The sequence below is a fragment of the Agelaius tricolor genome, unplaced genomic scaffold (genome assembly GCF_023055355.1).
Source record: "Agelaius tricolor isolate 1412-34295 unplaced genomic scaffold, bAgeTri1.0.p SCAF_15, whole genome shotgun sequence".
Lineage (NCBI taxonomy): Eukaryota > Metazoa > Chordata > Aves > Passeriformes > Icteridae > Agelaius > Agelaius tricolor.
The window spans coordinates 13316707-13388795 of NW_027269275.1; the positions used below are offsets into that span (position 1 = coordinate 13316707).

A 72089-nucleotide genomic window follows, 5' to 3' on the forward strand; every position below is an offset into this window, starting at 1 on the left:
TCACTTGTTCAATGAATAAGCATAACTAAAATACATTTGGCCAAACCTCTCAAACCCTTCCATTTCCTTATGAAAAGAAATAGAAGTGCCTGTATAATATCTGTGCCCTGCAAAAACTCCTAAGAGTACTTTGTGCACTACTGTAAGTGGGGGGAAAAAAAACCCCAACAAAACTCAAAACAATACAACTCCCAACCCCATTTAAAAAAAAGAAAAACAAACAAAACCCCACCTTGAAAATTAACATTCCCAGTTTAGCATCAGAGATTTCATCATCTAGGGACAGCCTCTGTTTCATTCTTGGTGCACAAAAATACCAAGGCTCCCATCAGACCCAGGCATGTGCTTGACAAAGAGATGGCTTTCCACTTCAAAAATCAAACTGTCACAGTCTTTTTCAGGCATCAAAAGGAAGGCTTCAGATTCTCATGTTGTGAATTTAGGTTTCCTTAGTTACTGTGAATCATAACAACTAAAGGCTTAATTTGCAGTCTGCTGGAGTCAATAGGAGACATTCCTCTGGCTTTGCTGGTGTCTGTATAGGCTCTACACCCCCCCAGTCTGCTGGGGAAGCTGCTCCCTGCTCCACCAGGACAATGCACACAGACACAGTCACTTGGCCCCAGTTCAGCTTTTTGATCATGTACCATCTAAAGCACATTTGCTTCAAAATGCTCTATCCCCCACAGCTGTCTCAGAGGAGAAAAAAGGTTGAATGGCAGGCAGGCAGCAAGATTCATGCCCTAGAACTGCACCAGGCAGTTTGCTAGCTAAAAAACAGAATGGGGATGGACAACTGGGGTAAATAAAGGCTTCTAAAGTGGACAGCCACACCATAGAGCCCTTTCATGAATTAAGCATAAGCTATCTTACTTTGCTCTACTCAGAGCAGCTCTGGGGTTTGACTGTCAAAAGCTCAATTCTCATCCTCAATTTCCTCACACCAGCACTGTCTTCTAGCCTTGACACTTTCTGAGCATTTCCATGTGCATGTCCCAGCCCTTCCCAAACCATACAGCCAAGTAATCAGGTCCTAGACCTCACATCACACTAAGTTAAAATAAACCATGGGGCTTTCCATCCCCTGTGATGCACATTTCCTGTTCCCCTGGATCACTGCAGCAGCTTTTCCTGAAGCTGGTCCAGTTTGAGCCCATCTTTCCTGAACACCAGTGAGCTGCTGGGTCAACTCTGCCCTAAATGAAACTTTCACAACATTTCACACAATGCCATCAACTGATGGCACCTCACTCTTGCTGACAAACTTGTATGGCTCTGTGTAGAACTGAAGCAGCACTGCAACAGAACTATAAGCTTGAGATAAAAAGGCCTAATGTTGATCATGACAGTCATTTTCTAATCCCTTATAAATCTAATTTAGAAAGGCTACAGACAGAGCAAAAAAACCTTGTAATCTGGCATTCAAATACACCAGCTGAGTTGTTCTGCTATGGGATATGCTCTGCATTTCATTGGTTTCTAAATAGTTTCCATAAGGTTATTCCAAAATTAATGAGAGCATTACAAGTACTTTTGAGTGGATGGAAAAAAAACCCCAAACATCTGAGGAAAAGCTTGATAATTAGTACAGCAAATAGCTTCTGTTCTATGCTGGCATATTTTCTAATACATGGAAAGATTCAAGGGCACAAATTTAGTTCATGTGACTTTCAATACACAAAACAGAACCTCAAGTATGAAAGATGATGCCAAGAAGCAACAGGAGAGACCTTCCTGAAGGAAGCACCACAGATCTGCAGTTATATTGCTGATCTACACAAAGATGCAGGAAAAACTGTTATCACTGAACAATCCCATCAACCACAATCCAGAGGAAGAAGCTCAGGAAAACAAAGGCAATTATTTTAGGCAATTAGGCAACCCCACTTAAACTGACCAAAAATGAGTTAAAATTCTCTTATTCACAGAAAAGGATTCATCAAGCTTTTTTGGCACAGTTTGGGCATCCCATTTATGTCAAGTTAAAGAGAACACCGCGGGCAGATCTAATTGCATTTAATTGCCATATAAATTTTTGAAAGGAAATACTCACTGCTGGAGTTCCAGAATCAGAAATTCAAATTTAGAGATGCAACAGCTTTAAATAACATTTGATCACAGTGCTCAAAGGCATTCTTTTACAAGGCAAAGAGGAAAAACATGAAGGCTGTTCAGGTACAGTTTTTTGAGACAGAAGTTGTGCATGGCAAAGTTAATTTAAGGCTTTGAATCTTCTAAGAACTGAGCTCTTTGTGCTCAGCTGCTAATGAAATGCATGACACTCTGCACAAGGGTGAGGACAGAGCCAGACAGTCAAATGCAGGCCCTGAGTGGTGTGTGAAAAAAAAAATAGCAGGCAGTGAATTGCAATAATATACAGGAAAAAAAAATAATCATCAGAACTATTCCAGAGAGATGGGAAGAAATATTTTGTTAGACTATGCAGGTGCTAAAACATCTTTACACTTATTACATTTTGGGAAAAAAACCCCAAACCACTAAACCTGCCCTCTGCAACGAGAATAGAAGAAGTTTAGTGTACACAGTCAAGAACAATGTAACCTTCCAAGAGGTGTAAAAAACCAAGGAGTGGTACACCTCTGTTTGCTAGCACTGAACCACTAATCCTTCTGTGATTCTACAATCTGAGTGGAACTGCAATCTCATAGGAATCTCATCATTTATCCAAACAACTCTAGAAATAATTCAAATGCACTGTGGCAAGAAAAACTAAAACCCTACAAAGAATACAAAAAACAAGCAATGTGCTCACTGCCAGATGGATGCTCCCATGCATTAAGCACAAGGAGCCAGATTTGCAATTCAGTCATCAGAAAACCCATAAATCCACATGAAGTGATAAAAAAAAAAAAAAGATAATTCATTTAGTAACATGAAATATGTATCCAGCACTGAACAGCAGAGTCAAGGTTGTTCTTAGCCATTCAGTACTCACTGCAAATGCACAAGGCCTGAATCCTTGTTTTGATACAAACTAACATTGTACACACTCTGCCTTTTTCCTGATGCAAAGAGCTGTAATTTGCAACATATGAATATCATCACCTTATTAACATGCATTGCACATAAAACATCTGGAGAGTCCCTTGAGACATCTGAGAGTCCTTTGTCCTATCTCCCCTTACACTTCCATCAGAATAACACATTTTACTTGATCTAGCAGAAAGGTTTTACTTCTTGATGGAAGTCAAACATATCAGGAACTTACTGCTGAGTTATGAAAAATGATTAAAACATTTATAGCTGGCTTAAATCACTGCACCCACTTTCTGCAGACAAATTTGCAGATGCAGAGAAAAGGTGCAGAAGGTTTTTCATGGGGCTCATCACCACTGGACCAAACACAAAAGCAGAAAGTAACGAGTGATTCAGTTCTTTAAATTGCAGCACCACTTCACAATGATAAAGCAAATAGACTAGAATTAAATTGTCCAGCTAATTACATAACATTTCACTTTTTAAAGGGAAAACAATGCCACTCCTCCACTGCATGTACAAAACTGACAGTCATTAAATCACTGTACTGCTGTGCTGAGGATTATTACATCTGACAAGAAACTTATAAGAGCTGCATCTCTCACGTGGTGGTGATCATTTGGTGTAGCTCGATTTCAAGCAGCCCCACAACTCTCCCCAAAACGTACAAGAGCACAAAGGATGTCTTCATTCAGCATGAGGAGCCTTTCCTGGGCAGCCCATGCCTGCTCACCTGCTCGCTGTAGAGAACCTGGACGTTTTTGATAATGCGACAGTGTTTCTGAAGAATTGCTACAGCCTGAGCCAACGGCATTCCTGGAAATAAAAACAGGTTTTCTTCAGTGACAAACCAGTTCACAAAGGTTTTTGACAGCAAGGTTACACATGAGGTAACCAAGCCACCATCAGCAAATACTGAGTTACAACAGAAAGGTATGTGGTCAACAAAGCTGATCTGACTCATCGTATCAGCACAGACCTGGTGTTTGGAAACAGAAAAGTCTTTGTTTGTCCAGCAGTTGTTAGGCATATATGAAAAAAAGTCTCTCTAGACACAAAATGAAACAGCAAAGTTCAAGCAGAGAGTGCAAGGAGCTTGCCACAGCCTGTGCACAAAGTTTTCTGCTTTTGGGGGTCATCAGTCCAATAAGTGATAACATAGCCCATCAAACTGATAAAAGAGCCCATCAAACGCCACTGGAGCTGGCTAGGGCACTCCTACACACATTCAATAGCTCCTGAAACACCTCCTATTGCACACTTTATCAACCCTGGTGGAGCACTGGGCACTCACACCAGACACAGACAAACACTAACACAGAGCAATGATTCCCCTCCAACCCAAGAGGCCACATTAGCTGCTGATATGGCTCTACTTGTGTCAAGGAAGAAACTTTATCTTCTCACTTTACAGACAGGATATACATACTAAAAATTTGGTTCAATTGAGGCAGTACACTTATAGTCACTCAGCCCCTCACACAATTTCAAGGGCTTTTTTTTTCTTTCCTTAGTGTACATCTTATCTTTACAATTATATATTTTTGAAAGCAGAATGGAACAGCTGATTCTGCAGAAAAAAATAACACCACATCATCTCATCATTTATCACACTAAAAACCTTTGTTGCCTTTCCAAATGAAATGTGATCACATTCCTGGGTTCAAAGCAGGGATTTATAAAGTGAGGTTATGAGCTCATAATTGTGAAGTTTAATTTTCTTACTAACTGCTGCAAGTCAATTTAGATTTGTTATCTGACATTTTATTTCCATTCCTTGCCCTGTCCTTTTCTATTTCTAGTTCTTAAATGTTAAGAAAGTTGGCCTGATTAGGCATAATTTACCTCTGAACCTACATTTATTACATTCAAAACTTTTAATTACTTGCTACACTAACCAAACTCAGACAATATGTCATGTCCTTTTAAACATTATCTACTGTATTAAAGTGAGAAAACTCTCTTTTCATGTATATCTATTTATAACATACACACCTAGCTCACCATGGGTACTGCTTTAAAGTAATAATGGCATAACACTGAAAAAAACCCCAAAAATATAATTTTCATTGTCACACCCATATATTGCAGCTTTGCTGAAATGATGAAATCAAGTTTTGGTAAAACAGATGTACAGATTAGAACTACAGTGATTCAATTTGCAAATACCACATACAAACCTGTCTGCAAAGCTGGTTTTCACCTTAGCCCATAATCTTGGGGTCAATTTGGTTTACAGCTAGAAATTATACATCAGTAGATGATATTAAATTAAAAAGAGTTATTATTTTAATAACAATAATGAAATTAAAATGCAGAGCCACACAATAAAGCAGCACTGTTTCCTATTATCTAGGAAATAGCAGTTGCCTTGCAGTCTAGGCAGCAGAGTTTGAAGATGACAGTTATTATGTATTGGATAATATTTTAAAATGGAATAGAAACATGAATAGCAGCAAGAAGCTAAGATCAAAGATGCTGCTGTAGAAGTTCCACGTTTCTCAACCTAGCAAAAAGTATGAATACAGAAAAAAAAAGTAAGGTTGACTGAAGAGTACAAAACCCATGCTCTAAGTCAGTATCCATAAGAGCTGCAGACCATGGGCTCAGTTAAAACATAAACCAGTGGCACAGGCTGACAGGACCCAGGGGCCAATGGTGCCAGCAGCCTGTGGGGATTCAGTCAGAAAGCAGCCAGCTCAAGAAGTGCAGAAACACCAAGTTCACCTAAACTGATGCAATCCTGGGCTGCTAAGTGTGCAAACAGATGGCTCATGTGACTCTCTTACTCACAGCTTTCTCAGGCTGCAAGCAAATGGACATGGACTGCCTTGGTCCAGTTTTCAGCCACTGAGAATCAGATTTGGCCATGCAGCTGCTTAGCAGAGCTACAGCGAGCAACCCAAATTCTCCAGGAACAGTTTACAGGACCCAAAATGTGTTGAACAGCCAATATCCTCCCTTTGCCTCCATTTGCTTCTAGAAAGTCAAAGGAGGAATAAAAAAATGGGTTATTTTTCTCCAGTCTTCTCACACACAACATCCCCTTTTTCCTCAACATTCGTCAGCCTTTGCAGTCAAAGAGGAAAACAAAGAATTCTTTTTCCCTTGCTCACCAGTCAGGGGGAATGGGGAAGCAAACATGGTTTCCAGCACATCAGACAGTGAACCAAACTGAGCCATGGCAGTAATGCCCACAAAGACCAGTGCTAGGGCTCCTCTGTCACAGACCTTCCTCTTCTAAATGCTGGAGTGATACAAGCAGTTCTCTCACATACACTGGTCAGGAACATAACATGGCTTGAAGCATCAGCCCATGCTAAGACTGTGTGGCTTGAAGGGATGGGGATAGAGAAGTGAATAAAGATTAGGAGAAAAATAAAAGAAAATCTAAGATAATCATAAGGCATTAAATAAATATATGTGATACTTGGTAGGAAAAGAAAGTATAAAGCCCAGGAGAAATATAAGTATGCCTTAGAAATTATACATCTCAAACACTAATAATATAGCTATAGGCACTACAGAGTAAGTATTTAATTGTTCTCCTTTAAAACAGCAGGAATGCAGCCCAAGAGGTACGGTGGCACAGGTATCTAAACTCAGTCTCAGTTAATTTTTTCATGCTCTAGTCACATAGTGAGTCAACACTGGAGCCAGAAACAGCATCCAAAAAGTCATGTACAAAATTTTCCTGGCATTTCCCCTCAGTCATCTCCATTGTGGGCACAGTACTGGAAGCCAGAGTCAGCAGCAGTTCAGGAATACTGCCATTAGTTCTGCTAAGAGCAGAGCTAAACAAATAACGAGTGGAACAGGGCTGGCAGTGAGAGCCCCACTGACAGCAGCACTGCCTCAGCTGGAGCAGCTCTGTCAGCAGGGACAATCCTCACACACCACTGCTGCTGCAGGACACTGTCAAGTATCCTCAGACCCAGGCAGCCTCCTGCTCTGCACCAGCAGGTCATGCTAATTATATATTAGACACATCACGTGGTGGCTATGTTTACTCCAAGAAATACAGCTGAGTTTCCTCCTCTCACATCTATGCATGTGTGTGTTTGTGCACACACACAGAGACACTGGAAATGTTAACCATGAGACTGCACTGACAGGCTTTCCTTGGGAAAAGGAAGAACATTTTCTCTTTCCCTTTCTTGTTTTGATATGGAGAATGAAGGGGAGCTGGTACTCTGTATTTATGCAGTCAGGGTAGGCAGCTGGAGGTTGCTTTTCCCCAGGTAACACAGGCACTAAAGGATGGCAGAAGGTGACACAAGCTGGGAGCACAGGACATTTAGGGTACAAGGAGTTCACCCAGATTTCCAAGGGTGGGACCTGGGGTGCTATAATTAGTCTCCAGAAGCCACTGAGCCCTGTCTGTACCATCAAGTTGTACTTGACTGAAGGCACAGCAGCACAAACAGCCCTTTGTGCTTGATGAGTTTCACATAAACAACCCCAAGGCACAGCACCACTCCTTAGGACCAGCCTAGTTCAGGGCAACTGTGTAACAGTGTCCTTAGGAACAGTGTCTGTGCCCTGGCTGCCACAGGTCACAAGAGCAGCAGCCCGAGTGAAACTCGGGTTCAGGCAGGCACAGAGGGTGACACACAGGGCTCGTTTACACCCACCAAACCCCCACCGCCAACAGCTTCACACAGAGCTGCAGCAATGATGCAAAACGGAAATGAAAGAGGCCAACACTGGTATGTCACACAACCACTCGGCAAAGGTGACATCTACAGCACTTTCTGAGAGTTTTAAGGACTACCAATATCTGCTTGAAAACACAGGTCACCCAAGGAATCCACATCATCCCATTTCAACTGCTCATGTAAGTGTCCTGCCTGAGCACCAGCCAAATTTGCATCAGCTGAGGGAAAGTTCTTTCTCATCACAGTAACTACAGCAATAACTGGTAGGGAAGGGCTACTCAGCAAGATGAAAAAATACAAGTGATTGGGGGGAAAAATACTTGTTATCCAACCCCGAGAAAATATCTCCAAAGTTTACTTTCTTCACTATTTCGCAACCCAACAGCGACACAAAGAAATTGTGAAACTCGACTCATGTTTATGAAGGGTTTGTACAGAAAAGCACAGCAGTTAGAGCAAGTATCACCTGACACATATTCAGGTGACAATCAGCACATTCATGCTTCCTCTTTTCGGAGTTATTTAAAAGAATGACTAGTCTTACACGGCAAGACAAAAGAAAGCAAACGAGCAGATGAAAGCACACAATCAGATAAACAAAGCACGAGCTGGCACGCAAAAGCTAAAGGTGAAACTATGAACTACAAGGAAATCCTTAAAGCTCGTACTCTGGAATTTTTAACGATAGCGAAAGGCGAGCTTTGCCTCTCGCTCCCTTTTTTCTCCCCAGCTCTCCGAGAGCGCTGGGAGAGCCCCTACGGACCCCCAGAGCGCAGGCCGGGGGTAGAGCACACTTACCTAAGGTGAACTCCCATTGCTCGTTCCCCAGAGAGCGCTCGGGCACCACCTCCAGATCGAGCATTGGCTCCGGTAGCGCGGAGGCCGCGGGCTGGCACGGCGGTCACCGGGGCGCGACGCCGGACCCCTGCGGAGGGACGCGGGAGGGAAGCGCCGGGGAAGCGGGCAGCCCGAGCCCGGCCCCGCCACCGCCCCCTGAGGGGACCGACCGGCCGCCCCCAGCCCCGGGGCAGCGCCGGGCACCGCGCCGGGCTCCGGGGGAGGCGCGGGCGCCGCCGCTGCCGCCGCCGGCCGCCCCTCCCCGCCCCGCGGCCCCGCCACCCGCGCCCCCCGCCCCGCCCGGTGCCGGAGCGCGGGCGTTGCGGGCGTTGCGGCCCCGGCGGGGAGGGGGAGCGGGCACGGCGCCGCCGCTGGGCCCGGCCCGACCTGAGGGGCCGGGGGGGCTCCGACCCCCCCCGCGCCGCGGGGCCGCGACTCACCTCACTTGCGGCTGCTGAAAAAGTGCTTTGCAGCTGTCGTCAGGCGCGCCCGCGCGGGGGCGGGCTGAGGGCGGGGCCGGGGTGAGCCCCGCCCCCCGGCTGTGGGCGAGAGGGGAAGGCGTCGGCTTGGAGAGCCGGAGATTCGGGTTCGAGTCCCGGCCCGGCCCTGTCGCCCCCGGCCCTACAGCAGCCTCAGTCTCACACCCAGGTAACTTCGGGATCCAAACCAGAATAACCCACCCAAAACACTGCCCACGGCCATCCCGCTCCTCCAGTTGAAAGGGCAGAGTGCAGGAAAGAAGAGTTAGGGAGTAATTAGTCATTGGCACGAGCAAAGTTCAGAATGAGCTCGGGAGTGACTCAGTAAGGAAGAGAGGAGTAACGAGGTCAGTGGCTTTGCTGTGTTGTCTGAGCAAACAAATAGTGCCACCCAAGAGTGCTGACCCCAGGAAAGGCCACATTTCCCTTGGGATGGGGCTCAGCACAGGAACCTGCTTTGGTTACACCCAAAGCCCCCAGGTGCCAGAAATATCCCCAGAACGAGGAGGAAACTGAACCCTCCCAGTCTGCCAGGATGTGCCACCACCTGGGACAACCCACAGCAGACCAGCCCTCCTTTCTATGGTGGAAACTTGATCCAAGATAAAAGGCACCAGGTCAAGCATTGCCCAAATAAGCAGAGAACTAAAAGAGAAAAACCAAGGCTATGAGTCCGTGCCATGCTCACACAAAGTGACAGCTCTTCTGGAGTAGGGCAGCACCAGTGATGGAAATTCAAGAGGGTGCAGAGGGTGTGGAAGCAGCTGTAACTCCTGCTGCTGGCAGGCTGAGGCTCCAGGGGGGAGCAGAGTGGGGGGAGATGCATTTTTTCCATATTTATTTGAAGGTAGTAGCAATCCTAGCCTGATCCCACACCCCATCCCTGTGCCCACCATGTCCCAGCAAGGTCTGCAGCAGGGCAGCCCCATCACATGGACTGTCCCACAGCAAGACAGAAAACATCAGGAAAGCAGGATACCCTTCAGGCACCCCAACACAGAAATTTGAGGGCTGAATATTGAAAAAAAAAATAGTCAAACATAATTTCAGCCAGGTTTGTACTGTGGCTCCTTCCACAGGCAGAACAAGCCATGGCTGGCAGGGGGGATCAAAGCATTGAAAAGAAATCCCAGACATGTTTGGGAGCAGGACCCCAGCCAGGCTCTGCTCTGAACACCACATTTCTCAGCATCCCTCTTCAGGTCACAGAGCTGTCAAAGCAGGTGAGATTTTAATGTATATGGAGTGGAGCAAGCCCCAGGGAAATTAGTTTTCCCTTGAAGTCAGCTGCATGTTGCTCTATTTATTATTCATGCCTTGCTTGCTTTTTTTTTTTTTTTTTTTTTTTTTTTTAATCCAAGCATGGTGACATCTTAATATGCTGAAAAGCAGAGAGGTGCTGCCAATGTTTCCCCTTCACTCCAGCCCTCTGACACATCTTTATTGGCTCAAAACCAGAAATTAGCCTTTCCTCTCCTGGGACCAGAGCTAATCATTATGAGCCGCTTGCCTCTCTCCAGCTCACTGTAGAGGTATGAAATATATATATATTTGTATATAGACAGTATTTGTGTGTTTTTATATGTAAGTTCATATTGTGACAGCCATAAGGAATGTACTTGAGAAAATAAATATGCAGCTAGAAGCTTTGCATGCCCCATTCATTTAACAGAATACAAAGCACAGCAGCTACTTTTGAGCAGGCCCATGGCAAGTGCAGCCCTCAGGCTGAGGTGCTGGTGGAAACAGGTGGCTGCAGAGCAGTTGGGCTTTGCAGAAACCCTTCTCCACCTCATTCCTGTGTTTGGTGATGCCCTTTGAATGCCCAGTGCTGCAAACTGGGGGATGCAACACTCTGAGCTTTGACTCACGAAGATTCAGCCTCCTTTGTAGGAGAGTATCACGAGTATCACAAGCCCAATTCACCAAGGAGAATAAAGGCCAAACACAATGCGGAAAAAAATTATTTCTGAGTGTGCCTCTCCCCTGCCACCTCTTTTCACACATCAACCCAAACCCCAGGCTAGGTGGAGAAGGGCTGGGCACTGCCAGGTCTGCCACTTTTGAGGCAGATTGGGCAAAGTACCATCGTTTTGGCAACTGACTGAATGAATGGCAGTGGGTGCACCCATCAGAGATGCTTCTACCAAGCCTTGGGGTGAGATCAGCAGCTTTGGGGAATGAATCCCTAAATCGGTAAAAATCGGATTTTTACTGATTTTTTCTAAAATCTTTCAGAATTTTGTACTTGAGTTTTTTCTAAATTCTACACTTGTGGGGGAGATGTTTGCTGAGGAGAGCTGGGCTTTTCAACCCAGCCGATTAAAAAAAAAAAAAAAAAGCAGAGAAAATTGCAGAAGCCACCAGGAGGGACAAGCACTGCTCGCAGGCGGAGGCGAGCTGCCCTCTCCCGATGGATCCCAGAGCAGCACACAATTCCTGCAGGGAAACCTGCCCCGTGGCTGCTCGGAAAAACGGGCTGGAAGCAGATCCCAGCCTTGGCAGCGCTGATTCAGCTGGAGGAAAGATATTTGCTGTAAAGGTCTGAAGTTGCTCTGATTTTTTGGAGGTGCGTTTCCTGCTGCCACGCTCTGGGCTGGCACTCGGGAATGGATCCAGACAGGGTTGGCAGCTCCACGAGGGAGCCTTGCCCTCTCCGAGGGGGGATTTTCCCACCTCCTCAGGGGCATTTATCCCACAGCCAGGGGTTTCGGGCCCCGCCGAGCTGGGCAGTGCCAGGCTGGGGTTCCCGGGCGGGCAGGGGCTGCTGCAGCACCGAACCCGAACCTTCCCAAGGAGCCCCCTGGCTCCGTTCTTCCCTGGCTCAGCGCTTTTCCCGTTCTCGCCTGGGCTGAGCACGCCTGCCCTGCCCTGCCCTGCCCTGCCCTGCCCTGCCCTGCCCGGTTGGTTTCCAGTCCCCTTGGCACCCTCCGGAGGCTGCCACGGGCGGATGCGCAGGATCAGCGCTCAAAACCAGAAATGTTGGTGCTGCGAGGAGCTGCCGTGCAGGGCTGAGGGGCACAAGGTGCCTTTTCCACCGGGCCCACCCAGCCTCCAGCCTGGCCTGAGCCCTGTCCGGAGCCTCCCCGGGCTGCTCCAGGCCAGCATCCTCCTCCCTGCTGCGTGCTGGACTGTGCAGCACATCCACAATAAAGATTTTGGAGGTGATTCTGTGCTTGGCCAGGGGTAGGGAGGTGATGTGTGCCTGGCACGGGCTGTGGGGATCATGGCAAGGCTGCAGCTTGTCCTCAGCCAGCACCACGGTGATCTCCAGCATCACTTCTCACATCCCAGATTTGGGCTTCTGGCAACTGCAGAAGCTCTCCTGAATTTCTGCACCGTGCTTGCTGTCTGGAGATGGGCAGGAACGGGAGGTGCCAGCGCTCACCCGAGGGTGCTGAGGAGATAAAACACCTTAAACACCGACCAGGCAGAGGCACAGGCCCTGCCCCACCACACAGGGCATTTCACAGGGCTGGGGCGAGGGCAGGGGCTGACATGGATGGGCTTGGAGCATTCTCGAGAGGGAAAGGGAGCAGCAGCACAGGCTGGGGAGGGGCTGTTCACCCCCAGGCAGCGGCTCCCCTGCATCCCCCCCGGGCAGCACTTTGTGTGCATTTCACAGAACTCCAGATCTATTTCAAAAGCTCCGATTCGTGCAGGGCTAGATCTAAACTGGCTTCGGCTTCATTAGAAACAGATGCGCTGGTTTCTCTCTCCGCCAGGCGTGGGCAGGGTGCGGAGCCGGGGGGCGGCGGGACCGGGGCACCGGGGATGGGCACCGGGGGTGGGCACCGGGGATGGGCACCGGGGATGGGCACCGGGGATGAGCACCGGGGATGGGCAATGGGAATGGGCACCGGGGATGGGCACTGGGGATGGGCACCGGGGATGGGCACCGGGGACGGGCACCGGGGATGGGCACCGGGGATGGGCAATGGGAATGGGCACCGGGGATGGGCACTGGGGATGGGCACCGGGGACGGGCACCGGGGATGGGCACCGCTCCTGGCCGGGTGGCTCAGCACGGAGCCAGCGGCCTCAGCAGCTGCTGCCAGGGACCGTCAGTCCTTCCAGGAGCCTCTGGCCACTGCATCCTGCCTTCAGCTGCTGCCCAGCCAGGCACTTGGGGTTTTAATCATGCCTGGTGGGGAAATTTACCCTGGGGAAAAGCACAGGGATTCTGTAAAAAAAAAAAGTAATTTAAAGCACATTTTTATGGGGAAAAAAAAAAAAAAGGGTAAAAAATGGATTTGGGGATTCTACAGAATTGCTAAACCCCTTATTGCAAGGGTTTATGGATCTAGGAGTGCTGCACATGTGGCAGGGCTTTCACCTGAGCTCAGTTTCACCTCCAGGTATATTTCCAAAAGGGATGTTTGATTGTCACAGCTGATGATGAGGAAGGGCCATGGGGTATGGTGTGAGAAGGAGGGAGAGGGGTAGCCCCTGCACCAGCCTGCTCCAGCCCTGGTCCTTGGGGTTTCATCATTTAAAAGGAGATGAGTCAGAGCTGCAGGGGCCCTCTCAGAGCCCCTGAAGATCTGTGTCCATTTTGTCCCTGACTTCTGGTGAACGAGCAGCGAGGGTGTGACTGGGGTCTTACTCACAGGCTGTGGTGGACAGAACCAGCAGCAGAGATGCTCTCTGAGCCTCCTCCCAGGGCAGTGCCCCGTGGTCCTGCTGGCACATCCTGCCCCTGAGGCAGAGGTCTGGACGTGGAGAGGCTTTGCAGGAGCTGGTGCTGAGGCACCTTGCTGGGGTTGGTGGTTTCAGAAAGTCACGCAGCCGCCGGGACCACCGGCCCCAGGTCCCGGCAGTCACACGCCAGATGTGCTCTGCAGAGCAGAACTGAAAGCAGAACCAAAAAGAGGAACTGTCCTCTCATCTGTGTGGGAGCACCCGCCAAGGGGCTCTGGGCCGGGGCTGTCGCTGCCAAGGAAGTGTTTGGGGGCTCCTCAGCAGCAGCTCTGACCTGAGCAGGGACAGGCTGTGCTTGCAGCTCTGACCTGAGCAGGAGGCAGTCACTGGGCAGCTCAGGGACAGGCTGTGCTTGCAGCTCTGACCTGAGCAGGAGGCAGTCACTGGGCAGCTCAGGGACAGGCTGTGCTTGCAGCTCTGCCTGGCCCTGCCTTCCTTCCTTGCCCTGGCCCCCAGACCTCAAACACAGCCAGAGCAAATGACCTGGAATCCTCCCTTGTCCATCACGGGGGGTGAACTAAATGCTCTCTAAGATTTCTTGCACTGTGTGATTCTGTGACCTGGATCACATGCAGGTCTGAGCATCCCCAGCTATCCTCATCCTCCTGGGCCACAGCAGCTGTGGGCACAGGCTCCTGGCTCCATGGACAGGCTACCCAAGTGTCTTCAGGCTGGTGGCCACCCTCTGGTTTGCTGGGGCAATGGGGAAGGTCAGTGAGGAGCTGGAAGGTGCTGGAAGGGGGCTGCAGTATCTCACCTCCAGAGCAGGGGTCTCACTGTGGTGCTGCCCCCGTGCAGGGGCCACTGGGGAGCAGGGGCTGGAGTGAAGGACAGGCTGTTCTTGGTGGGGTGGGAGGGAACCTGGTGCTTCCTCTGGGTAGGTGACACATAATTCTGGGAAGTGAGATACTCAGCAGCCTTCCTGGCCCTGAGGTGATGGCAAGTCTAGTGTTTCTGGGTAGTTTCCCCCCCAGCTTTTATTTGCAATCCAGCAGCAAACCCACATTCCCTCCACCAACCTCTCTGCTCTCCTCCAAGCTCAGAGCTCCTGGGGTTTCATCAGGATGTCACTCCCCCTGTGCACCACTGCTGTGAGGGGCCAAAGCCCTGAAATTCTTCCAAAATCCTGCAAGGGCAGTAGAACCACCCCAGTCATCTGCTTCAGTAACAGTCACATGGGAAGTGATCAGGAACAAGTGCATCCCACAGACAAAGAGCTTTGGTTCCTTACACTGCTGCTTCTCTATGCCTAGACTTTGCTGGGTTTTTGTGAGGTATAAATAACAAAAGGTGAAAGGGTTGGACATGCAGGTGGGAAAGGCTCAGAGGGACAGGCTCTACCAGCAAGCCCATGGGTAACAGCTGGAAAAACCAGGAGCTTTCAGGTGTAAATTTTGCTCCATCCCTAGAAGGTCTTTCTCTTTTCAAGTTAAACCTATGACCTGTTCCAGGGAAGAAAGAAGATTGCAAAGGGGGAAAGGTGGCAAAGCCACAAGTTCCCATGAAAAGCAGAGAATCACAGCCTGTGGAACACAAGAAAGTGGAGCCCCAGGAAAACCCATTCTGGAGTCCTGCAAGACCCCATCATCGAGTCGGGGTAGAAAGCAGTTACATCTCAGAAGAGCTGTGGGAAGCGACAAAGACTTGGCAGAAGTCTCCCCAGCTGTGGTAAACTGTGGGCCAGGCCCAGTGAGAGGCACAAAACTGAGCAAGAAGTGTTCTGGTTTCCCATTCCTTTCCCCAGCCATCCACTGTGCCAGGTGACAGCACCAGAGAGGCAGCACTCAGCTCTTGTGTGCTACTTTCCCCCCCTCTCACTCCTGAGCTTTAAGAAATGAGCCCAAGGCAATTCTGAAAATTCACTTATCTCAACCTGTAATTGAGAAACCTATTTAATAGTTACTTAAACCCTGAGCAGCTCTGAGCTGCAGCAGTTGATGAATATGCATGGCCTGGGATTTACATTTGGTGGCAGTGTGAAGACAGGATGTCAGGCAAATGAGCTATGAGAAATGTTGCCCATGCAAATGTTCACTCCGCTCTAAGTTCTCACTGCAATTCCCATCCTTGAAGCCATTTCTGTCATTCTCTTATTTGCATTGGAAATGTAGTAACAAAATAATGCAACTTCACAGAAACTGGTCCTAGTTCTGTGCAGACAGGATGCATTCTTTAATACATCTATGACAGAGTGGAGTCCTGAAATAACAGCAAACAAAAAACATATATAGAAGTCCTGCCAAGGTCATCCCAGGCCGTGCAGTTGTGGAGCTCTCTCAAACCACAACTTCATCCAACTTCCCAGCCCTTACCTGAACAAGGCTGGTTATTAGACAAACCAGCACAGATCTGCAGGAACAGAAAAACTGCTGTTTTCACTCACAGTTCATTTTCTCAGTTTTCTGCTTTCAGAAAGGGGAGCATGAGCCCAGGACAGCTGCTGTTTCCCACCAGAGAAACTAGGAAACCTGCTTATCCACATTTTGAGGACTTCAGTAAAGGGACAAAACATTGGGAACCCCACCTGCAATGCTGCCTCCAGCCCTGGGGTCCTTAACAAAAGGACATGGAGCTGCTGGAGCAAGCCCAGAGGAGACCACAAAGAAGCTCTGAGGGCTGGAGCACCTCTCCTGTGTAGACAGGAGTTCAGCCTGGAGGAGGCTCCAGGGAGACCTCAGAGCGCTCCCAGTAAGCAAAGAGGCTGGAGAGAGACTTTTGACAAGGGTCTGTGTTGGACTGCCAGGACAAGGGGAAATGCCTTCAAACTGATAGAGGAGAGGTTTAAATTAAGTATCAGGAAGAAATTCTTCCCTGTGAGGGTGGGGAGGCCCTGGCACAGGTTGCCCAGAGCAGCTGTGGATGCCCCATCCCTGGAACTGTTCAAGGCCAAATTGGATGGAGCTCTGAGCAACGTGGTCTAGTGGGAGGTTGGAACTAGATGAGCTTCCTTTTAACCCAAACTATTTCAGAATTCTGAGAAATAGTTAATACTCTGTTCTCTTGGGTTCAGAAGAGGTCATATAGGAGCAGGAGGTTAAAAAACCCAGCTGGAAGTGACCATACCTCACCTGCTGTGGTTGGGCTCCAGCTCCTGACATCCTTCTCAGTTCCAGTAAGTTCCAGCATTTCCAGCGGTCTCTCACTCCCACATCAAGGACAGCCATCCCTAAGCCATGCTAGTTAAGGCACTGGATTGTAATGCTTTTAAAATTCTTTTCTGCTGTATGTGCCTTATGCAGGGAGATTTTCAGATTCCCTTTGCTAATCACACACTTGAGAGGCAAATTCCATCTAGGAAGAGCCAGAGGACAAAGTGCCTCTGTCCTTTGCATTCAGCCAAGAAAAGGCTGTACAAGTACTGGACTCAGCCACTTGTGATGTGCCTTGGGCAGAAAAGTGAACCCTTCCACGAGCTTGCAGGTAAATGGACAAATTACCCAATGGCTTTGTGAACAGCTGTTTGCAGAAGCCTTTAAAACACTGAGTGGACAGCAGAGCTGGCAGACACCATCTGCCCTCTGCAAGAGAAGCAGAGCTTGTTGCTTGTCTCTTTCAAAAACTACCTCCCTTGCACACTGAAGAACATCTCCAGGAAAGCCACAGGTCACAGCAGTGCTACTTTTCTTTGGTGCTCTCTGGTCTGTTCACAGCCAGGTGGGAAAAGTCTAAAATAAGGTTACTTGTTATCCTTTTGCACATAAATATTCCTAAAGCATTGTCAGGAAACAAGCAATCCTCTGCCTGATTTCAGGACTAAGGCACTGTCAGTCAGTCAGTGTTAGCTATTTGAAGTTACACCACCTAAAATTTTAGCAGCTTCAGAAGGTTTTCAGGTGTAGCATACAACATTCATATTTTCCCCACAGAACTTTACCACATTTCCTGCACTTACACATGTAATCCCCCTGGTTCCCCCCTGGCCCAAAGCAGCAAAATTAACAAGGTTTGGTGGCTGCTCTCACACTGTGCCCACAAACAGCACTCTGTAAGCTCACACAGCCCCTTGCTTGGGGCCCCTGGAGCAGATTCATGTTTTCAGAATAAGAAGGGCATATCAGTTTTAAGAAATAAGAGTTTTAGGGCAGCAAAATCCACATTTCCCCCAGTGCAGACCCTTCTATTAAAGGCTGCTCCCAGACAGCAGCTGAATCCAGCAGAGGGGTCAGTTAGATAAGTGACCACTGGATGTCACCACTGCTTTAGCCACAGACACCAAGGCAGCCTTGCACCTAAACAAAATATGTCAGCAGGGACTACCAGGGAGTCAAATAAACTTACAGCACCTTGTTTTCACTACACAGAAGTTTATTATGAAAGTTAAACATACAACACAAAAAGTAGCAAAAGCAATCCTGTAGCTTAAGGCAACTCTTACAGGAGATGAGGTCAAGAAAGATGATGCAACTTCAGTTTAAATAGAAATTATGAAAAATATCAAATTGCATCAATAACTTAAAATGCACTTTAAAAAGTCTGCACTAACCAGCAGAGGGTAAGGGCTGTGATCTTAATGCCAGCATTAAGATATGGAAAGCAGCAGAATGCTAAATGATGATAGGGAAAGTTCAGTATTTACACAGAGATAGCAACGTTAATATCTGATAGCGTCATTTCCTGTGTACTTATGGTTTAAAACCACTGTCTGAAACGTTAGGAAAACCTTTTAAAATAAATCTTCAGACTATTCCATCAAAAATACACAGATGGCAGAGAAGATCCAAGGCCAGGGATGCGTGCGGATGCATGCGTGTGTCCCTTAAATAACTCTTTGCAGAAACACTTTAGAAAAATTATTTCTTTGGGGGAAGAAGAGCAAGAAGAATATGTGGCCACAGAGTGAAAAAGATTATCTTTCAGGTGAATCACATTTAAATTGAAGTATCAAAATATTTCTATTTGATGACATTCTCACAGTTTACAGTTAATGACATTTTTAAGTGAATGTTAAATATTCATATTATTAACATACAAAGATTCTCCTTCACATTGACATCTGCTTACATTTTTGCAAGACCTCTTTTGCATCAATTGTTTTGCCATTAATGAGGAATGTATAATTGTCTTAATTATAGAATTTAATTAATATTTAACTCTTCTAACCATATAGAGTTTGTACCTTTAAAATAATACTTAAAATACTGGATTCAGATCCCTTATTTAAAAAGGTATTTAAGTGACATTTTAATCAATCAGGCTGTACAGGAAGCACCACATTTTTAACAAAGCCAAATGACATCACATTTCTAATCAACTTTCTTCAAATATTGGATGCAATGAAATCTTTGGAGCAAGTCCATTCACCATCACCCCAAATGAAACAAGATTAATTCATACATTAATTCATCCCAAATCTTACCCTGTTAGAAAATGCAATATATACTGCAACAGTCTTAATTTGCATAAGATTTAATAGAAGGGGCCTATGTGCAGTATGAGACTCCTGCACACAAGCTCATCTCAGCTTTTCACCATTCAGCACAACTTTACAAAAAGCCTAAGATATAAAATATACTTAAAGCAGTTATCTTAAACATGATTTAATATATATCACCTTGGCAGCAGATCACTTTTGTTCCCAGTTTAAATGCTGTTGAATCTGATTGTGGAGTTGCAGTATCCCTTTGAAGAACTAGTTAAAAAAATCCCTGAATAAAACAGAAGCCAGCCTGCGACTTCCTCTGAGTTTCAGTAAAGCACTATATACAGGGTATAACAGCCACCCAAACTCACTTGGAACAGAATAAAATCTGACACAGATAATGGGGCAGAATGCATTAATGCATGAGAATATACATTTTAAGATTTTTATAATTTTAAAAATGGAACCAATGATTTGTTAGCAGTTAAATGAATACTGCAACTGTAATGTTTACAAACCCACAAAGTTTGAAAACTGATTCCAACAGCTCTGATTCACTGGGTTTAGCTTGGAAATAATGCAAAATAATGTCAGCAGTTTTAATAAGGTCTTGCAAATTTAGAAAAAAGAAAACTGAAAGAAAGATAAGAATGCATTATCTAAAATAAAGCAGGAACACAATAAGGACAATCAAAGTTCCAAAAGCCCATATTAAAAAATTAAGCTTGGAATGCATTGGCTTCCAGCAGTTTACAAAAAAAAAAAACCAAACAAAAAAACCAAAAACAAAACCAAAAGTTGTTCTTAATCTGTAATATCTTGACCTATTTTTAAGTGACAATTTTTATTACAGTTGAGAAAAATGGTTTTATAGCTGCATAAGTTTCCATTTCACTAAAATAGTGCCAACAAAAATAAGTTTGCATAGAAAAACAAAATTTCGAATTGCCACTGGCTACATGCTTAAAATGGGAAATGCAGGTATTGTAACATAAACATAGTGCAAACCATGGCAGTTCTGGTGACTCTGACTGCCGCAGGTCAGGAAACAGACCATAATATACCCAGTTCTCACAGTTTCTGGTCTTTTATTCAATCCTTTCCCAAGTAGAAGCAATGCACGTGTGCAGAGCCGGGGGACGCTGCTGCCACTGGTTAACGCAGTTTGAGATCATCACCACTGCCCAGGTTGGAGCCAGGACTAGGGTCTTGCTGTCTTCTTGCCTGCATGAACCAACACACACTGAGCATCAGCAACCAGGAAATGATCAGCTCTCTTATTCAGTATATTAACACAAATAAGACATAACCAATACAAATTAAACGTACAACACAAAAAGTAGCAAAAGCAATCCTGTAGCTTAAGGCAACTCTTACAGGAGATGAGGTCAAGAAAGATGATGCAACTTTAAATAGAAATTATGAAAAATATCAAATTGCATCAATAACTTGAAATGCACTTTAAAAAGTCTGCACTAACCAGCAGAGGGTAAGGGCTGTGATCTTAATGCCAGCATTAAGATATGGAAAGCAGCGGAATGCTAAATGACGATAGGGAAAGTTCACTATTTACATAGAGATAGCAATGTTAATTGTAAAGAAATTTTACAATTCCAGCAGTGAGCAAAACAATACTTTTTAACACCAAAATCATTCTTCCTCCCCAGTTCAGTTTGCCCCCCAGGCTCAGGAGGGCAGCAGGTCTGGCAGCCCCTGTCCCTGGGGCGCTCAGAGCCTGCTGTGCCTCCCCAGCAGGGACTGTGTGCTCGTGCTCACACACGTGCACACTCACACTGCCAGGCCTCAAACACTGCTGCAGCAATCAGCAAGAGACTCCCACAATAGTTAGGTAACAATTTTGTGTCTTTTCTTCCAAAAATAATTTTCTTTCCTGTGACATTCCCTTCTGTTAACCTTTTCTGTCAGTTTTAGGGAGAAAGGCTACAACATGAGATAGAATACATCACATCATTTCCAGATAATTTTATAATTTTATACTTTAGCTTCCGCTAGAATCAAGAGACTTATAGTAACAGATGAGCACAATTTAATCCATAGATGGACACACATTTTAACACCTCATAAAAGCTGGGGTTTTACTGCTGTCTTCTTCGGTGCATCTGCAAAGTTAACAAACTGAGAAAACTGACATATGATTGCACCCCTGTATTAAAACAAAAGTAATGTAAGTTTTCCTTTAAATAAATTATTCTGTTAAACAGTTTGAGTTAATGACATTGTAAAGAGGTAATTAAGTCACAGTAAAAGACATGGCTATCTACTTTCTCTACCTGTAGAGCACACACAGATCCTGCACGTAAATAGTTAAAAACATTGATTTCCTTAAAATTTTAAAGCCATACTTCAACTCTGAGAACATCTAATTCATGCTAGCTGGCTTTTAAGACATTTTAGTAGCAGCACTTTTATTTAAGGTTTACAGAGTGAATAGCTGGCACCATGGCCTGTAACTGCCACATGTCCCAAACAGTCCCAGGCCAGGTTCTCAGCTGGTGGAAGGTGTCACTACTCAGGCTTTATTCCATCAGCTGCAATAACCTGCCATATTCAGGGCTTTAAAAAATGCAAACCAGTGACAACTTCCCTGTTCTGAAAGACTTTTCCTATGTTCCTGAAAGGCTGGGGAACAGCCTTAACACAGGCACAATGTAATTAACACATTGCCACTGCAATACCCTTCAAGCAGTTACCGTGTTGGCACCATCACACAGAGCTGTGACTAACAGGGCACAGGTGCTGCTTTGGGTGCTCCCTGGGCTCTCCTGAGCCTCAGTTACTGAGAGAGGAAGCCTCCCCACAGCACAGCAGGTGCCCCAGCTCACCAGGTGCTGCTGCTGCACTCCCATTCCAAAGAGTGAGCAAGCACAGCCTGCTCACCCGACCCTCTGGCATGCACTGCTGACACCACTTTTCCCAACTTAGACCTTTCTTTGTTCACTTCTTCCTCCCTTATCTACCATTCTTCTTGTCTGCCTAATTGTATGCTCCCAGTGCACTAGGTTAGCTGCACCCAAACAGAGAACTGCTGCTTCCTTCTCCTATTTAAAAGCCAGTTTAAAGTTACATTTTCCTTTCATGTGCAATGGTCCCTTTCTGATGCACATGGAGCTCATTCAATAAATCCCTTTAGTAATCAGCAAGTTTCCAGAGCAGACAATCCCCTCCTGCACTGTCCTTAGTGGTCACACTGCCACTATTGCTTTGGAAACACCTCCACTAACTTAAATATCACAATTGCTACCTACTACATTTATGTGTTCAGTGTTGGCTGTACTTAAGTTAATTAAGAGCGAGCCAATCTTTTTGCTCTGTTCTATCTGCACTAGTTGTACTCTGAAGGAACAATCTGCTTCTCCTGCTTGCAGAAGAAATCTGAAGGTGAGAACCAACACCAGTGCTGGTGCACAAACCCACAGATTTCTCAGTAATCTTTCTGAGGAATCACATTAAAGCAAACTGCTCTAATCACCACACAGCTCTGATGACTGTAAGTGTTTAAGGGCGTATTCCTTGAGGCCCTTGAAACAACTCCTGCACACTGTCCGCTTTGTAGAGATACAAAGTATTACAAGATGGCATTTAATTAAGCTTTTTACATTATTTCCAAAAGCCAAATCATTCAGCTTTAACTATCAAAATCACTGAAGGAAACCCCACACTTCCTTTTTCCTTCAACAGAAAAGTCAACTGTGCTGTAAATATTTTCTTCATATGAAATGGTTGTTCATCAAGTCTGAATAGATACTTCCAGGCTAATTTAAGAGTTGTACCAAGATTAACAAAACAGCAACAGTTCTACTTTGCATATTCTTCTATTGAACAGACTGTAACAAGATTTTTTCTGGTTTTACTGCTGCCTCTTTCTTCTAAAATGAAACAAAGACATGCTCTGTCTTTAACAATTACCAAAATCTTACTTCTACCAATTTTGCACTCGATAAACATTTTTATACTTAACTAGAAAAGACCAGCAAGTTAATTGCTGCTATAATACTGCTCTAAAAACAACACTGTTTCTTCTTCAGAAAATAAATCATATGCACAGCAATTTTATTGTCAAATTTCAGTGAAGGCTCCAAGATATGAGCATATGGTTGCATTTATGCTTTGCTTCAAGTGGTCCTTTCTTTCAAAGCATATGAAGGAATTTGCATGATTCGTGACCTCATTGCTACTTGTAGAGTTTGCAGAAGCCACTAGTGAACAACTGCCAGATTTGCCCTTTCAAGTGATATGCAAAAGGCATGACAAATGACCCTCAAATATACCAAAACCAGTCATTACAATATCTTACAACAGTGTATGTGGATAAAGGTGCAATTTTGCAATTCAGTAAGTGGGGATTTACACAAGCAACTGCAACATGTTGGAATGACAGCTCTGACTCAGGCATCCTGCTTTCCTTGTGCTACTACTGAGCAAAAAGACAAATGTGTGAAGCAGGTTTGTTCTAGCAGTCACAGCCATTATGCCAGGGCACAACGTGCTCAGTACACAGCAACTACAACTGGGCTTCACATGCTGAAAGAAAAATATAAAAATTAAAAGATGCTTGGTAAAGACTAGAGAAATCACTTTGTACAAAGACAGGAAGCACACTGTGGAGCAAGAAGCACTGGGTGCTATTTTTGCTCACTGACAATTGGTAAAATAAAACTTCCATAAGAAATGCCACGAGGTCCTTAACACTCCCTTGTAGGAGGAGTGTGACTATCACACGAGTACCCTACACAAGTGGGGTAGTATCTGCTACTTCTCAGTCTGTTACAGGAAACTAAAACTTCCCTTTTATAGATGTAAACCAGCAATTTCCACACTTCCCACCACTGGGGGGGTCCTATACTCCCCCAGCATAGCTAATCAATCCTCTAAATTGAAATTTTTGCTGTAATTTTTGAAATGCATACCTTCTGCTGCCACACAAAAGCAGCAGTATTACTCTCAGTGAATAATGGGCTCAGCTTCTAAGGATTAAGGAGACTTGCTTCAATTAAGAAAGATGCATCTATCTTTGCCATTGGGAAATGGAATACACTGCTATGAGTCATGCTTAATGAGCCATGAGAAAACAGCAGTTATTCGTCTTTTCTCTGTGTATTTCATTTTTTCCGTCAAACGTTGATTTTAAGTTTGAAGGAGCACTACTTCACATGTTCTTCATCTGTTATTTAGTGAAAGGATAACAAATATTTGCTTGTGAGAAACTGGTAATTAATACACAGATCCCACCAGAGTTGCAATTATCCTAAAAATGAATGCCAGTTTTCCTCCTAATATCCAGGAACAGAAGAGTTAACCTGATGGACACATCAGGAGTTTCAACACTGAAAAATACTTAGCACTCAGCTTTCAGAACATGAAGCCATGCAAATCTTCTGCTGCACAGAAGGAATTGTAGCTGGCCACAAGCCATTGAAAACCTCTAACCCTGGAGAGGGTGTGATGACCAACTGAAAGAATTGCAGGAACGTATTTGGCAAAAAACCATTTCAAAGCCTCCTCTCAAATGCTACTCTAGACTGATTCATGCTGAACTCATAATGCTGGTACCATGGGGGTAATGACTGACAAAAAGAGAAGAGTTAGTACAAAAGCATTTTGAGAGTAAACAAACATAAAAAGTGTGTCCTATAGTACTTCTTACACCTCTGCTCTCTTTAACCTCTCGTGTCTGAGCTTTTCCCAAGCCTAAATACAGGCTAAGGGGAATGGACTGAAAGTCCTCCTAGCAAGAGTAAGATGCAGTAATATCTGCATCATATTATTTTTCTTCTCAATAAACTAGATAGCTTGGAATCATTAAATCAATAAGTTTTATCATTTACTTTTCTGAACAAGAACCACATTGGAGGCTTTACATCTGTTACTGGGGCACAAAGGAAAAACAGATGGGCAATAAGGAAGGTGGCTCATAAGCAGTTCCTCCAGCAGCCAAGACAGTCAGAACACATCCTCCTCCTCCAGCCAATCCTGCCCCATGGTGCAGCCTATCTCACTTCTAAATGTACCTACAAAACTCCTTAAACTGACTTTAAGAAAGCACCTCTAACCAGCCCCTTCCTGTGCATGTTCTGAGGCCTCAAACATACCTAGGGAAACCAACTCCTCTTACCACATGAGCTCATCAGGAAAAGATAATGCAGTCCCACTGTGTGGGTTACATGATAGCTCTGAGAAAGCAGAACTGAGAAAGTTGGAAGCAAATTTAGTAAGGATGGACAGGGAAGATGCCCCCCCCTTTCTATGAATCACTTACAAAAAGTAGCAGGGAAAATTGGGACCTCTGAATGCCACACAGTGAAATGACAAATACAACCATACCCACTGCATATACAACTTGGGACACTGGTGAAGAGGAGGGAAGGAAGAGGGAGCTAATTTGAAGAAGAGCTGTCACAAAAAGAATAGCCAAAATAAAGTCTCTCTATGGACAACTCCACTGCAATTCTTCAATTGGATTCTGGCAGCTCTGTCCTGTTGAAACAGACAGCAAATGCATTATGTGCCTTGGCATCTGCCATCTATAATTTACTAAATAAGTGAAAAATCAGGCTATGCTATGAAAAACTAAACAGTGAACATTTGGATTCTCTTAGGACTGCCAAACTCCTGAAAAGGGATAAAAAAAACCAAAACCAACCAACCAAACCTGAGAATACTTTGCAGATACTTTTCTAAAAAGTATACAACCACAGGATAAAAACCACCCAAATAAAAAAGAAGCCCTGAAATAAAGAGAGCAATGCTCAGAAAAATGACCAGTTACACCCAAGCAAACCTTCACATTAGTCCTGGTATCTGAGCAGACCCACACAATGAACTGAAAACTTTGAGCTGCTGGTTAATAAGAGCCTCTCCCATGGAAATGTGAACATGGCTCACAATGCTGGCCCTGCCTCCAGTAACCTTTACTGGACAAGGGCAGGAGAAACTCAGCCTTCAGAACCGGAGTCAGCAAAGCTGGGGCCCTACAGCACAGTGAGAATGTCAACTTCTATATCACAGAACTCTTTTGGTCACAGCTTGATGAAGCAGCCCATGTGCTTCCTACTCTCTGGGGGCCTTGCACAGCCTCTCAATCTGCATTTCTCAGAACTTTAGCCACAGCAGCACCACTACACACTGCATCCATGAGCCACTGGCAGCCAGAGGGGATATGATTTACCACATTCCTAGCAGGCACAGCTATCAGCTTTAGACTTCATGGCTGGGATCCAGTCTCTGCAGTTGCTTTGCTGGCTGCCCATAACATTCATTTTGCTATCAGCTCTCCTTTTCATTGAACCTGGGAAGAAGTAGCCTTGATCTTTCTTAATTATAATGTCAAGCACCACTTAAATTATGCAAATAATGGAAAACAGGCTCTCAAACTTGGCAAGAGATCTGGATGGTAGACTGAAGTAACTGTAGAACTATTAATGCCATGAATTCTATACCCAATGCTCTTTTTTATTCCTACTTCCATTCTGATTGTCTTTCAAGCTCACTGAAAGTCAAAATAAAACATTTTCCTGACAAAGGCCATTGATAAGAGTTATTTAGCACTTACCTCCATCAAGATTTCATTTCAAACTACTATCTACTTCCTAGGAACAGACTGAAAACACGCATGAACTGTGTTACCTGCAGAGCCTGCTCTCCCTACAGAGCATGACCAGGCCAAGCAGCACAGCTGCTTCCTGACCCCCATGCACCCCCTCACCTGAAATCTTTGCAATGGTTGCATCTTTGTTTAAAAGCTGTTATGAAGGTAATGATTCCGCTGCCTCAAACTGGACCAAGGTCACTGCAAGCCAAGGAAGGAAAAAGCACAGCAGGAATAGGAGCTCTGAAGAGTTTTGAGTAGGGACTGGAATTTTTACTTTCATATTAAAACTTCTTTTCCAAGGGAAAAAAGCTTAAAGTGCTCTCTTTTAGAAAGAAAGCTGGTCTAAAGGTTATAAATTTATAATTAATATTGATTGCCTCCAGACAGTATTCCTCTGTTGCTCAGCCCCTTTCTAACCTTCATTGACTGAAAGAAGACGCTTATATTACAGAATTCCCTGATTTGCAAGATTGATCTCCTCTGTCCCACAGTCAGCATTGATTCTGTACAGCACAAATTGTTTTTCTGATCCATGCATTCTATAGCACTTCTGCACAAGCACCAGATATTGAAGTTCTTGTGAAGCAAACCAGTCATAACATAACTGGCCTTCTTGTACTGGACTGGCACTGCAGAACCTCTTCAGGCAACACACTCCCACCCAAACACCTCTTTCCAAGTTATGCTGTACCCATCCTCTATCTAAACAAATTATTTATGCTTGTGTACAAGCACATACCAGGTCTACACTACCCATTGCATATGAAAAAACAATGGTTTGGGTTCTTTCATATCCAAAAATCTGGTTTAAAGGTTATACTATTTTTCTATCATTATCAGTTTGGAGAGTACATACAATAGACACTAATTAAATTAATTCCAGATTAATAAGGAAAAAACCCCTTTAAAATCTGATGAGAAAATTTTCTGTAAAAAACCCCGAGCCAAAATTAAAAACAAAAAAGTCCCCACATACTAATTGTAATACTATACACTTTCTTCTGAAGCCAGTTGTATTTGAGAAAAATATAATTAGTTAGAGCATTTATTTACACCAGGAGTTTCATCTTAGAAAAAATTAAGAAAAGGAGAATAATTTCAGTGTCTAGAACCTTGGGAAGAACATGAAAGTCAGTCTTACTACTTTATTTTCTTTCAACTGTAAACTGTTTACATGTCTGTAACAAAATCCTGTTTGTTTTTTAAGAGTTCCCAACTTCAGCAAAATTAAATGAAATGCATCTTGCCCATTTCAACTGGTAATTCCCAACAAACAAGAAAAAATATGTGAAAACCTAGGGCAGGACACAGTATTTAAAAATTTAGGTAAATTTTTACTTCAGCACTTTTTAAAGGGTGGGGTTGGTAGGGGTTTTTGGTGCTTTGTGTTGAGAGGGATTGCTTCTGGAAGAAAAACAAGTTCCAAAAGAGAGTTTTTTTCAGCAAAATGAAGGTTTTTCAAATGGGAATTTCATGCAGTTTCCCAAAATGGCTCTGCTTAGCCATTAATGTAATTTATATTTAGCACAAGACCGCAAACAGACAGATTGCTAGACTAGACTGTTTCAGGGAGAGCAAACCACTCCGTCTCTTTACTCACACTGTTGCTAAAATAAAGAGCATGGCAGCAACATAGGAAAGGAACACAAAGTACAAAAATATGACATTTCAAAAATACTGGTTGAAGAAATTACATTGGAAGACTGAGAACAGATCCAACCCATCCCCAAGAAAAGCCATGGGGGACATCCTCAGCCAAGCTCTGGAGAGCACAGCTGGACAAACTGTGTACTCACACAGATCACCGCAAGTCTGAAATTACAGTTTGTGCAAAACAAACCTTCACAGAATACCCCCACCTGCACACAGCCACACACCAGAGGGCCTCTTCTCTTCACCCACCCCTTGAAAATCCATCGTTTTGTGCCATCTGCTCCAGCAAAGAGCTCTCAGGGGGCACCTGCTTGCAGCTTTTCCTCACTGAACATGGGCCATTGCTTCCCATAAATTCTATTTTCACCAACTAGAGGCTGTTTAAATCTCCCCAAGACATTCTGGACAGTGTAAGGCATTTTTGCATCATGCCACTATGCTAGAAGACTGAAAAACAAGCAAAAGCTCTTCCTGGAAATTCACGTCTAGACAGCAACTTCACAGTAATTTCTGCAGAACACTTCTTGTCCTGACACTAACTCTGGTCATTCATACTGAAACCACAGCAGAGACACTCAGACTGACTCTCAACCACGACACAAGGAGATAAAGACATGAAAATTAAACATCTGCCTCACCAACATCCCTTCAGTCGCCTCGCTCTTCTAGTTTGGCAAAGGGGAGCGTACAATACTTCAAGTTCATACACTTCATTTTTTAAACAAGCTTTAAATGGGGATAAGGCCTTTCTTAATGTGTATTATAAAACATTCTCTGTCTCAGCATTCCAACATTTTTGTAGAAGTAAAAGTCATTGGGACACATTATTAATTTTGAAGGCACTAAGAACACTCACTGACTTCAAAAGCATCTTTGAAACAAAAGAATCCTGGAGAGTGGGGCTGGATTTGCAGTATTTGATGTAACTGAGCTATACAAGTTGATATAAAAACTCAAAAGCATCTTGTATTCAAAACAAACTGTGTTAAAAATGTAACAGAAGGCAGTTCAACTTAGAGGTGCTTAAAAACTTCAATGAAAATTCCTAAATCCACTCCCACCCTATTTACATTAGAGTGCAGTAATTGCACGAAAACATGATCACCTTTGAAAATTCAAGCACAACCAACCTCAGATGCCCTCAGATGCAAAGAATATGGTCATTAAAATAAAGATCTGGTGTGCTAAACTAGAATGGAAGGGATTCTATATGATGAAAAGATGGCAAACAAACCTCACAACACCCTGAAGGGCTTTTTGCCCTTTTTTTTTATTTTAGGGGGAAGATTTTTTTAAATTGGTTAGGAGTTTTTTTAGGATACTTAAAAATGAAAATTAGCAAAGTGATAATTTCTAGATTGCTATTCCACTTGCAATTTTTTCCCCTTGCAAAGGGTCACTCTTCTAAAATCCAACTGCCACACACAAGACACTTGAACATTGTTTTCAATGAGTTATCACTGACCACTCCTCTGTGGGGAGTTTTAAGTCTACAGACTTTATGTTAAGTCTACAGAAAGACTCAGAATAGGGAATCTTTTCTACCCAGAAAGCTGTATAAATAAATAATTTAATCTGATCATTTTCATATGCTGCCAGGCTTTGGATGGATAAATATTTCCAAAGAGCTGGCGCCTCTGTTTTGGGTAGGAGTGGGTGGAATATTGCAGGATTCCCCCTTCCCTCCCCCACTGAAGCAGAATCTGGTCTCTATTAAAGACATTTCAACTGTAATTCTACTGTCAGAAATATCCTGATTTTCTACAGTGTTGCAATTCTTAAAACCATCATTAACACTGATGAGATCCTGTTCCACATCTGCTGATTCTGAGTTTTACTGTCCATGTCAAGCATGGCAGAAGAGAAAAATCTAAAACTTTCTTAAGGATGAAAGCTGTATAGAAATCATATTAAAATGATCACAAGGAAAGTATCGTCATTTGTGTGTAGCATAATATAAAAATTCACTCAGCACACTCAGAACTGGCCTTTCCCATATAAAAGCCTTCAAGTACCATCTCTGTAGTGAAACCAAAGATACTGCTGGCCCCACTGAAATTACAGGAACAGAACATAAGGCAGTCTGGATTAAGGTTTCTGCAGCTGTCAGCAATGCAATCATCAGAAGGGTGCCACTGACAAACTGCATTTCCAAGCTGCCTGAGCACGTCAGCATCAGAAAATTCAATACAGGCCACAAATACAACAAACACAGGAATGCACTTTTATGCATCACTTTCTATTGAGAATTGGGTACAAGGATCATGAACACCAAGTGCTTACTGATTAAAGTTCATTTGATTCTGCCCAAATGCTGCCTTAGATTGAAAAGAAGAGTAACAATGAATGATTTGGAAATCTGATTCCTCTTTAGGAATGCATTGTAAGTTTATTTCTGCTCTCTCCCATCTCAGTCCAAAAGATTCTGATTTTTATGCAGTCCTAAGATCAAGAGTAAAAAAGCTTGTCTGTAAACATTCCAGATATAAGTTCAGGACATCTTACTCCAAACACAGGAATGAAAACTGAAATGTAAAAACCAATTATAGACCTACGAGTATTGGAGGAAAAAAACCTGTTGGTTAGGCATATCAAAGAGACACAGTAAAATAAACAGGAAAGTATGCAAAACAATGTATTACAATTATTAAAGATTTGCATTTGATATCACAAATTTGAAACAACCTTTGATAATACTTTTCATTCTACTTAAACATCTTTCAAGTCAGTAATTTTTTCTTTTCTTCCTTTCTGTAGGTGATCTATACCAGTGCTTTAGAGCTGGGACAACAACTGTTGTTTCAAGAGAAAGTGGGTACCAACAGCTAATAAGGACATCACTTAATAGCAACAGCCTTCTGCCTTGTTAAAAGCAAGAATGTTTTCAGAAGTTATTGCATCCAGCTCCTGCAGACAGGCAAGAATGCTGCTTTTTGTGTCTCAGTGTCATGAGTTTTGATGGCTGTCATGAAGCCCCAGATGCTCAATATTACCTCAATCTCACTGTTAGCTGAAATAGTGTTTTTGCACAGCCTAGCTGCAAGTAAGTGTTTTCTACACTTGGAGAAAAATTAAGTGTCTCAGAACTCCAGAAGTTATTTCAGGAAGCCTCATTCTTTTTTAACCTTCAGCATGCACATGGCTTCTGTGCAATAAGAGGAGTGGGGATGAAGGGCACAGTGCAAGGAGAATATATCAAGAAAAGTTTTAAGTACATCAAGGTCAAAGGCATAAGATTGGAACCTAAAATTCCTACTGTGTTGTTAGCAGTAAAGCAGGGTGGCACAGGTCTTCGTTAACAGCTTAAAGCTAATTCTACCTTTCTTCTGAACTTACAAGCAGGTTGTAGCTATGCTTCACAGAATTATTCAGGCAATCCAGCAGCTGCTCCAAGAATCCAGCAGTAGCAGGGCCTCCAAGGCAAGGATTTTACCTTTGTTACAGCTGACATCTGACCTGGCTGCAGCAGTGTTTGCAAGGAGACACACTCCAGCCACTTCAAAGAGAGATATTATCCTCTGTGCCTATCTGTTCCCTCTCATTCTCATGCTCAGTGCCTTCCAGTTGTAGTTGGAAGGGAAGAAAGTCTGTCTGATCATCCCAATTATCCGAAAGAATGCCAAAAGAAAAGTAGCTTAGCAATAACAATAACCAAATTTTCTAAAAACCATAGAACCAGCAGATTGATCATATTTGATTACAGTTAAGTCAGGCTGTACTGATGAAGAAGTAAGAAACAGCATTACTAAGGGAAAGAAATTCAAAGCCTTTCTGTGTTCTCCCTATTCTCTCCTGACCTGCAGCCTGCCTTAACTTGCCAACTCCCCTTATGTATTATTACTTGTCCTCTTACAGCTCTTGCCTTTCTGACATCTCAGAGCAGCTGGTTTCCATTCCCTTTCCTGGCTCTTCTTTTCTCAATCCCAGTAATTTCTGCTTTCATCAAGAAAGAACAAGATTCAAGACTGTGGGGCCCTGAAGAAGCAAAGAACAAGACAGGGAAACTAAACCAGTGCAAAAAAAGGAATGAGACTTCCAACCAGTAAGAAAAAGGTGAGAAGACAATAAAACTAGCCTGTACAAGAAAGCAGACTGTGGCATCTGATTAAATTGGCTGGTAATTTTTCCCAAAACATGGGATAACAAGCCCCAAAATTCTGCCCCTGCAGCTCCCAAAGCCTTTTCTGTGTTCGTGAGAAATGCACGAGGCAAAAGATCCCTCTCTCAGCTATTAAAGTATCATTTCAGAGAGAAATGGCAACTCTTTGAATAAATGTCTTTACAGCTTAAGTACTCACAGCAAAGACCATCCACAGAAAGGAAAAAAGTACATGATAGAGAATTCTTATCAAAACTTTAAAAAACTTGAAATCCATTTTACAAGCGTAAAAAACAATACATTTTGCAATTTTTATATAACATCACTGAACAAACACAATACACGACATTGTACAAACAGACAAATAAATGGAAACAATCTAAAGTTTTGGGAAAGTACTAACCAGTTACTGACAGCAGCTGTGAAACCCTCACCTCCATTTCCTCCCGATGAGACCTGTCTCTATCCTCGAATTCACGAGTTCTTCGTCGAGCCTCTTCGAAGGCTTGTTGTGCCAATGCATCCTCCTGCTACCAAAGCAGATGACACAGGCACAAAAGGTGACTCTCATTTCCACTAAATCACATTTCTTTTGAATATTAACCACCCCTTGGCAGCAAGGTCCAGCAAGTCCTGCAGGACCTGCTAGAACACAGGCGGGTTCCAGCAAATGTCAATACAGGTAATGAAATATTACTCACCTTCACTACAGCAGTAGAAATAACCAAAGCTGGAATGCAGCTACTACTAAAATACATTTTCAAAGGAGAGCTCCTGTTCCAAAGTAGTTTAAATGCTGCTGGGTTTATTTTAAGGCTAGGAATTCTCAGAAGTTCTGTGTAAAAGGCAATACATTTTATTCTCCTTATAAAAGCCATTTTGAAGACAGTGTTCACAGGTATAGCTAGATGAAGTCCACTACACAAACAATGGTAATTTAATTCTCTTGCATTTAGAAAAAAGTATTACCAAAGTTAAAAACCAAATAAATACTTAATTTTACCAAAAGCTGCTACAGGTGCATCAGTATGAACATTCTTAATGCTTGTGTATCATTTATATTATTTAAATTTAGATGCACAGGAAAGTGCAAAGCAGAAATTATTCCTCCACCAATCTGCACACATTCCCATACAATGGAGGAGAAACTCGCAGGTCTTCAACAGCTCTTTTGCTTATTTTCAATAATGGCTTATGCACAGGAAGAGATTTAACAAACTAACACAAAAAAAATTCCTTCAAATTGTATTTTCTATTAGAAAATGTTTTAAATAAAGTGTTTGTAATTTGTGGAGCCGTTATTAATTGGGTTGGAAGTTATTTTTCTTAAAGAGACCTTTTAACACATTTACTGTTCCCCATCAGAATGGAAGAGTCCCATCTGAAGAGGCCCCACAAACCAGGAAGGGATAAACTGTATTGGTTCTCCCTCCTTCTAGCTCTTCAACTGTAATTTACTACTAACTCTGCTGATGATTCCCACATACATGCAAATGTTATTTTAAAGTTGATAATTTTTTTAAAAGCTGACCTTGACTGTTAGAGGACATAAACATGTGAAGAGCAAAACTAAGTTTTAATATACCTGGGGACTAAGTGCATAAATTTTTCAATTTAAGATAAAGCATCCCCAGCCTGAGAAAATGTTAAATTGCCTTTTTTGCCGTGGGCACAATCATGGCCCTGGAGCTGCTCTGTGCAGAGCTGTGCTGGGGCTCCCTGGTGGCCCAAGGCAGGGAAATATAAACAGCTGCCAGGCCCAGGCTCTTTCTGGGGATGTGTGGGCAATGTTTAAAGCTGCCAACAAGATCATACTTCAACATCATAGATCTTTTTAAGATTAGAATTTCGCCCTTTACAGCCATTTTAATGTTCATACAAGGCAGAGAAACCAGGGTTAGAGAGTGGAAAAAGTTTGTTCTTAATAATGCAGAAGGTTAGAAAGAACAGATAAGCTCGTGTCCCAGATGACTCCAGAAAAGCTACCTTAGTTTTAACTTACAGAAGAGATATATGGCTTTATTACCTTCTATTTTAAATCAGACTTAAATAGAAGAAGATTCTTTTTTTATTGAAGGTTTTTGCATTTTACCATCATTTAGAGTGGTTATGAAATAGAAGGCTGACATACAGCCTTGGAAGGAATATTTCAAAGAAATGGTCATAACCAAAAGAACTAAATTAGAAATGCATGGGAAAAAAAATCAGTATGTTGATATCCAGAATGAAGACGTGCTGACAACTGAAACACTGGTTTGCTCATGTCTGAGAAAGGGATAAAAGCATCAGAACTTTTTTAGTAAAACATAGAATTCCGCTCTACTCTTGGTGATACATTATAACAAATAAACCAACAACACAACTTTATACTACAAGAATTTAACAAAGATTTTTTTAAGATGTCACTCAATTCTAGTGATAATAGCCTAGCAAATTCAGCTGTATGAGACCAAATAACTTACACATCTTAGTTTTATTCTACAAAAATGTTCCTGGTATAAATTTACAAAGAAAAATAAGAATAAGCCAAACATGAGCAACAGAATGAGCAAACAACATGACAACAGAACAAAACCAAACCTCCCAGTCCAAAAAATAAAATTAAAAAAAATATTAAAAAAGAGAATTTTAAAAAATTAAAATATTTCAACGTTAACACATGTGGATTCTCTTCCTAAAGTATTTGTTGACCTGGTGAAGGGTAGTATGTTTACCAAAGTATTACAGCAAAGAAGAATTTTATTTGATCCCAGCATTAGTATGAAGAGGTAAGAGACAGAAAAATGCAAGAGTACATTTGCTTAAGACAAGCTTCCAAAAAATGAGGGGTCCAGTGAAGGGCAGCTGGACCTCTTACAAAGGGCAGTGGGTACACAGGCAATACCACATGAGGCACTTAAGCCCCTTCTGACATCAGGGTTATTTTGGGATCAAAGTCAGCAGTTCAGTCAACTGCCATTAGCAATATTACAACAGTTTTAAACAAGGAAGCAGTGACAGATACAGGAAAAAGGAAACTGAAGAATGTAAAAGATTGCCCAAGTGCTTACAATACTAATACATATAAGGGTGCAGCTACTCCTGTGTCTGTATGACACAGGGCACCCTTAGGTAGTATTGCTGTAGGAAACAATGACCATTGATGACCTTGTAGTCACCAAGAATCACAAACTAAAAACAAGTGACACACCTGTAACTGAGTGCAAACATCTCTGGAGAGATTCAACACCTCCAGCTCGGCACCCTGTACTCACAAATCAGGAAAGCACTGACACCTGAGAGCATGCACACATCCCCTCACACACACAAAGAGTAAATCACAACCTCTGTGCACAAACACTTCCTGAAGACAGCAAAAGGGAATTAAGAGTTGTTAAGACAGCATATACACATTGGGAAACTGAAGTATTCCAAGCAATTACAAAAGCATTTATTGGGAAATTAAGAAGAAAAAAATCAAACCCACTGGTCACCTGACCCCTCTCCTTTTTGGAAGGGGGCCCACTTTCTTCAGGCACTCTCCAGTTTTGGAAAGGGTGACACTGTCTCCTCCTGAGTATATGTTCCAATCAGCCCACTCTCAGTTCAGAATTATGTATCAAACTTATTAACTACAGATCAAGAACCCTGGGATTTATGTTACATTCCTCAGGGCTATGTACTGGCTGTGTAAGGCATTACAGCCTGAAGGTCTCCTAATGCATGGAGTCCACAGCAGTGACTCTGCTGCAGCTGGAACTGAGCTTGCCCAAGTCACTGACACAGCTTTGAAAGAGGTGAATACACAGCAAGAGTGGATCTTAGAGCAAAAGCTTTGGTCTGTGGCTTTTCTCATGGATTCTCAAAGGGCAGCAGGACTATTCTCTCCAGGCATCATGGAGGAAGTGTTCAGGGCTGGGACTGGGACACAAAGTGTTTCCATTTAATCCCAAACATAGTGACATGAACATCACCCCATTAATATGCAAATTAGTTTCTTAAGTTAGGGAGAGGCAAGGCACAATAGAGGAGTGTTCCTCATATTTTGGAGGAATCAAAGTTTTAAAATACTTTATTACTCTGTAGCATAGTAACAGTGCAAAATCACTCAAAGTTGTAAATTATGAACTATTCCTGCCCCTAACATTTTGACCTAATGCAGCTAAAGTAGTGTTTTGTTACAACTACATGTTTCTGAACTTCCATACTGCAAGTTTTCTTTGGAGTTTGTACTCAGAGCAAAGGCAAAAACTGTGTTTCCCTCCAGAAGAACAAACAAATATCTGAGTAGCCAAGGGCAGACTGCCTTACCTGTGCTCTCTCTTCATCAAATTCCAGGCAGCCCATACCATCCAGTCTCTGGAGATCTATCCAGCCTTTCCAGATTACACAGACACCATTGAGAATCATAGGTGCCTTCAAGTACACCTGGAATAAAAGCAAAACACATGTTGTGAATTTGCAAGCTCTTACACATGTGCCTGCACAATGAAAATACTGATCCAGGAAGCCTCTATATGTATTCTTAGAAGAACATCCAAACCAGCTGGTAACATGAGACTCCATTTAACAGCTTCTACTGCTTCCTTTCCAAGAACCCATTTTAATCAAGTGAGTGCTTTAACTTTTGCCTACTGTACTGGATGGAATAAATTTAAGCTGTGTTCTCATTTTATAAACTGGCGTGCACCAGGATTTAGTTAGAATTCTTATGCTTGCAATTAAACTAGGAGTTTTTCTTGTCAGCTTACCTTTGTGTCACAAAGGAAGTGGCATGCTGCCAGTCAGAGAGAATCCTACAGCACATCTAAATAGTTAAATGAGCACTCTCCTTCCTACTCCCAAGAAACACTGTATTTTATCCCAAAAAATGAGTGATTTCAACAAAGACCAAGCACTGGTTTCAGTCCTCCTCAAATGTGGAAACTACTCAAAGTTCAGTAAAATACACAACATACACATCGTACTAAAAATAAGGAAGTCTTCCTGTGTCAATTCTAGCATGTGTGAAAGGCTTTTCAAAAGAAGCAACACCAGCTGATGAAAACCCAAGTACAGCACCAACGTGCACTGTGCCTTGTGCTGCAGCACAGAATAATGTGTGATCTTAAGGTCCTACTTCCAGATAACAGTACTCAAAGTGATGCCACAAGGGAACTCAAAAAGAAGCAAATACAAAACTACATGAGTTTGACTTGTTATACTTCATAATATCCCTCTTAAACAAAGCAGAGTCACAGTAAAATTACCTGAATTGTACAGAAAAGAAAAAAAAAGTTAGAAAAAAATCAACCTTCAATAGTTATTTCAGCCTACTTGGCAAGTCAAAACCTCTCATGGGACAGGAGTTTGTCCATGTTGAATCACCAGAGAGGCAAACCTGCACATACACCTACATCCACTTCAGATTTTGTCCACTGAATATGAATTTGGTAACTGACAAGACTACTTAGACATTCCAAATCCATCTGAGTTTTTTTCAGCCTTCAGAAGCAGCTGGAGCTCAGCTAGGTAGGGAACTTTCAGACAGTGCCTCTCCAACAGTTCTAAATTAATCCTCTGGCAAATCCTCATCAAAGCGCAATTGATGTTTAGCACTATAACGCATTTCAAAGCGCCCCCACTGTGCCTGCTTGCTCAGTTCCACACTTACCAGCTAAGGTCACTCAAGTGAAAAAAGAGAGGGCTCCAGGAGGCACAGAGGAAAGGAAGCCCCCCTCATGCAAAGGCTGTGCTGGCAGAATTAAGCACTGAACAACATGAAAGGCAACCCATGACTGGAAAACAGGGAGCAAATAACATGGATTGAACTGACAAACAAGTAATGTTATTTGCCAAAGAAAACAAACATTTGATCTCCAAAGCCTGATTTTTACAACTTATCACACTTTGGTATGAAGTGACACAGCTTCAGACCTTTTAATTAGTACAACATGCAGCAGCTCAATAATGAGGCAATAAATGTTATTTGTTAGAGCAGCTCTTCTTCCCACCAGCACTTCTACTGCAGGCTCTCTGCTAAGAGCACAGCCTGGTTTTCTGTGCCTGCACTCACAGCTCATCTGAGAGAGTCATCACAGCCCAGCCTTGCGTGGGGACAGCACACCGTGGGGACAGCACACCGTGGGGACAGCACACCAGGCACATCCACCGGCCAACAGCCTCTGCGAGCAGAGGTGTCAGAACCACCATGAGTAAGATGTGGACTACCAGGAAACCACCTCCCACAGCCCTCATTTCAAGATTAAACATTTCAAACATACAAAGTACACTGCAGCCCTTCAGCACAATCTTCACCCATTAATCTCACAAGAAACAAGTGAAGGATGCAGCATCCATTTAATAGATGCATTTAATTAGTTGAGAAGTGAAAGACAGTTAAAAGAGGCTATTAGAACTGTCATTCTCTTCTAAGGCAAATGAAGAATCATTCAAGAGAGGAAATAAAAAGGCAGCATAAGATAATCATGGGTCTGTAAAGACAAAAAAGCCTGTACTCCAATGCTGGTTATGTTATACATGAGCAAACAAGCACTTTGCTGACTTTCACTTAGGGTTTATCTCTTGCTCAACCTCCCCTATCCTTCTGGCCCACAACAGCAGCCTAGGACATCAAAAGTTACACAGGCCTTCCCACAGATGTCAAAACTCAGCTTTCCAAGTTGTCCAGGAATACTTTCTGTTTGTTTCTTTGATAAGGAATATTATGGTGCCACTAACCCGTTTCAGTGGCCATTCAGCTGCCTTGGTCACTGCAGCTGCCAGTGCCTGACACACAAACTTCCTGCCTCAGTGCAACAGCAGGTAGCTCAGACACAGCTGCTGAGGCTCAGTGATGCCTCATGCATCACCTGGAAGCCCAAGCAGTGCTGCAAATGCTATGAAAGCCTTCAGAAGTCAAAGGGGAAACAAGTTGACAGAGCTGATGTGATTCCTGATCCCTCCAATCTGCCCGGAGCACGCCGGCCAGCAGCTGAGCTGCTGACACAGCAGCCTGGGAACCTCTGGCATGCAGCCTGACCTTTCCAGATGAAGCAGTCTGCCCTTGCTCCTGAATCAGAGCCCTGGAAGCCTTGCACCACCAGATTCAGGAGGTCTTCAAAACTCTGATAAACAAACATTTTTCACTACTGAAAGCATGAATTCGTTCTCAAGATATTCTGAGTTTTGAAATTACCACACAATCATTCAAACGTAGGAATCATTCATCTTGAAACCCCATGAGCTTATGCAAGAACTTTTCTCTCATTAAAACACAATAATGCATACTGGTACTTTCTAATTTATTTTAGAGAAAGGAATTTAAACTCCTTTTCCCCCCTCTCCTCTTTCAGGAAAATGGAAACCACCTAAGATTATAGCCAAAAACGTTTAACCACATATTTCCTTCTTTTCAGATAAAGCCATGTTGGTTCCCTTTCAACTTCTGAACTTAACAGAATTATTAATAAATTACTGCTCTGTCTGTGAACACATTATCTATTATGGCACCTTAAAATCCAGCAAAGTGGTCTTCTAAAAAATTTCTGAATTGTCTACTCTGAAAATTGCCTCAAGACAGTGATGGTAGAAGACCAAGGGCAAAAGTTGCATTATTTCTAAAAAGACCCAAAATTCCCCCCCTTCCCTAATATTATAGAAGTGGATAAAAACATGTCTTTGTTAGAGCAACTCTTTCAAATTTTTATGCTAACCCCAGATTACCTGCATTTAAATCATTTTATAAATCCTCCACACACCTATGGGTACTTTTTGTAATAATGCCTGGCAGTCAGTGCTGTAAAATTCAAGAGACAGGTGAAAAGCACTATAGAACAGAAGGAAGGAGAAGCTGGAAGTCAGGCAATTACCAAATTCATATTCAGTGGACAAATTTAATGCTACATAAAGAAACACCATTATAGGGACATAAAAGAGGAAAAGCTAAATTATGCAGCAGTCTCTGTTCAGAATACAGTCCATCCTATAAACCAAAGGAAGTATGGTTTTTCTGCCACTGACAGTGAACAGTTGTGTAAATAAGTTAAGAATCTTTGTACACATGTTGAAGGATGAAAGTTCTCTCATTTTGCACCCTTATTTGCCACACACGGGCACAGCCAAAGCTTTGTTAGACTAGGAGACCTAAGCAAACTGTCACATACTGAAATGTCATTTTTACTAGTTTATAGCAGCTAAATTTTTGTTCAGGTGGCTATTACAGAACCAATTTCATCTCAAATGACATCTTCCATTTCAAATTCTTACTACAGATCAAAGTGGCATTAGAATTTTTTAATGAGAAACACAGACATGTTACTTTTACATTGGAAACAGGCTTTTAGTATTAGAACAAATATTCTGCTTGCTGACTGAACAAGCAGCGAGAGCAAACACTTTTATCTCCGGGCAGATTATCTGGACAGAGGACAAACAGCACCGTAAACACACACAGACTTGAGAAGGTGCTGCATGAATAGGCTTAGCTGGGCTCTAAGTTGTTGAGCTGTGTTTGTGCTTCCTCGGCCTCCCGCTGGCTTGTTCTCAAAGACCTCCGTGCCACACCTTCAACATTTAGTGTATCTCACCTTCCCTTTTGTGTTCTTTCAACTAATCTGTTGTTTCTTTTCATCTGCATTTAAATGAACAACCCTCTACCCCAACTCCAATTAACTGGGAGTTCTCTCTGTTGTTAAGAACAGGCAGGGACATGGCTCCTGTAACACCATTCATTCATATTTTAAAATCCAAACTAATTACTTTTTAAGAAGCTACTGTATTTTAGCACAAGACAAAACCTCGGTTTCACATCCTATTTTAGTCATCTAGTAAACCTTTATCTCACACCAGCAGAGTATTTAACTGATCTGCTGGAGGAATGCTATCTGTATGCTCCATCCACACATCCTGCAGTTACAGAAAATGCTCCTTCTCCTACAGCAACCAAGCCATTTCCTCCCCCAGCGATTGCACACAGTTCTCACCACCCACCAACTCATGAATCAGCAGGCTCTCAACAGCCAGCGCCACCGAGGAGATCAACTTCACCCCCCAGGAAACACCAGTCCCCAGTGAAGTGGTGCAGTCCCCTCCCTTCTGTTTTCATTTTCCCAGCCCACTGGAGCAGAATGCATTCTTCCAGAAGAGGCTCAGCTCTGACTCACCCTGTGCCTCATCACGCACACATCTGCCCATTCATAACGGGCTGCCCCCTCGGCTGAGCCACGGCCATCCATCCATCCATCCATCCCACTTCTGATCTCACCTTCCCCTGAATCATACCCCACTTTTAAACACTTCAACTGCATTCTCCCTGGTGATTTCATATGTGAAACACTGACCACTAAGAAAGAGACAGCTTTGAACACTTACTCCAAGAAAGAAAAGTGTTAAATGGGGTAAGGCTAACCTATCGTTCCAGCTTCTCTTGGCATTCTGCATACACTAGCAAGTAAAAGGAAACAACCTGTACAAAATGTTTAAATGAGAAATTATGTATTCAACTGTTTCCTTTAACAGCAACAGTATATGATAATTTACAGGGTTTCATAATTAAAATGCTGTGATCTTGCCACAGGGATGTGGCACGACCGCTCTGAAAGGTAAAGTTGCATCAGTCCCATCCCAGTGTTCCCCTCACAATACAAAGACTCACTCTCATATCACAGAGAAGGGTCTCTAGCCTGGGTTTCAAAGAGGGAGCAAAGCATGAGAGAGGAAGGAATCCATGAAATGAAAAAAAAAAAAAGAGAGAAAAAAGCAAAAAAAGCTTTTCTAAAACTTTGCAACAGAACCTATACACGAAAATCCTCAACTATTTAGGGAACAAAACAGAACAGTAACTTCACTAGTATAACACCAACTGAAGTCACAGCAAAAGCTGATAACCTCATGCAAGACTTCACACTACTATTTCAGATATTGATCATTGGTTTATAAGAAACTAATGACAAGCAACCAGCATTTATCTGACTTCCAAAGTTTGACTCTCTTATGCTAACCCTGCAACATAATTTAAACTGCAATGAAATATAAATAGAAACAGCCAAAAATAAGCCCATTTAGAAAGTGACTATGAGTAAAATAAGACTTTTTAGTGCTTTAAATTTGTATCAATCTTTCTGTCTTATCCCTTAAAACATATTATTCCTTCTTCGAACACACAAAGAAAACATCTTCTATTTTAAAAGCTGCATCTTGGAATTTCTTCCATTATATGAGAATGAGGTTTTGTTAAAATTCAAACCTTACACTCTTCTGCAAAAATGTATGGGAATTGATACTTTCTGACCAAACAAGAGCCTTTCCTAAACACTTGTGCATAAATGACCCAATTGTGGCTTTCAAGATGAATACAGCTTCGAGTTCCTCAAGGGTGGCACCCCTGGCACAGCTGTGCCAGGCCCGTGCTGTTTCCTGAGCAGCTGCCAAGGTGGGACTCCTGGGACAGCACTGGCCAGGCCAGGAGCCCTGCCCAGGGACACCTCCTTGGGCCCAGCACCACCCTTTCTCTACCTGGGACCCGTTCCTCCAGCTCTGCTTCCTTGTGATCACACACAGACATTTCACCTGCAGCTGAGGAAAGAATGCACTCCAATTCAGAACTAGAAAAACACCTCAGAACATAATACAATTTTCAACTTCATAGCAAAACCTCATGGTCAGATATTACTTTGTTCAATTTTCAAATACGCTTCTGTAAGTCACCAGGTTTTACTACAAATATCAGTAAACACTGAGATGCAACATAGTCCATTTTTACCTCTCTCAACATGCTTTGTGTACTGAAATACTGCAGTGGGGGGGGGGGGGGGGGGTGGTTTCTAAAACGTCAAAAGGAATAGCTGAAGAATTTTCCTAACCTTTCTGGAGAGTCAGAATTTACAAGTCCCCTGTAGAAAACCTGGTATTTTTATGGTTTTTTGGTTGGTTGCATTTGTTAGGTTTTTTTCTGCATAGTTAGCTCAACTATGTAATCATGACTCCTTTTCAAAAGCAGATCAATGTTTCATTAAATTATGCAGGTTGCTATTTCACTTAACTAAAAACCAAGTCTCTAAGTAAGAACAGATATGAAGCAGTAAGGATGTCAGAACAAATGTGATTAAAATCTGTGGAGCATTTTATTCCTGGATTAAGATCACTGGTCAGTACATATGCTTAAAGCTCAGATAAAAAAAATACTAAAATGTTACTGCACAGAAATTATACTCATCATCTAATAACCAAGTCTCCAGATACAGTTCATCATTCCAAATGCTGCAATTTTTCAACTAAGCAGAAAACATGAACCAGACTTGACCAAAACCACCAAAAAAGCCCCAGTACAAAGCAAAAAGTAGACGGCTTCTAGTTTTCACATTGTCACTACAGAAGGGACTCCCAAAGAGAAATGCATGTCATGCTCAGGCTCTATCCATTTGCCTTCAAAACACAAAACCAACCACAGAGCTGGAACTGAAAATCAACAAAAATGCAAGGAGCATAACAAGAAAAATCTGAAAGGCAAATATATGCTGGGGTTTTCCCCTGTGAAACTTTACAGGGTCTTTTATCAGCCTGTCTTTACACTAAATTCTGCAAGAGAGAGATGGCTGGATTTTAAACCTATACTCCCTTTTAATGGAGAGGGCATGTATTTAAAAAAGACCCATTTTTTTCTTGCAACAATTAAAAAAAATAATGCTTTTGCAGCAAAATATTGCCAGGAGATTGCTGCTGGTTTTGCAGCTCCAAGTACACATGCATGCCTCTGCTCACAAACTCAGTAACTAACAGACACATTTTCTGCCACGTTGACAGAATATTTTCCAGACAAATTTCAAAATTGGTTGTGAAATTTGTTCTTTTCAAGCTTTCAGAAAATCACAGAGCAAAAATCAGTTACAACTAGCAACTGCAACAGAGGATTAGAAAGAGAGGTTTATCTAAAACACATCACCTGCCCACCATGCTGCCTGGGTGCAAATAAACAGCCTGCTAATCCCCTTTTGGACTGAAAATTCAAAACAAATAATGCAAGTATACTCAATGACACAAAAGAGAGGTTATCTGATTTTGACAATATGGGCAAGCAGGTAATAAAAACATCCAGGAACTGACCCTGACCCAAGCAAGAGAGGGGCAAGAAAAGCTGTTTCCTCTACCCTTTAGCTTTCATTGCCTTCTTGAGCACTCCAACAGCCTCACCCTTCCCCTTAAGCAGGATTCAAGTCTGGAAAAAACTGTTCAAACATTTGCTCAACAAGTAATGCTGCATTAAGGCTTAAAATAATGTTAGTAGCTTTTTGTCTTTTGTATACTATAACAACTATTCAGCTTTCATCATTCAATAAAATTTCAGTGTCATAATTATTCTGTAGAAAACTATCAGCTTCTGCAGAGAACATCCTTTGCAATGACTGGAAATTGTCCTTAACAGAGTAACATCAAACTTGCAATTATGCAAGCTAATGAGCTCATTTCATTACTTGTGCTTTGGACAATAAAGCTTGAAGAACCATTTCAGTAGCTTTCAGAAAATGACAGTTTCTTGAAGCAAATGTTTCATGATCTTATTGAATTTTTCTTATTTTTAATATGAATTATTAAGTGATTTTCAGAAAGAAGCAGACATTCTCAACAATGACTCTCTTACTTTTGTCATTCATTTACAAGAAGAGGAAAGAAGCATAATATTAGCAACTTTCCTTAGTAAGTGGAGACTGATAGGCAAACAAGAGAATTCAACAATCCAAATGTCTGGACTTCTTCCAGCATCTATGCTGCAGAGATCTCAAGTACTGCTTTCATCCACACACCACTCATCTGTCCTTATATATAGCTGCTTCCCAAATGCAAAATTTAGCTCACTAACTCCAATTTTGTTCCTCTTCTGGGAAACTTTAGGATGATGACATGGGTATATTTGAAATCTTGTCTATACAACTCAAACAAGTGCATTTAAGCCACTGGAAAGAGTTCAAGGTAGTATGACTGAATAACTGCTTTTAGAATACATAATAAAGGCTAAGCAGGAGCAGGTTTACTGACAGCAGCCCTGAAGTGCTTGCACAGCCGTGCTGCAAGCACTGCTCCCAAGCATTGTTTCAAAATGGCATCGGCACAGCCTGCACTGTGTCACAGGGACCAGCCCGTGGGCAGTCCCAAAAGGATTTTGGAGGACTGGGGGGTGAAAGGATTCCAGGGGAAAGGCTGTGGCTCCTTGTCACATGAGAGGTGCCTGGGGTGACTCACACTCCAGTGGCAGAGGGCACTGAGGATAAATCACTCTGCAGGAACAACTGTCCAAACCCAGCCAGGGGCTGCCTGCCAGGACAACGTGTCCAGTCTACGTCCTCTAAAGATTTCTCTCCTCAAAATCCAAGCTCTAACTGTTCACAGTGTATAAACTGTATGCACATAGAGGCATCTCCTGACTGGGAGGTAAAGTGAATAAGCACAGGTACACTATGACTGTGGCTTCAGACAGAGTTTGGATTAAACAGCTCTCCTCTATGCAACAGCAGCTCATAAGGAAGAACAATTTCAAGTATCTAGACAAAAAAAAGAGAAAAAGTTTCACTCTCCTCTAAAGCAAAAATGGGTTTAGGAGCATAAACAAAGGATGTTGCTGGGAAAAATACTAGAAAGAAAAAGAAACAGAAGTTTCTGCCAGCTAAAGGACTTTTAAGCAAAAACACAAAAATTCTACAATCACAAGCATCTATAGAAAACCAGTATTTCACTCAAACCATATAGATGATCCTGGATGAAAACTGATCAAGGGGATCATCAAGAAAAGTGGATTCTTCTCATTGACAAAGCCTTTACAAGATTCCCACCAAGCAATTCCAAGGGGAAAAAAAAAAATAAAAAAATCAATCTCTTTAGCCAGGCTGGGTACAAACTGGACACACCACCAAACCCATTTGTCTGCTGTGAGAATAACCACACACTGACCTCCTTGTTTAAAGCTCTCAGAAAAGCCTGAGAAAGATCAAAAGCAAGAACAGTGATGTGGGTTTCACCAGGACAACACCACTTCCCTTGGCTGGAGCAGGCAAAAGTAAATCGAAGGCTCTGAGCACACAGACAGCCCAGCCCCTTCCCTGACCACCTGCTGCTCCTCACAGAAGGACCTCTCCCAGCTACCACAAGGCTTTGGGGTCATCACATACCCAAAAAGGTATGAACAGGAGGGTAACAATTGTTTAAGACTGCTCAGGAAAAGTGGAAAGCTGGTTCTATTGGCTGCTATTTGAATAGGTGCTGTATTTTAATAAAAACTATTTTTCATCACACTTCTGTTCCTGCTGTAACACCCACAGCATAACAAAGATTTTTTTTTTAATATTCATCCAAGCAGTTAACACCAACTTAAAGCAAAATAAAATCTAGTTTTGACAAAAAACTGTGCAAGTAGAAAGTCAGCATCTTAAGGAAGAAAACTGAAAATCTTTAGTTATGGCTAGAACAAAGTTAGTGGTTAATGAGTAGAAATCCTAGCCACATCACATGTGGCACAGCAGGCAATCTGAATCAATTTAAATCCTGTCTGATGTGCTTTCCTCCAAAGCTGCAGAGTTCATGGTGTATTAGAGTGAGATAAACCCGTGTGGAAGACTCTGGTTTACGAGCAGCTGCCACCAAAAAACAGACAGGAAGTAAAGCTGCACTAGAATGAGATGGAGAATTTTATTATAAAGGGGAGGGGAAGTAAAACAACTTCACAGACCTCATCAGTGACTGGTATTTAAACAGTGAAAAAGAATATCTGAGAACTAATGTTCTTTCCAGTAAGAAAGAGTGGATCTAAAGAAACATCTTGAATAAGAAATGAAAACTTATCTTACTCTAAGAAGTAAGCATACAAAATGAATCATGCAAAGAAAGTTGATCAGACAGTTCTTAACGAAACAAAGGGACTTGGAAAAATACTAGATTTTAAGAAGTGCTGAAGTCCATACACAGCTCAGCCTTTAGTTCGTACGTCATCAGTACAAAACTGAAATAAAAATTACAGAATTTCATTAATCACAATAAAACTAGCCTAAGTCATAAATGATACCAGAAAACCAAGGTGAAAATAAAGCTCTCCATTTAATTGCAAGGTTTAATTAACTAATATTTCAGGCAATACATTAGACTACTACACTGCCTATCTTTCAATTTCTTAACATCTATTCATTTATTCTTTACCAAAAAACAAATAAAAACACTCTGGACATTAGCTAACAACACAGATGATCAGAAAGCCCTGGTATGGTTCAACTCCCAAGAAACAGGACACACAGTGCATCTGACACACCCCACACACACCCACAATCCCAATGAAATACAATGTTCCATCATTTTTACGATCTAGGGACCTATTTTTAGTGCTGCTTTTTCTTCTACTATGACAAACCTGAAAAATTGCTCAAATACACAATTAAATTTGCTGCAGGTCAAAGGCAGCACAGAATGCTAAAGTTATCTCAAAAAAAATGTAAACTTGAGTTTAAAATGAGCAGAAACATTAAGCATACAGTGAGCCATCCAATTTTTGGATTAATGAAGACAGGGTATCCACCAGAGGCCTACCCACCCATTGTGAACATCAGATGCATCAAATTAAAAGGCAAATTAAGCATATAAAAAAAAAACCCTTCAGTTAAGAAATACCAGATTGAAAAACCTCAAGCCTATGAAGTATGTATTTGCAGAATCCCAACTTTCACAAGAGTGTTGCTCTTTCTAAAATTCAATCACTTAAGCAGCAATTCTAGCAGATGCTGCACTGGTAGCTTTGTCAATCTCTGTACAAAACTGCTTTAGCACAATAGTGACATACTTCAAATCTGGATAAACTATTTTGGGCCATCATTGTTTAGCCAAACACAGAAGCAGAATTCCAGAATAAAAATATTCTAATGTTGGTAAGTTTATCTACATTCTAGATCTCAAACTAATGCTTAAGATAATTATTAACTGACAGCTTCCCCCTTAGCCTTTTTTTATTCATATAATTAAAAACATGCCTCACTGGCATAAATCCAGTGATGAACAAACACACATTATGCACTGCCTCAAGAATCAAAGCTCATAAAACAATGTTGCACAGAGCTACAAAAAATCACATGGTTTTAAGGGACTGCTGAAGCCTGTGAAAGAAATTCTTAATTAAGCCAAATGACAAAAATCTAGAGAGAACAATCTCAGACAATTCATATGAAAGGCTTGAACTGTTTCCGCTGATAACATAAAACATTCTCCCACTGCTCATTCCTCTGCTCCAATCATGGGAGTGGCTGACTTTCAGAGCACTTTAATTCTGTGCAGAGCACAGTGATTTACACAAGTGAGGGCTGATTACAACAGTGAATTTGTGATTTGCTCATATCAGAGCATAGCATTATTCCCATTTATCTGTCTGTCCACCTCTAGCCTCATTCAGAGGAATTCTTCTAAATATTTCAGTGAAGCAGTCTAGAATTTACTGTAAACACACATAAAAGAAGGAGTGGCATTCATTAATGAGGCTCATGTTCTATTTTAATATCCAGCATACCTACCATGCTCTTACATGATTAAGACAACACAAGAAAATGGATGAAGTAGTTCAGTACTTTAAGAATTCATTCAGAGAAAACAAAGTTAAAAAAAATCATAGGAGTAAATAAAATTAGTTTTGAACTGGCAAGAAAAGAGACTTCAGTCTTCTTACACATTACAAGAAAAATTCCTCATTCAATTGTGAGCCAGAATCAATATTTTTCAGTAAGAGCCAGATTCAATTCAGTTTCCTTAGCAAAGCAGTCAGTACCCAGACAGCCAACTTCACTTCTCCCCCAATTTGTCAAACTTCTGCAAGCCTCACAGGACTAAATGGAAAACAATTTTTTCCAAAAAAACTCATTAACTTGAATTCCACATACCATAACTGCCCTCAGGAATTTTTTTTTCTTCCAATCAAGTTTTCCCACTATAGGAAATATTTATCTTCCACCTAGCAGCATTTAAAAGACCCAATATGCCATTAAACCTGAATATGCTTCAAGTATTTCCTCCAGCCTGGTAGGCTTGGTAGCATTAGCTGTTTCTTGTTACAAGGGCAGGTAAAAAAAATGTAGGCAAAAGGAAGGATTTTGTAGTCCATTAAAAGTTTTTAAAAATAAAAAAAAAAAACACAAAAATTAGCCTGAAACAGAGAAACTATGAGGGCTTAAGTGCTGGTATACACCCACTGAAGAGAGTTCTGAAGAAAGTCTCCTACTGAATTCAGTGATCTTTGGATCAGTCCCAGAGCACCCACAGGAGCACAGATAAGAGACAGCATCTATATTTTAAAGGTATGTTTTTCTTTTTCCTGTAAAACCAAACCAGCTGTAGGTGATTTCAGTAACTTTATTCTGATGAGACTAAGCAAGGTTTCTGACTTTAAATCTAATACAGCTTCACAGTAATCATCACTGCCACTAGGGAATTTGAGCTTTCAATATCAGCCTATGGGACAACCACCTCAGAAAAAAGAGATTCAGAAATCAATTCTGAAAGTGGTGATGCTGTTTCTAGATTGTAGCTGATGGTGAAACTGAGAAAAAGATTCATTCCACTTAGAGCACACTGACTGCTTGCTGTACCAAATGGCATCCAAAGACACAATGAAATAACCTGCTGAAAATGCAAATTTTCATTAGTCTACCACAATTCATTGGCCAAAGTCTAATTTCTTCAGAAGCACCTACACAACACGAAATTTAGACTGTTCCCCAAAATTTTATCATAGCATGACAGCAGAAATATTTCTCTTTTTCAAAATAATGCAAAGCCACCAGTACTGCCCACATTTCCCAATTCTTCCATTTGCCTAAACATCACCATGCTTTAAAACAAAGCAATATTTTATCTTACCATCTTTCACGTGCACTCACATCACTACCTACCTGCATGGAGGTGTGAAATATTACAAATCTCACATCATACGTGCAGTCCATACGAGTAAGACCATAAGCACAACAACAAAAAAATTCTTTCAGTTTCAACAATTTCCTCCTTACCTTGCCTCCTTCTCTTTCAAAGTCAACATATTCCCGGGTCGGTGTCTGTCGCTGCTCCCCCTGCCAGCTGGCCGGAAAAAACTGGAGAGACAGATTGGTTCCTGTGGCCACAAAAGCCTTTTAGAAAAATCAATACAAACAGGATCAGGGAGCAAGACATTACATAAATTATGCAGGCAGTCATTTATTTTTACATCAGTTTATGTCTTAAGCCAGGCAGCATAGAGAATACTTAAAGTCAAAAACATGCACTCATCATTTTTCTTAAGTATTAAGTTACAAACATCTGATTCCATTTTGACAACATTTGCCATTGGCTGCTTCGGATATAAAATACAACATGGAATCAATACTTCTTTCAAATCAGTTTTGCTGACATTAGAATCTGTCCTTTCAGTTCTGTCTGGATACCCTGCACCAACTTAGTACCTGCAACGTTAAAAACTGTCCGTGCTTTTCAAAGAGGCTGCCTATCTCTAATAGTACTGCTGAAGGAAAATTAACTCCTTAGACCCATTACTAAGGACAACTGTTTTTGACAGAAAAGGATTTGTTTCCTTTCACAATCTAATTATACCTAGAGAGACACTTAACTGAAGGATAAATATTCCTATTTTATCATCTGCTGGCATGCAGCATCAATACACAGTTCAATCAAGCTGCACAGGACAAAGTCCTCATGCCACATTAAGACACCAGTGATACCCAGATCAGCAGATGCTGTGTCAGTGAGAAAAGACAACTGTAGGAATTCCTCTCAGCTGCAGCCCTTTGTAAAATCATTAAAGGGATTGACCTGAAACTATTAGGAAAAGCACGCATTGGTTTCAAGCAAACAATTTTCTACAATTTCAAATTAAAATGGGATTCAGTTTTCCTTATAAACTCCCTGTATTTGTTAATATATCTTAACTCCAAGCAATGATGAGTACTGCAATTCCTGGACATTAAATAAAAAATTATTTTTGCAATCAGAAGTCAGATTCACAGTATTTATAGTTTTCTCTGGTACAGGTGAGCATGCTGTCCTGTAAGCATATGAATATTCACACAGGCTCACAGCATACCACTCCTATCAAAATCCCAGGGTTAAACACAATTTGTTGCAATCAAACAACAGTTTTTATTACCATGATCGCTCAGATTTAAATGGCCATTAATCTAGAATATAGTTTTTCTTAAAAGCTATATAACTACTACTTTAACAGTTGGAATTTCCTGACAAGCAGATTTCTTTCAAGCAACCCAGAATTCAGACACTTCATGGTATAACTGTACTACTACCTGTGACACTATAGCTACATGTTATTTAAGATAGTTCCAGTCATGGACTGCACCACTGTCACAGGATTAATACCTCCCATTTTGAAAGAAGAAGTGCTTTGTCTTGGCTCTTCCCCCCCTCCACCAAAGGAGACTAATGCTCTGCAATCAGTTTTGGTTCCAGGCTATTCTTAAAAACAGATTTTAAATTTTTTGTTGCTGTTTTTGTTTGCTTATTTTGTCTCCTGTAAGCACATTCTCAACATCATTAAAATTAACAAACCAGTCCTAGTAATGGCAGAAGAATACTGTATTGGTGCATTAATATTTGTTTGCAAAGACAAACATTTCAATCCACGTAACAGAAGTTTCATCAAGGCTACACTTGCACAAATAGGAGGCATCAAGTCTGTCAGAGCTACAGACCATCATTATCAGGTTCACTACCTCCTGTTACCCCTTTGCTTTAGCAAGGGATGCTATTTAGTATCAACAAAAGAAAATATATCCATCTCCAAATATTTGTGGCTCTGAGTCTTCACCATTTAGTCTGCTCAAGAACTGTTTTCCTACCCCCGAGCATCTCTAGTAAATATGTGTTTTATACTCCTTAATTTATACATTTCAAATATCAAGGAGTGAGAGCTTTGAGAGTAAACCAGCTGACCACTGAAGCTCTATGGACCAGTCCAGTTCTGGGTCAAAAGGACTGTACTTGCTTTCTGGGAAACCCAGCAAGACAGTGAAGTGCCCCTGCCTTCCTGCTTCCACCCCCAATGTGTGCTAGAGGGCCATGAAAACAGGGAGAAAATATCAGAGAAAAGAAGATGATAAAAGTACACAAATTCCACATCCTCATACAGTCAGGCAGGCACCATTTAAATCATGAAAAGCTATGTAGATATTTGTTCTCTGGATTTTTGAAGCCTGTTCCCTCCCTTTGAAGAGACAAAACCATCCAGTTAAAGTACCCATATGCTTCTTAAATCAAATCACAGGTCAATACTGAAAAACTTGAGAACAGTCCTGCTAATAACCACATAAAACTACGTGGAAGCCCTTAATTTCCACCAAATAACAAACAAATTAAATAAAAAATAACAATAATGATTAAAAAAAAAATCACACCACTAGTTTGGTTTTAAACTTGAAAGTAAGAAAACTCTAGTTTTGTCTGCAGAGCCTTTTAAAGCTCAGTCTGAAAAGCTATCAGACATTTATGCCACAAATTTTGCAAAAGGCTTATCAGGTAGTACAAGGGTGACCTGACCCACACACAGACAACGTAAATACAAGTACCTTCCAAAGCAAACCAAACATGTGAGGTTATTTAAGTTATCAAAGCATTGCCAGTAAACATGAAATCTTATTCAATACACTTCACATTTACTTCTCAGTAATATTGCTAATTATTTCCTTTATTCAATCAAGAGCTATTTGACACACGTAACCAACAACTTACTGCCGGCTCTACATTAAATCCCTGAGCTGTTCTCTGGGGTTTTTTTTCTGCTTCAAAATATGTAAGGTCATTTGCAAAGGCTCCCTTTGGAGATAAAAGAATAAATCCTTGATGTCTGGAAAAACATTCAAGACCAAAAAAAAAGAAGTAAAATTACTAGCTCTTTTTAACATCAGTCATTACATACAGTACATTTCTAAATAAACCTGACTACTCATGCCCTGTTCACAAAACAAAACCAGATGTTTCAGATGAAGAAATATAGAGCCCGTTTTATAATTAAGTAGAGTGAAAATATGTAGAACATGCATCACTGCTTGCTTCCAAGGGATGAAGTTCTGGCAAAAAAGGCAGCAGCAGGCACAGAAGTACAAAGGTGGAACTACAATGATTTCCCATTTATATAACTGCACAGGCTGCATTAGAAAGCTAGTTATAAGCTACATGGTCATTTTGTTCTTTAGGCAGGGATTTGGGTATATTATGCACTTTCACCTGTACAGGAACTTCCAATGCTAGCAAACTATGTCTTCCTTACCTACCCATTGTTTCCCTGGTGTTTTCTTAAAGGAAGCAAACATGGACAAAGAAAAATGAATACCAAAAAAATAGTCAAATTAAGAACCTGTCTACAGGAGGCCTCTTGTAAAATAATATTACAGGTTCTAAAACAAGAGGTAACAAGCAGAGATTAGATTTAGCTAAAATAAAGTTACTCAGTAAAAGGTAGCTGTGTTCTTGAGTGTGTCTTCTTTTACTGACAAAAGCAAAAGAACAAGATCAGTTACAGTAACTGGTATTCAAGTATTTTTTGGATGTGCATAAGAATAATTTCATTGTGAACTGACTAGCAGTATGTATGCTACGTGAAATTAAAGAATGTTCGTAAAAGCAAACTTGGTGGAAGTGGGGTTTGTTTTCTATTTTACCTTATCTTTCACTACATACTGTAAATGAAAAAGAGGTTACTTCTGCATTTTAATTGTAGGGTTACAAACTTAACAATGCTATTGAATATTAATTCTATAGAAGCAACCTAGAGCAGAATTCAAACCAGGAAATAGTCAGTTCTTGATTACTCTGAGCCATACTTCACCTCACTTCTTATTTCAGAGGGCGACAGTAGTCTGTAACTAACCTTAATGAATGAGAAAAACGGAGCTGAAGTTGCAAGTTTCAAAGCCTAATTTTAAAAGCCTTTGATTTAGTTCACAAACACACACAAATCAAACAGCTCACTCAGGACTTTAAGCAAGCGCCTTCTGAACAATGTTACTCATTTCTCAAAGCTACTGTTTCCGGAAAGAAAAAAAAAAGAGAAGAAAAGAAAAGAAGCTGAATATTGAAACAAGCAGCTCGTAGCTGCAGCACGTGCCCAGGGAAGGAGCGCAGCCCGTTCCCACTGCCGGGGCTTTTCCTTCCTTCCCTGTCACCCCGGCGCTCCGGACAACCGCTGTCCCCGCTCGGGAGCGAGCCGACACCTCCGACTGCAAAGGCGCTATTGCTACGGCTGACAGAAACGCCGCCTGCCCACCAAAACCTCCTTTCCCTCGGCGTTTGAAAGGCAGCCGATGTCATTCCCCTCCTTCAGGAAAACTCTCCTTCACGGCACCGCTCCGACCGGCCCCAGGCACCGTCCCGGCCCCGAGCCTTCGGGCTTGGGCATCGCGCAGCGCTCGCTGCCCCGACGGCTTCCCCCAAACTTTTATTTGACGAGCCGAGCGCGGCCCGGCCCGGTGCCGGCGGGCACCGAGGGAAGCGCGGCGCCACTTACGATCTCGGAGCGGCCGTCGCGGCAGGCGTTCTGGAAGCGGGCCTGCCTCTCCTCGTGCGGCCGGTCCCTGAAGCCGGTGTATTTAATCTGCGGGGAACAGGGCGCGCAATCAGGAGGGGCCAATCCCGGCGATAAGGGGGCAGCGGAGTGCACTGACTGCGCCTCCCCGTGCCGCCGGCTCGGCTCCTGCCGCAGCTGAGAGGAGGCGCGGAGCTGCCCCGGCCCCTCCGCGGCCCGCGGAAACTTTACCCACGGCGGGCGGAGGGAGGGAGGGAGAGAAGGGGGAGCCCCGCCGCCACCGCCGCCTTACCTCGCACTCGCGGCTCAGCTTCCTGAAGAACTCCTCGTTCTCGAACTTGCTCCGCTGGTCGGGGACAACCCGCGGCATGGTGGTGGGGCCGCCGCCGCCGGCTGCCCTCCTTCCTTCCCTCCCTCCCTCCCGCCCGCCCCGCGCTGTCCCAGCCCCAGCGCTCGCCTCGCCCTTTGTTAGCCCCCGCCGGCGGCGCCCCCCCTTCCCTCCTCCCGTCCCTCCTCCTCCCGCGGCGCACGCAGAGCAGCCGCAGCCGCCGCCGGAGCTCGATGCTGCCGCTGCCGCCGCCGCCCGCTCCCGCCCCCAGCCCGCTCCCTCCCCTCCGACTTCCTCCCGGCTCGTAAACTCGGCCCGAACAGCCGCGCCATTCACAACTCCGCCGCCGCCGCCGCGCATGCGCCGCGCCAGGCGGGAAGCGGGCGAGGGGTGACTCAGAGCCCCTCAGCGTGCCTCGGCCGGGCGCTGGCTCGCCCGCAGCGGGGCCGCTGCGCTCGCTCCCCCGTCACCGCTCTCCCCGTCACCGCGGCTCGGCGCTTTCCGCCTCCCCGCTGCGAGGGGAGCAGCCCCAGCACTGCGGCGGGCACGGAGCGGCCGCCCCCCGCGCCCCGGTGGCGATGGGGAGCGCTCCCCTCACAGCACCTGCTCCGCCGGCCCGCACAGGTGGGGAGCAGGCGGTGGCCGCGCCGCGTCCCCCCGCCTCGAGGGTGGCGGTGAGGATGGGGCAGGTCGGAAGGGACAGCGCTGGCCTCGCACCTCCTCGTCTGGCTCCGTCCCCGAGGCCAGCGTGAAGGCTGCAGGAGCCCAGGGGTGGTCGCAGAGCCCGCCGCCGACAGGAGCCGCCCCGCTGTCCGGCTGCCGCCCCACACGCGGCGCGTCCATCGCTCAGTCCCTCCGCCCGCCCAGCCGCACTGCCCGGGGCGGGGACCCGTTCCCGAGGGGAGCAAGAGCAACCATCACCACCTCAGGATGTGGCTCGGTGTCTTTGAAGTCGTGGTGTCAGTCTAGAGCAAAACCAAAACCCAGCGCTTCGCTGCAGCAGCGCTTGAAAAGTTCACTTTCAGGCTAGAAACATAGCAGCCTGAACTCTTGATTCTTCATGAGCACACATTTTACAGGAGCTAATTCAATCCGAGAGCACTGCAGGACATACATCACCTGCCTCTAAATCTGTTTTTTCATACATACCTACTTTATACCTCGATTCTTCATTGCTGTCTACGACTTCATCATGAGGGGAAGTGGAGGGGCAGACACCTATGTGTTGTCTCTGGCAATTAATGACAGGACCCAAGGAAATGGCCTGAAGTTGTGTCAGGGGAGGTTTAGGTTGGATTTCAGAAAAAGGTTCTTCACCCACAGGGTGGCTGGGCAATGGAACAGGCTGCCCAAGAAAGTGATCACAGCACCAAACCTTACAGAGCTCAAGAAGCGTTTGGACAATGCTCTCAGGCACATAGTGTCTCTTGGGGATGTCCTGTGCAGTTGTAAGAGTTGGATTCTATGTTCCTTGTGGGTCCCTTCCAACTCAATATTCTGGGATTTTTTTTTTTCCCTACACCAAGTCCCCCAGGTTTTTAGCAGCTCTGGAGCATCATAAGGACGGCAGCATGAGCCAAAAAGCATATGATACCTATTGCCAACATTAAAATATTAGAGCATATTAGATCTTCTGATAAAGATACGAGGTTTTCTAACCTCTCAGAATTATAACCTTAACTTTGCACATAGTCATGCAAATCAAAGCCAGCAATGCTAAGGTGAGCCAGAAGACATAATTTGAATCAAGTATGAGCAAAATAATAAAAAAATGAGTGAAGTAACTGTAACCCTTAGTTTTTTGTATACAGACTTCACAGAAAAAAACTTTGGACTTTTCTTCTAAATGTAGAAGATATGCTATGAGAAACTTAATACTTTTCTGAACAATAGGAAAAGTGCAGACAACTGTTTAAACTGTTTCTTCTGATTTTTGGTATGTATTGCAAATATATAAGTAAATCCAGAAGTTAAAAGCATTAAAAGAACTGCTTTAAAAGGGCTTTTTCAGTCTGAAAAGAAAATACACCGAGCTTGAAAACATAAAATATTGTGTATTGTCTTGATCCATTTAGATTAATATCAACCCTTAAGTGAAATTTTCGTGAATGTCAGCCACATTTAAAAGGTCCCAAAATAAGACATTTTAAAAAAAATCCATATCACTATTCATCTTACAGCAAGATCAATACCAGGAGCGTAGGCCTGCAGGAGAGCTGCCAAGTTCATAAGGTAGAAATCTGCTCTCTTGACCTCCAATAATCTTTCACTATCCAGTTCTACCTCCTCAGCCCTGAAACTGACTGTGCCTTTTTCCAAACAACAGTTTGCAAAAGAAAAAAAAAATTACCAAGGTCAAAAGCAAGATGAGTGGTTGTAAAGCCCTAAAATAAGAAACAGGAGATGTAATCACCTAGCAAGTTTTGTATTTTGACCTTGGCATATATTTTTCAAGACTTTGGAAACAATATCAAGTTTGACTGCTTTCCCCCTTGCAGCTCTTTGTTTAACATTTGTCATCCTACAGTTTTCATCTTTCCAAAGTTTTTCTTTTAAATAAAGTGAGTCAATATTATCAGAAAGTCTGTAAGAGATCAGGCACTGCCCCTGCTTGTTACCTCAGTTAGTTGATGCAGAAACAGGATAGCAGGAAGGGGTGAGATAGAGCACAGTGACACAGGATCATATTATTCTTCTGAATTTATCCAGTTTCTCTACACTAAGCTAGCTAAGAGCTTTTGCTCTGAATAATGAATACCTTCTTAGCAAAGGGAACCAATTATTTCATGTTCATATAAAGAAAACAATTATTTTAGACATGTTTTCTCATCAGGAAAAGCTATAAAATCGCAGCAGTTCTTCCTTTCTATACCTGTCTCAGCCCCCAGCATTTAACAAGACAATTAGAGTCTTAAAGACAGTGAAGTTCTTATTTTTTTTCTTCCTAACTAGATGGAGGAGAGGCACACAAAGTAATAATGTCTTTGCTGCAAGAAAGTCTAGAGCATAATTTGCAGTTATTTACCCTGTTTGGCCAGAGTCGCTGGCCACCAGCCAGAGAGTCAACACAGATCAGAGGCAGCTTTGCAGGTGGTAGCTGGGGGACATGAGAGGAAAGCTGAGGTTAACGTGTGAGAGATGGGATGCAATCTCATGGGAATTCTGCAGCTCACCAAACTTTTTTATTTGCTTGTAGCACAACACACCAAAACAAGCTAGAACCTTTTTCCTTGTGCATAACCAAATGCAACTGCTTCCCAAAGGCATCTTGGTGATATCTCCACAAACCATTTCACCCTGGTTCAGGCTGCTCAGATTTTAGTAGGCTTAACTCAGTCTGCAGATCCCTGGTTTGTTGACTCACAAGAACTTAAGCTGTTCATCAGTCTCTGGGTGAGTCACCTCCAGAAAACAGAAATGGTCAAGCTTGTAGGCATGCTGCTCTCTGAATTCTCAGAACAGATCCCTTTCCAAAATAAGATCTAGCATGTTTACAGTGCATTGATAATTGAGACAGAACATCACTGAAGGATTTACAGATGGAATGTTTTTGAGAAAGGGAGCTTTCTTCAAGTTCCAAGTCCTGTTAGGTACTGTTCTTTCTATAACCCTTCTTTGCCACATCTTTAAAGCCTCTGCTTTCCCCTAGGTAGCAGCATTTGATGAGCAACTGCGTGGCACTGGTGTTATATTGTTCTCTAGACTCCACACGTGTGAGACACTAATAAGCCAGACTCCTGTGTATCCATTGATCTATGGCAGCTGCAGTATAATCAAACACCAGCATTATGTATGTACAAGCTACTCTGTGATTATAGATCCATTAATAAACTGTTTGCAAGATATAATTATGCACATTAGGTGTGAAATGCAATCCACTTATGCAAGGTCTGTGCTTATGGGTACTACAAAGCCGGGGGGGGAGAGAGGGGGGAAGGGGGAGGAATTGAACAAATTAATTGCTCTTTTGCCCAGACTAATTTTCATTTCCCTGCTACTACAACTGATGCTCCCAGCCAGAATATCTTCATGGGAGTCACCCCACCAGTGGGGGGGGAACTGCTGATCAGTTCATGGACCCATAGTCACATGCAGAAATCATCCTGAAATACTGCAGCTCACCCCCAGAGCAGCCTTTCATGTTTAGCCTGCATACATCAGCATAAAGATTTATCCTATCTGAGGACTCCCAAAATAACCCAAGTGAAGGATGTGGGCAATGAAAAGGACCATGAGCCATCAGAATCAGTTCATGTCTGTGGAAGCACTAAATAAAGTGGAAGCACTTTATGCAGAGATGGATGTAGGAACTCCAGAGGCAACAATGTGCAGCTTTGAGGACTTGGCCAAGTCCAAAGTTGATAGCTAAACATCTTACCTAGCACACAGAGATAAGAGCCATACCACAACAGTTAAACAAAACAATCCAATTTTGCATTATGAGTGGGAAGTTGCCTGCTACCACTTAAAAAACACCAAGCATGGCAGGTATGAGGGAGGAAACAGCACCTCATGTCTCTTCTCTCTAAACCAGGCAACAAAACAGATGCATCTCTTCATTCCAGATGCCAAAGCTGGAGCCTTTTTTCCTAAAAGAAGATGCCTGCAGGTGCTACTCAAAATAACTCAAAGCATTTGGAGTACTCAGCCAGGAGCCAGGACCCTTCCCTCACTGAGGCTGTTGAAGCCCAAGTTCTCAGCCTCCACTGTGAGCATCCCAGTGACAACTATTGTCACACTGGAGAAGCTGTATCCACACCTCTGCTTCAGCCTGGGTTACTTCTACAGTGCAACACAGTACCTAAGTCTTCATGGCCAACATGAAAAGCCAGTAGACACAGCCATCCTTTCCCAGCTGTGTGATTTGGACACCCTGGGCTGCCTCTGGTTGTGAGCAGTGTGCTTCACACATGAGCAGCCTTTGTTTCAATAACATACATACATGTGCTGCTTCTCCCCAAAAGCATGGCCTGTACAGCCTAGGACATCCACCTGAATACATCATTCTGGCACTTGATAGCCACTTTTTGATCATAAAAAGGTCACAAATGTGCAAATATGAAAGTGCAGTGTGATACCAGGTTCAAGACTCTGGTGTAGCAAAGCTTGTCTCTGATCAATGACCTTGGTACACAACATCCTAATGAATTGAAAACCTGTTTAAATTCTTTCCATTAAGCAGGGGAATACAGGTTTGGTTGTTTTTTTGTTGTTTTTTTTTTTTCTAGTAAAAATAATATGAAATGAAACTTCAGAACATCAGAACAAATTATGCCTCCAAATGATGCAATGGAGCCTGAGCTACACAATTGTTAGAGAATTAAACAGATTATCCCAGAAGGCTGCTTGGTTTTCATGCTGGTTATTTGGGACAGTGGTGATGATTGCAGCAGGTACACATCCCTATGATTCTATGCTATCCATACATGTTTTGGCAATAGAAGTATGCAGTTTTTATTTTAAACCCCCTCTTCTTCGAATTTTACCAATCACAGCAAAAACTGTTAAAAGAAATATTATCCGAACTCAGTCTCCCTTGTCTGGCAAGCAGAAGCCAGGACTGGGTGCCTCTTCCAGCTTTGCCTTTGGCCTTCTAAGTGATGATTTTGGGCATATGGCTTCACCTCTAATGCCTTAATTCGCCCACCTATCAAGTGACTCGAGATCTCCAGATGAAGATCTTGAGATATCTATGTAAAGAAGCAGGCACTGTCATTATCCCAGATGTTGAGCAATGAGGAGAAAGTTTAACTGAGCACAAAATGTGACTCACACAAGCCTAAATACATAAAAGGAAGTGTTTAAGAACTGCCTTTGTGAAAATAGCTCTGGAGATGCTCTTATCAGTACACAGACAGTGCTAATGGCACTCAATTGTGTGTTGTTCAGACATAGCTTTTTCTGTGTTACCTACTATGCTGCTATCAGCCACACTGTCTCCTTACATTGCATTTGATAATCCATTAAAAACTAAAAATCCTTGAATAGTTTGGGTTGGAAGGGACTTTTAAAGGCTGTGTAGTCTAATCCCCCTGTAACAAGCAGGGACATCTTCAACTAGACCAAGTTGCTCAGAGTCCTAGCAAGCCTGACTTTGAATGTTTCTGGGAATTAGGCATCCACCACCTCTCTGGGCAACCAGTGCCAGTGCCTCACTACCCTCACTCTAAAAAATTTCTTCCTTATATCTAATCTAAATCAACCTTCTTTTTGTTTAAAACCATTACCTCTTGTCCTATTGCAACAGGCCCTGCTAAAACATTTGTCCCCACCTTTCTTATAAGCCCCCTTTAAGTACTGAAAAGCTGCAAAAAGTTTCCCTGGAGCCTTTTTTTCTTCAGGCTGAATACTCCTAGCTCTCAGCCTGTCCTCACAGGGGAGGTGCTGCAGTCTGATCATCTTCACAGTCTTCTCTGAGCCAGCCCCAGCAGGTTGCTTTCCTTCCTGCTCTGGGATCCCCTGAGCTGAATGGAGTCCTCCAGATGGGGTCTCAGCAAAGCAGACTAAAGGCTCCCTTGAACTTCTTCAAAAGCATATGCATGACTTTTGGGGGTGGCATGCAATGGTAGAGAGCCTTTTATAAAGTTTAAAAACATTAAGCACAATCAGACATAAAAGGGCCAGACAAGATGTGAAATCCTGGAGCTGTTCTGAAAGTGCCTGCAGATTTTCGTATCTCAAGGGCTTCCAGACGTGAGAATGGACAATGCAGACAGTTTCAGTTCCTCAGGCCTAGCACAAGCCAGCTGTTGTATTCAGACAGCTCAGAGGGGATGTGAACCTGCCCACCCAGGATATCTGAAGTTTCCTTCCAAATGAAAGAATCAGGGTGACAGTGGTCATAAGCAGAGACCCTGGATAAAAGGTAGTCAAAATATGCACATGCTCTAGCAGCCTCCACCACTTGAATCAATCTGATAAGCCAAATACAACATCATAATTCTGGATTAATTATATTTTTTCCCAGTCTTCAGGGGGTCTTGGGCTTTGGTTTTGTTTTGGGTTTTCCCCCTCCTGTTAGCATAGACAGCACTGTAAGACATTGGTTGACACAAACAAATTTGGTGGCTGATGTGAGAGACAGAGGGGCTTGTATCCTGCATCAGTGTCTGTTCCTGCATGACCAGCACAGGGCATGTCAGGATTCAAAGCATGGAAGCAAGGCCCTTGTAGGGATAGCTGTTCATGGGTTTAATTTGAGATCATGGGGAAGAAAGCTAAACAGTGACTCAAAGCTCTGTTCTTCTTTCACATGTGAATGTTTATTACTGAACAAGCTGTCTTACAGTCTGTTATACTTTTGGTTATACTTAGTAAAACAGTTAGAGGTGATTCAGTCTTGGTACAGATAATGTCCAAGTGCCTTTTCAGATGCTAAAGAGATTATTCTTGTAAGCTTTGAGATATAACTATTTCCTCTCAGAGATACAGTTGTGGAAAGAAATTGCAATTATGAATGTAGTTTATTTTTTTTACCTTCTCTTTTTAAGGAGTTTTCCTGAAGATATTGTAAGTTAGTCTCCAACTATTCAATCATCTTGGTCACTCATATTTATCCACATGCCCAATTTTAAATTTGCCTTATAAAAGGCAGCAAAATGTTGACTTTTAAACCATCAGATTATTCTAGAAATATTGCTCTTACTTAAAAAGTTAATTTCATTCTCAAGGTGAACGTTTCAGAACTGAGCTGAGTTCTGCTAGTTTGTTACACAGCAATCACATCAAAACCTTACATTTTCATACACCTAACACTCTAGGCTGCCACATCTCATTGTAACAAATGGATTGTTGGCTGTTTTATTGTGCTTTCAGAGAAAACACTGGTCCACTTAGGAGAAACAAGAGACTGGGAGACAAAGTCATGAAATCTGTTGTCTAATTAAACATTCAAGGCTAGAAAGAGCTGCCACCATTTACAGATGGATCACCAAGGGTTGAATCTCTTGCTGAGGCTGACACTGGAAATTAGCAATATTTAAATTTATGTCTCAAACAAAGTCCACAAGGAAATATTCCTCTTTATCAGCACATTCCATCGCGGGCAGGTTTGGAGTGCTCTGGCACAGGGGGTGCCGACCGCTGCTTTCATTACAGAGCCCGTAAAGTTAAAAAAATACCTGGCTGATGCTCTGGGGTGCTACTGAATTGTGCCAGGCTCATGTCAGCTCCAAGAAAGCAAAGCAGAGCCCATTTCTTGGGTGTGTGCTGCTGAGGGAGCTGCCTTTTCACCTTCTTTCCACACAGAGCTGTTATTGTTTTTGCTCGCATTGATCTTATCCTTGGAGAATTTGGAAGGGATTTCAAAAAGGCAGAGTGTTGATAGTAACTTTGTTTTCATGCTTCTCCTCTGTTGCTAGAGCTATTTGTTTTTACTGACTAGGAATTAGGATGGCCCCAGTCCTCCACCTTGATCCAAAGGGGCGTGCCCCAGGTCAGAATGAAGCCTCATAGACTTTGCCTTGACTTCGTAAGGGCACAAGAATTTCCCCATGCAGGTTTGCTTGCACGTTCCAGGCTGAAGGGTTTATTTACAACAGCTCCTCTGCCTTCTTTATGTCCCAAGACAGATTTCTCAGCACACTGTACCACAGGATTTTCCTATTAGATGAGGATTTTCCCTCTTTTCAAGTGCTTGGCATTGTAATTTTCTGCAGTTTTGTGCCTTTCCCACTCTGCCCAGACCTATGCTTACCAGGAGGAAGGAGATCAGCAAGACATCCACAGCCAACAGTACAGCAGCAGCAACAGAAGCAAGGCACGAGAGCGGGGGACGTTGCTCTTCACCCCTCAGTCACCTTTGTGGTCTCTGTTAGCAGCTGCAGCCTTTGTAGATGTCCAGTTAAGCTTGAGACTGACCCAGAGAACAAGAAGAAACAAAGGTCACTTCCAGTTTCACCAGAAAGAAATTCCAGTGGCTACTCCAACCCCATAATCCAGCCATGATTAATGTGTATCAAAGGCAGATCTGGTTTCATCAGAGATCCGGGATTTTAAACAATCTTAACTGTTTGGGGAAAGAAAAAAAAGCCAAACAAAACCACCCTGGAAAGCTGAAGGAGGAAAAATACATCTTAAATACAAAGTTGGATCATGTCACAGGGACATTAACAAATGACAGTGTTCTCCACAAACACTGCTCTGCAGAGCATTAAAGCAAAGGCTTCCTCAGGATTTGCATCTCTCTTCTCCATTTTCACTCATACCACGTAATCTAAAGGGTTTTAAAGGAATTTCTGAAGTCTGCTTTCCTTCCCACGCTCAAATTTGCTTGAGTTTGACCTGAAGATTGAACAATTTGTGGTGTAAAAGAACAGAAAAGAGGGAAAAAATGCACACAGGTGTAGTGAGCTCCTACACCTTGCTTTACTACAAGTTCCATGCCCAAATGAGTTTGTGCTGTGGAAGAAAAGCCCTTTCAGGACAAGAAGAGTAACTCCTGAACCTCTCACAGGGAACATCTCAGTATGAACTGAGATTTGCAGCCAACCAACCCGTGTCCACCATGGGGAGCTGTCATTTGGGGGGGTTAGCACCTGACTGGTTGATCTTCAAGTCACAGCCCCTCTCTGAGATTTCAGATCAGAACACTCAGGGTTTCCAAAAATAGTTCCCACTCTAGTTCTTCTGTTCAGCCATAATGCAGCAGGATCATTCCCTAACCTTGTTCTCAGAAACAGCTGAGATTTTTGGCTGCATTTTAAAACAAAAAGACAGAGATGAAGAAAAAAAGCAGGGGGTGGAAAAGAGCTTGAGGGAAATGCCTGGCATGGAAAGGCTTTAGCCTAAATAGCTGAGCTTTGGCAAAGCTGTAAGTAGTCAGACTGCTTCTTAGAGTGAAAACCACACGACACACTTGATGGGTACAAACCCACTCATAAAAACCCAGACACCTCTCATATCTACAGAAACCTATGCTCCAGAGCAGATAGGGTGAGCAGTAATGAAGGGTTCAAGTCGCAGCAGCAAGATCAAGATTAGGTAACAGGAGAAGGTTTAACTGTGAAGATAACTTGAGTCCTGGGATAGGTTTCCCAGGAGAACTGAACTTCCATCACAGGAGGTTGGCAGAAGCAGATGGAGTGCAATCATCCCTGATATGGCAAAGAGCAGCTAAAAAGTGAACTGGGTGACACTTCAAGCCTCTATTTACTCTATACACAATTATCTACACATGCTAATAGTCAGCAATAATTCTCTTCCCTTAGTGAAAGGATTTTATACCTGTTGAAGTGATCTATTTTTACATCCATGTTTTAACAGAGACAATATCTCTCCCCCAGTCTGAAAGGAGTGGTGAAGCAGAGGCCCATGGAGGCTGTGTGACCTCTCCATGCTCATAGTAAACTAGTTTGGGTAGGGCCAGTGACCAGTATTTAGAGTTCTGCATTCATCACTTCTCAACCCAAATTGTTCTTCTCCCTGGGAATTTCTTAGAAGTTCACATGCAGATTTTTATGGCCACTGATTGATGGAGTTCCTTTTTTGACTGCTTCTTCTTCTGCTGTAGGGTTTACTTGAGCCCATTACCCTAGGATCTCCTTAGAGCTCATCCTCTCTTCTCCAGCCAGGGGATTTCCACTCTGCTGTCAGATCCAAGGTTGCTTATGTCCCTTTTATCTAGCAGTCTCCTGTGTTTCATCTTTCTGAGGAAAGATCCTGAATGGGAGCTTTTCCTCCCCATTTTCATCATCTACTTTTCAACTCTATTGCCTCAGTTCCAAACTGGCTGGTCTTCACTGTATATCTAACTACTTCATAAAATAGGGAATCCTGTTTATTTGATGTTTCTGTTCTTTCTTGTTCAAGGCTTTTTAATTGTAGGAAGTCAAAGAGGCATCATTTGGGAATCAAAGGAAGGCACTTGAGCGTGTCAGAAGATTCCACAGATGTCAGAACATCCCACTGCTGCCTAGCTGAGGATGTCTGGTGGGCAGCTCATGACCTTGGCTTGTTTCATCACCACTTCTCTTTTGCTCTTAGCAGCAGCTTCCTTGATGTTATTGTGTAATAACAAATTTATGAGTATCAATTTTGAGTGCCACAGATCTTCTGGGATCCAGAGGTTTTTGTTTTGCACTCTGCAGGCTGATTTCACAGTGTTGGATCCTGGCCCCCATCACATCTGCTCTCATTCAGTTTGGCAACAAACTCATCTTCCACCATGCCATCTTAATGGTTCTTTTCTGCTCTTATAAGGAGTCTGCCTCACTGCCATTGCAGAGCTTTGCCCTTTAGTATGTTCTTATCTAGCAGGAACCTGAAGCATCCATTTCCAAAGATGAAAACCTGGTGTGTTCTTCATGCTACTGTTTTAGGGTCAAGACAGGGTATGTTTGGCCACCCACCTTAGGCTTCTGTCTCTGGGAAATGCCAAGTACATATTCTAGGGATTCACACCTTAGGCTTCACCAGCAACAATCTGGATGAAAGTGTGCCAGAGACAACCTGCAAAGGCACTCAGGGATTACCTTCCTGAGAGCTCTGCCTGCAGGCAGTACAGTCCTTCATCACCTCCAAGGCAAAGCTTGCAGGTTGTTATGAAGGAGAAACCAAGCCTAACTAACTGTTACTTTGCAGCTCTGTCACAGTCAGTGAGTTGTCAGAGCAGGCCTGTTCTCTCTGGGCACCACTCATCTGAGAGGGGATTAGAAAATGACCAAGAAAATTGTTCTTAGCAGAATATATAGATTCTAACACTTAAACTTTTATGTAAGAGCACCAATAAAGCATTTCAGAGCAGAGCCCTAAGGTCCAGCTTTCCCTGTTTCAAGGTCTGTCACCCACCACATTGTGCATTTTGGTTGCTAAAGGCTGAATTTCAGTGGGTTTTCTCCCTTGGCTGGAATTTCACCTCCCACAGAAGCAGCCATGGACACCTGAAAGTGTCCCCAGGAAGCAAACTCCCCCTGACAACCACAAAGCTGGGAAAAGCCTCCACTTTCTGTCCACTAAAAACACACTCTAGTGATTTTGAATTCAAGTAGTTGCAGTCCCTGAATTCCTTTGGCACATGCTGAAATTGAAGCTGGTTGAGTCATTCTGGTCCTTAGGTAACTAGAGCTCAGCGTCAAAGCCACACACCACTGCCGTCCCCACCCAGCACAGGAGTACAGACAGTCCTAGCTGTGCTCTCAGTGGCTCTGTTTCCCAGCATTTATCACTAACACTGCATTTAGGAATATTGTGATTGTCAGCAAACATCTAACAAAAGCCCAGGAGCACCATGCAGTGATTGAACTCACTGCCTGGGAGCTTCTTGCTCCCACGGCTCCTGTCTGTGCACCAGCTTTCCCTCTGCTTTATGTGAAGGGCGTGCAAAGTGCTTTGAAAGTCAGCTCTGCACGTTTTCCTCTGGAGCTGCCTGTAATCCACCTTTTTTTTATGTTGACTTAGGCAAAAGGGAGTACCTCGGGTGAGTAGCTGCAGTCCCAAGCACGGAGGCAGGCTGTTAAAAACATGCTGATGCCCTTGCTTTGGAAGTACCATCCTCCTCCGCTTTGTTTCTCAAACACCCGTATTTAATGACAAACAAGAACTTTTCTCCAAGGAAAGAGACATTGCCACAACACAGAAGTGAGAAAACAGGATCACGAGTTGCTAAGTGCAGGATGCTACGTTTGAAATGGAGTCAAAGCAGAGGTGGGCATGAATATGGACATGAAGATGGGTCTCTCTATCTCGATCCCTCTGCACTGCCTTTGAACTGAAGAGGAAGTGCTCGTGGCAATGCAGGATGTAAAGCTGATTATGCTTTGCTCTGTAAGAAAACACATGTATCCAGGGAGCACATGACTGCTGAAAGATTAAAAGAGCCTAAAATTCAGCACTTAGTCTTTATCAGCAGTTGCACTAAGTACTTGCTTTTTTCATCCTGCTTTCTCTTCAAGGACTTCAGAAAACACTTTATAGACAGCTAAATGAGCACCCCAAATCTGAGAGCAGAGGTAGAGAAAGGGAGGTGTAGTTTATTTTCCAGCTCAGCTGCATAAAATGAGCTAGAGCAAAGCAGCAACTGCAATTTCAGGTCACAGCCCCCATCTGCAGTAGCAGCTAGTTATATTCTCATCAACTATTCACTTATTGGTTTGTGAAAGCTGCCCAGCATTGAGCTCTCCCTTACTTTATCCTCTCCTTAGCTCCCCAAGTGTTTCAGAAATCTTGGACCCTTGCAGAGGCAATGTTCACACTCTTACTTTCCTGCATTTTCCATGAACCTGCTCAGAAACTATTTGAATAGCTTCTTTGTCTTTTTGATTTCCTAATTTCCATTTTGAGCACGTGAAGCCTTTGCTATGACAAGTGTTCCCCAGCAAAGCTCCAGTTTCTCTGCTGATGAACCTGTAACTTAAATATAGTGCCAAGCACCTGTGAGATGCACGTGTTCAGAGACAATCACAGCTCCTTGGGGTACTAAGCCAGCAGCAGCTATTAAAAATCATCTGGGCCAGAGAAGGTGCTCCAGCTGCTGATGGCTTGGGAGGTGAGGAAGGGACCACTTGTCCATTTCTGGCACTGCTGGTGCAGGCAAGGCACACACACCTGGCACGGAGCTCAGAGGAGCTTCAATTGCAGAGGAACACAAGCTTCAGCCTAAGCTTTCTTCCAAAGCTTCATTACTCTTGTGAGGGATTTTCCTGTAAGATGTATTGTCCTAACCCCAAGGGGTTGGCTTGTCAGGCACAGCTTTATCCTGACTTGTAAAGGCAGAAACATGAGATCAAGAGCAGCTGCTTTCTGTACATTGCCAATATGTTTCCAATGACTTGTGCTCTCGCCGTGCCCAGGGGTACAGCCCCAGCTCAGGAAGACATTTATTCAGCACATGCCTAAAAGCCATTGACCTGAATGAGCCTCAGGCTTGTGCCTCAGATTTGTTCTGAATCAAGGCCTGAGAGAGGGGATATTTTTTTCTGCTCATTTAAACATTGAAACCCAAGACTGTAACACAGTATATTGAAATGTCCCTCTGCTGCTGTTCCATCAGCTCATGAATCTTGTGGAAAGGCCATCAGTTACAGGTTGCTGCAACTGTGGTAAAAACTGAACATTACATTTATCTTTTCATAGTGTGCATTAATGATTAAGATGTATGATGTTTTCTTGCTATCAGATTTAGAAAATTTGGAAGCTTGTGGCATATGATGGACTCCTTGAAATGTTTTCCTTGGATTGAATATCAGGTTGCATTTTGATTAGGAGAAAAATATAGCAGGGGAAGGCAGGCAGTGATGAATTAACAATTTCCTATTGCTTTCTCAGACTTACTATTCATTTTAGGTGGAACAAATTTGTGTCAATAGAAAATTCCATAGAGGCATTGATTTATTTGGAATTTAAAGATACAGTAAAGAAAACATTTAAAGAGTCTTAATCATGAAGAGTATGGTTTTGATTAACTCTAGGATATTTTTAAAAAGAACTAATTATTTTCCAAGCTGTGGCGATTTCCAAAAAGCTTTCTCTTTATACCAACACTTTAGGTAGAGGCACGTTGTTTCTAAAAGAAAAAAAGCACTGTTTAGGTTTCTGCCATACAGCACCAACACCAAACTAGCCTCATCTGTCATATCCAGCTGCCATTTGCCTTTGGATATTTCTAATTAAACTAAAAACAAAGGAACCAGCAATGGACCCCCACCCACACCAAAGACAAATCCAAAATTACCCACTGGAGCCAGTACTTGCTTCCCTGATAGCCCTTACCCTTTGAGAAGGTTTTGGAAAATGCAGCTCACAATAAAATTCTCCATCACTCTAAGGGAAAAACAATTGGTCTATATTTAGGTCAAAAAATTAAACAGTAATAAACCCAGTGAATTCTAAGCAAGGCTGACAGTTGTGCTCAGGGCAACACGATCACAGAGCAAGGGTCACACCAGTGGTCTGCCTGTGCAGCTGCTGTCATGAAGATGTCCCTGAGCAGGCTGGTGCCCCCAGCTGCATTTCCAGCACCAGACAGGCACAAGTAACAGCCCCAGTGCTGCTGGCAGTGTCTTGCTCTAGAGAGGCACTGATCCAGCTGCAGCTGTGCATTCAGGGGTGTGGATGGGATGATTTACAGCCTGAGCTGCTTTAGGGGCTGGCTGCTGGAGACCATCTCCTGCAGAGCAGGGAGCAGAGAGGAGGGAGCTGCAACCCTCACAGGGGCAGAGAAATGCTCCCTCTGATGATGCTCCAGTCTGGACTTCGTGTCTTAGAGGTCTTTCCCAACCTAAACGATTCTTTATATCTGTGTTCCCAAGCAATGAGACACCTAAAACAGCACCCACCACACCTGTACAGCAACATCCACACATGCCAGAAAGATCTGGAGACTTGGAGCAATTCTCCCACATGGTCTAAAACCTACCAGTGCCTCCCAGGCATCCTGAAGTAATTCAAAGTTGGGACTAATGCTGTTTCAAAGGGCTCCCCATACACTATCAGAAAACAGATAATGCAAGAACACATACATTTAAATGAGGAAAGGGGATGTGGATCTTTTAGATTTAAATGAAGAATTGTATCATGTGTGATAATTACAGCCTTTGCAGGCAGCAAATGCTTCAGTCAAGTTCACGCTCCTTTAATTAAAAGAGCTGTATCTCCTTCCACGTTTGTTTCATATCCTCATCTAAATAATGAACTTCCAAAGCACATGACCCGATGAATGCTGCCTCCAGATTGCACATTCAGTATCTTCAATAAATAAGGCTATACTCTCAACTACTAACTAGTTATGAATAGCAGTTTAAAATAACAAAGCAGCCATTCAAATGCAAACCTAAAATGGCATTTCAAGTGGTAAAATTGTTTGAAATTGTCACTAATGGGAGCCATTCTGCTCCAGTCAGCAGCCTGTTGTCACAGAGCTGGACACACACCCCAGAGACTCCTACCTCTCCATCACACTGAGCTCAACTTGGCCCTTGGGTTGAAGCTAATTGGAGCAGGCGATGGACGGCCAGAGCATGACCTCCTTGGCTTTGTTTACGGAGGCAGCTCTTCTCATTAGATAGCTGGATGAGTCTGCACATCGTGGGAGACAAATATACGGACTTTCACTTGTAGGTCAGCAGTTCAGATCTGATGGGGATGAGTAATGACAAGCTAATTGATCTCAGATGGCCGTTTGGTGGTCTCTGCAAAATGAATTTGGTGATCTGGGTTCACGTCTCAGGGGATGAGCATCCATGTCGTAGAAAATCGGCACTGCAGAGCCCCTCTGGAAGGAGATGTGGAAAACACCCCTGTTCTTATCCTTAGAGGAGTCCCTCGGCGGCAGGGCTGCAGCACACTGACAGCTGGAGTCGAGGAGGTGGCTCTTTCTGAGAAACTCCCCAGCAGCTCTGCGGAGCTGGGCTGCGTTTGCTCAGCCGGCTCCTGTGCTCCCAGCGGAGGAGCCAAAGGTTTGCTAACAGCCCCTCTGCGAGCCGGGGAACTTGATGCCCACACCTAATTGGAGAAATGCTGACGAGGTTCTCTTCTAATCAGAAACTACCGTTTGCATTCTGGCTCTCTAATAATATATCCCCTGTCCTTCTAGCACACGAGTTAAAACATGACCCTGTGCAATTCATTTTCTGGCTAAAATTAGTGATTTTTAGCTGCAATACATTTCTTAAATTGTGTCCAGTGGGGCAGAAAGAGCCTGGAAAACTTCTGTTCTCAGGAGGGTCATTTACTCTGACAGCAATGCTGAAGCATATATCTTTCTGTCACAGCTCTGGCCCTCAGATGAATTTCTAGATACAGTATTGCTTTTTTTATTTCTTTTGTTTAAACATTATTAATTGCCTCCCTAGCCCTCTTCACTGAAAACAATTGTCTGGGGTCAGACTTGAGGGCTGTTGTTTCCATTCCTGCTATGCACAAAGGACTGCTCCATTACA

The 72089-nt window shown here is 43.0% G+C and overlaps 2 protein-coding genes across 8 annotated transcripts in view; both read right to left on the reverse strand.

The window, feature by feature from the left end:
- Positions 1–9013, reverse strand: part of PHAF1 (phagophore assembly factor 1) — a 36637-nt gene extending 27624 nt beyond the window's left edge. For 3 of the 6 annotated variants that reach the window (XR_011681303.1, XR_011681302.1, XM_071440473.1), the window contains exons 1-2: positions 8454–8914; positions 3731–3813 (exon numbers count right to left, since the gene is read on the reverse strand). Coding sequence is in view for 3 of the 6 variants with exons in the window: in XM_071440473.1 (XP_071296574.1) it covers positions 3731–3813; positions 8454–8517 (147 nt within the window). In the remaining 3 variants the exon portion in view is untranslated. The other 3 variants (XM_071440474.1, XR_011681304.1, XM_071440475.1) reach the window with 3 other exon arrangements.
- Positions 9014–17956: 8943 nt separating this feature from the next.
- On the reverse strand, positions 17957–55316 carry CBFB (core-binding factor subunit beta). 2 transcript variants are annotated; one of them, XM_071440476.1, is made up of 6 exons: positions 55180–55316; positions 54870–54956; positions 50371–50487; positions 36683–36799; positions 32827–32922; positions 17957–20255 (listed from the first exon to the last, which is right to left on the reverse strand). In XM_071440476.1, exons 1-6 carry the CDS (start codon positions 55255–55257, stop codon positions 20187–20189), a joined length of 564 nt encoding a protein of 187 aa, XP_071296577.1. In that variant the 5' UTR covers positions 55258–55316; the 3' UTR covers positions 17957–20186. The 2 variants fall into 2 exon arrangements, with proteins under 2 accessions (XP_071296577.1, XP_071296578.1); XM_071440477.1 differs by having other exon boundaries at positions 32796–32922.
- Between the last annotated feature and the right edge of the window lie 16773 nt (positions 55317–72089).

Excerpts from the sequence above, each read along its gene's own strand:
- CBFB (XM_071440476.1), bottom strand. The coding sequence starts at position 55,257 with ATGCCGCGGGTTGTCCCCGACCAGCGGAGCAAGTTCGAGAACGAGGAG. Across the intron at positions 54,957-55,179 it reads AGCTGAGCCGCGAGTGCGAG|ATTAAATACACCGGCTTCAG; the intron begins GTAAGGCGGCGG and ends TGTTCCCCGCAG. Across the intron at positions 50,488-54,869 it reads GCGACGGCCGCTCCGAGATC|GCTTTTGTGGCCACAGGAAC; the intron begins GTAAGTGGCGCC and ends TTTTTCTAAAAG.